At 43.3% G+C, this 72,089-nt stretch overlaps 2 protein-coding genes across 3 annotated transcripts; one reads left to right on the top strand and one right to left on the bottom strand.

Annotated features, from left to right (window-relative positions):
- Positions 1–11,522: 11,522 nt before the first annotated feature.
- LOC121037062 (40S ribosomal protein S27-like) lies at positions 11,523–11,882 on the bottom strand. Its single transcript, XM_040486046.1, has one exon. The coding sequence runs from the start codon at positions 11,829–11,831 to the stop codon at positions 11,577–11,579; it is 255 nt and encodes an 84-aa protein (XP_040341980.1). The 5' UTR covers positions 11,832–11,882; the 3' UTR covers positions 11,523–11,576.
- An 11,152-nt stretch (positions 11,883–23,034) lies between these two features.
- On the top strand, positions 23,035–68,252 carry PGCKA1 (PDCD10 and GCKIII kinases associated 1). Of its 2 annotated transcripts, none has more exons than XM_040486025.1 (4): positions 23,035–23,088; positions 52,008–52,057; positions 64,677–64,730; positions 65,762–68,252. In XM_040486025.1, the coding sequence occupies exons 3-4, from the start codon at positions 64,699–64,701 to the stop codon at positions 66,687–66,689; spliced, it is 960 nt and encodes a 319-aa protein (XP_040341959.1). In that variant the 5' UTR covers positions 23,035–23,088; positions 52,008–52,057; positions 64,677–64,698; the 3' UTR covers positions 66,690–68,252. The 2 variants fall into 2 exon arrangements, with proteins under 2 accessions (XP_040341959.1, XP_040341967.1); XM_040486033.1 differs by lacking the exon at positions 23,035–23,088 and adding an exon at positions 26,072–26,123.
- The last annotated feature ends 3,837 nt before the right edge of the window (positions 68,253–72,089 follow it).

The raw sequence follows: 72,089 nt of genomic DNA, 5'->3' as shown, positions 1-72,089 counted from the left end.
CCTGCTTGACCTTCTGCTGATTCAGGAAAAATCCTTCTTTCCAAGAAGGATGCATTTCACTCAAAGTGGACACCAAATGCTGGGTTTAGAGGAAATGCAGCCTCAAGGGCACATTTTAAGAAATAAAAATTGAGAAATCATCCTTCTAACATTTCCTCCTTCCCTCTCCTTTATACAGTCCATAGAAACAATGCTCCTTTTTTTCCCTCCTGCTGAGCACTTCAACCCTAGCACAAAATTCATAAGAGTGATAAAACTGGAATTGCTATCTTATCTGCATCCACCCCACCCATAGCCCCACCCCCTCACCCCCTGGGAGGATAAACCCTCTAAACACAGACTGCCAAGTACAAGCCAAAGATTGGGACAACGAGTATCCTTTGCTCAAAATACACATCTTTAAAATAAAAAAAGTTCTAGTCTATAGTTCTTATTCCTGAATTAACTCTGCCCCACCCCAAACAGCGTGCTTCTTGTGCTAAGATTCTTGAAGTTGGAGGAACTTTTGTCTAGTTCTCTTCAGGAACTTATGTATAAAAATATGCCACCTTTAGCAGTGTTTACGCGTTAGTTTTTTAGAAGATCAGTTCCCTTAAAATCTTCTGTTTGAGGGGCGCCTGGGTGGCTCGGTTAAGCTGCTGACTTCGGCTCAGGTCATGATCTCGAGATACGTGAATTCGAGCCCCGCGTCGGGCTCTGCGCTGACAGCTCAGAGCCTGGAGCCTGTTTCAGATTCTGTGTCTCCCACTCTCTGACCCTCCCCTGTTCATGCTCTGTCTCTCCCTGTCTCAAAAATAAATAAAACGTTAAAAAAATTTTTTTTTTAAAAATCTTCTGTTTGAGTCACATACGCAAATTTGGAAACTGGAAAGAGTCTAGATAAAGACATAATAATTATATGTGTAGTGCTGCAGAATAGATTTCCAGAAAAGGGGTTGTAGTGAGCGGGAACTTTAGTAATGTTTAACTAGAGCATGAGGAATTTTAATTTCTAGAATTGCTTGCGATTGTGGCCAAAACTCAAAACAACTTTAATTGTAGCAAAATAATTTTTCCTCAACTCCAAACAGTAAAAGAAAGGAGCTGTTTTGTGTAAGGTGGGAAATAATCACAAAACCAAAATAAGGTTATCCTGCTGCGTTCAGATAATATAGTGATTCAAGAGAAACCGGCCTCACTCTCTCAAGTGCACAGACCAAAGGTGAACACATTCAGCACATGTTTTGGTGCTATTTATCACCGTAACTGTAGGATGATTAATGTCCTCATTTTCCAGATGGGATGATGAGAGACCATAGTTTATCCTAACTAATGCGATACTCCTTAATCTCAGGTCTTCTTTAAATTTCTCTGTGGTCACAGAAATCCCTGCTCTGTTCCTTAATCTCTCAACAGATAACAAACATGTTGCCTGTTTCTGTAATCCAAAAGCCATGTCCCGTCAACATCTCACTCTCCGTTACTAGATGCCGTAAATTCGTAAAGTTCACTTCATTATCCCATTTGATCTCCATGTGTTTATGTATGCACATAGCAGCCATGAAAACAGGCTAACGCTGTGGTGAAAAGCACCTGGGTGCAATCCCAGCTTTAGAACTTCTTAACATCCCTGAGCCTCCCATCTCTTTGTAAAATGAGGATCATAATTGTGCCAACACGTAAGTGGTATTATTTTTGGCCTAGAAGCTGGGAATCAAATCATCACATGCACATGAAGAAATTATGACTGTTAGCTTGTATGACTTCAGTAATCAGAAAACAATTCTTAAAAGCACATGTCAAAAATAATGAAGTGTACCACTTTATAATCGCCACTGGTGAGAATGGCTACACAATCAAGAAGATGGGCAATAACAGGTGTTTGCCAGGATACAGGCAAATGAGAACCTTCATATACTGCTGGTGGGAATGTGAAATGACGCATCCAGTTTGGAAAACAGTCTGGCACTTCCTCTTTTAAGGAACGTAGAATTAACTGTATTACCCAGAAATTCCATTCCTAGGCATACACCCAAGAAAAATGAAAACCTAAGTCCACGCAAAAACTTGAACATGAATGCTCATAGCAGCATTATTCATAATAGCCGAAAAGTAGAAACAACCCAAATGTCCATTGACTGATGAATGGGCAAATAAAATGGGAGACATCCATTTAGCAGACTAAAGGAATGAAGAACTGATACATGCTACAGGTGGATGAACCTTGAAAATATCAAGGGAAGTGACGGAAGCCAGACAGAAAAGGCCACATACTATACAATTCCATTTATGTGAAAGGTCCAGAATAAACAAAAGTGGATTAGTGATTGCCTCGGATTGAGGAAAATAGTGGATTGGGAGTTCATGACCAAAGGGTACAGAATGTCCTGAAATCAATTGCGGCGATGGCTGTACAGCTCTGTGAATATACTAAAAATGATTGAATTGTACACAACAAGTAGGAGAATGGTAAGGTATGTGAATTATATCTCAACACAACGGTTAAAGGGTAATAAAGTAACAGACTGCTAAGTCATTTCAGTAAGCTTGGACGTTTAAAAGTTTTTAGAGTACAGGTAGTAGACGTGTTAAGTACCCCCATCAGAGATGTGTCCAGCAATCCGTGGGCTTTGACTTGCCAGTAGCTTTTGATAATCTTTCTAGCCCACAGCAGCAGTTTAAAAGTGAGAAGCTTCAACTTTGGTCTTTGTTTAAGAAATAGTTTTGTTTATCTCCGGATTGTAAAACGGAGGAAAAACACACTGAGGAAAAACTCTGGAGGAAAAACACACTGAGGAAAAACTCAGAAAAGAAGGAGGTGAAAGCATAAATTAAAGAAAACAGGTAACCTTGTGACTCTTGAGAACAATATTCCTTCCTGAGCCCTTTCCAGGTTGGAAAATGTAATCTAGAACTTAGGTTTTAGAGGTCCCAGTTCTCACACCATGTACTTACATGAACGACGTTTTGACAGAACCTTCTCGAAAATGATCACTTGAACCTGAAAACCCCATCCTTCTGAAGGCGAATTTCCAGTCTACGTTACACGATGCCCAAATGCAGTGACCGTCTGTATTAATTTAAAAACACACCCCGCTAATTTTGCACAGCCATTAGAGAGCTCCCCCACCCCACCCCACGATTCATACAGAATTTTTCTTTGTATATTATTAACATTTGTACCAGGTTGTGATCTTACTCCGTATTTACTTGCTTCTGATTTCTCTAAGCCCTAGATGCAGACCTCTGGAAATAATGGGCTCCAAGGGAAATACTGCTGAGATCTCCAGGCCTAGGAGACACTGGGAATTACGCCGTCCCCACAGCAGGCTCTTGGCATGGGGCTGACCTAATACATCAGGGGAATATAGTAGCCCATTCTTTGTCAGGAGGGAAGAATGGGTTAATTATTTGCCTTAAGTCCACCAAACTAAGGTTAGCCCTTCGTGGAACAAATAACTTCCCCTACCTTTGAATCGTCCTTCCAGTAAAGACCTAAAATAATTGTAAATATTGTTCAGATAAGGCATCAGCCCTCTTACACTTCTGTTTGTTCACAGTAGAACAGAACAAATAAGTATTTGTAATACTTATTTGTAATTTGCCTTCTGAAATTACTATCCTGAGTTGGTCTTTTAGTACGAGGAAATTAACTGATCGTTAATCAGAAAGATGTACTGCTTTCCATAGGGAATCCATTTCCACGAAGAAACATAACTAGAAACAATCTTATCCTAACTCTGTCAGCACTTTCTATGTCCCCCTCACTCAAGGCTTATCTAATATTTTTATTGCTGGTTATTCTTTTACAGGAAAGTGCTTTATTTTCTCAAATGGTTATAAATTTTTTTCTTAAAGTTATATCCCATAAATGTCTTTTTCTCTCTCATAGCACTTTATTTAAGGTCAAGCCCTAAATATTTCTTGATGAACTATTTGCCAGTGGGCCTGGGGGGGCGTTCCTGCAGTGTGGGCATTTGTGATCCAATCACGCAGTCCTTCCTATCTTTCTGGAGGCACGGTCAGAATCGCCCTGTCCACAGGAAAGCAAGAAAAAGCAGCTTGTTTAGAGCGAAACCAAAACACGAGGCAGGCTGCTGAAAGGTGGTGAGGTGGCTCTTCATTTGTAGCAGTCTTCCAGGCCTTCTACAGATTTGAAACATTTCAAAATCAAAAGTTTAAGAACAAAAAGCTCCACACCTAGTGGATATCCGTGAATTTTCCGATATCGTGAAACTTCCCCGTGGGGTACACCTGCACACAGTTGTGAGAAATCCAGTCGTTAAGGGGTAGTAAGCCGGCGGATCTTCTGGCCTGTTTTCTCCACAAGGAGTAGTTATGACACGCTCCTCCTGTTGGGCTGTTTGTGTCGCTTCAAAGGCCATTTAGGCCGAGGCATGAGTTCGGTCCTTCGTTGGCATCACGTGCCCCTGGGATGGTTTCTGTTCATGGCTGTTCTACATGTATTGGGATGAGTCAGTTCATATTTGCCCATTTTTTACTGAGTTCGTCATCTTATGGAATGCAAGAGCTCTAGGTACAAATGTTTGGTTCGTTAGATGATCTGCGTATGTTGTTTTTAAAAAAAAAAAAAACTTTTTTTTAACGTTTATTTATTTTTGAGAGGCAGAGAGAGACAGAGCACAAGTGGGGGAGGGGCAGAGAGAGAGACAGAGCACAAGTGGGGGAGGGGCAGAGAGAGAGGGAGACATAAAATCCAAAGCAGGCTCCAGGCTCTGAGCTGTCAGTACAGAACCCGACACGGGGCTCGAACTCATGAACCGTGAGATCGTGACCTGAGCTGAAGTGGGACACTTAACCGACTGAGCCACCCAGGTGCCCTGATATGTGTGTGTTCTAAATACAAATCTTTTGTTACAAAATTTTAAAAAGTTACACACTTATGTGTATCTCCAGAACTGAGCCCCAATGTCATATCCTCTCTATGTTCAGCTTCTCCAATGGTTTATTTCAAAGGATGCTAAATTTCAGCAAATAACTACATGTTTCTAAGGACCCAAGACTTCTGTCTGTAACCCTGCTCACTTTCTGCATAAAAGTTCCTGCCACAGAATTTCAGATATGTACTTCCCAAACCTTGATCAATAAACTAACTGGATATTTCACAAAGGATGGTCCACAAATTCAGAGTTTGTAGTTTAGAAGAGGGAGATTCAGGTATTAACCAAGTAATCACACAAATGCAAACTTTCAATAGTGACAAGTGCAATGTAACTCAGTAGTAGAGGGATTTGATCCAATAAAGGAGGGAAGTGAAAGAAGCTTCTGGAGGAAGATAAGGGGAGTTGGCCAGGAAGAAGGTACAGCAGGCGCAAAATAATGTGGGTCTAAAAGAAGAGCTGTGAATATGGAACCCAGAAAGGAGGATGGTTCAAGAGAAGCTTGAAGATATGAGTAGGAATTTAGTCCTCTCTCATCTTAGGAACAATGGGAAGCTACCCAAACATCTTTAAAATCAGGGAGCTGGCATGATCCTGCCTGTGCTTGGCATGGACTACTCTGGTGGGATTTGTGGAGAACATGTGGGAGAGTACCCTCCAGTGTGGGCAGACCAGTGAGGAAGCTTTACAGTGGACTGAGCAAGAGACCTGGGAAGTTTGGTCCAGGCTTCAGTGGCAGTTCAGTAGAGAGAAGTGAACTAGTTCAAGAAATATTTCTGTTCAAGATACAGTCATCGGGAATTGGCGATGGATTGGAAATCAAATGTGGGGGAAAGACAGGTGTCAAGGATGACACACAGATCCAATGAATCCTACCAATGTGTGAATCAGCACATGAAAGGCTCTGAGAAGTTCTGCAACAGTTCTGCAGAGTTCTGCAACTAAGCCAGCATGTCCCACATTCATCTGACTCAGAATCCCCCTGTTCAGTTACTAAACTTCCTAGGAATGTAGTTCAGACAATTGAGTTAGCCTACGTGGGCTTTTACTTTGAACAATTCCAAATATTCTTCACATTTTTTTGTGTGTGTGAAACCCCTGTATTAGACTTCCAGGGCTGCCAGAATAAAACATCACAGACTGAGTGACTTAAGTGACAGATTTCTTTTCTCGGGGTTCTGGAGGCTGGAAGTCAGAGATCAGGTTGTGGGCAGCTTTGCTTCTCCTGATGCCTCTGTGGCAGCCTGTTGCTGCCTCTGCACAGGCTCATCCCTCAGTCGGCTTGTCTGTGTCCCAGTCTCTTCTAATAAGGACACCAGTCTGATTGGATTAAGGCCCACCCTAAGCATCTCATTTTACCTTAATCACCTCTCTAAAGGTCTCTTTTCCCAATACAGTTGCATTCTGCGGCACTGAGGGTTATAGATGTAACATACAAATTGCCCACATACGAACTGGCCTACAACAACCCCAGAGCCTTAAAGTTCTCTTCTAGAGCTCGAACCATCATTGAGCATCCACCCCTACACCACATCCAAGGTCTGGTGTTCCTGTGTCGTGAAGAGTCATCCTGAAATGTTTCCGTCATCAGCTCTCTCCCAGTACACGCAGTGGCAAGATTTTTGTTACTCAGACTTATTAGTAACCCTATAAAAAAAAAAACAAAAAACCAGAAGTAAGCAAAAATGCAACATTCAGCATTCCTCTGATCAACCCCATACCCAGATACCAAAGACGGAGATGTTAGCGGAGAAGAGAGTTTCTGGATTTTTCTTCTAACCCGGTGAGACCAGCATTTCACCTTGAAGGCACAGAGCACACAAGGGCGGGTCAGCAGTGTCCTGCTCAGATGGACTGTGCCTGCAGCCCGTGGTCAGGCATCTGTGAGGGCAGGTCTTTTGTGTGTGGTGGGGGCGGGGGGAGGAGTACGCAAGCAGTTTGGGAGATGCTCCCTCTCTGCTCAGATGGTGAGTCATTCAACGTTTTTGTTTCTTCTCCTGGGAGAATGGCCGAGAAGTTGGTGCCAAGAGATGGTTCTATTTTTAAGAAACAAAAAAACAGGGGCACCTGGGCAGCTCAGTTGATTAAATGTCCAGCTTCAACTCAGGTCATGGTCTCACAGTTCTTGGGTTGGAGCCCCGTGTCGGGCTCTGTGCTGACAGCTAGGAGCCTGGAGCCTGCTTGGGATTTGGTGCCTCCCTCTCTCTGCCCCTCCCCCACCCATGCGCTCACGCTCACTCTCTCTCTCAGAAATAAATATTGAAAAAAATTTTGTTTTTAAACAGAACACTGTGCATGTAAAAGTAAGACAAAAAAGTCACTAGTATAGATGGTCAAAACTGTACAGATGTATTGAGTCAGCAACTCATAAAAGCCACCTGAGAAGTGAATATTTTATTATTTTGTATACTATCTTATATTTTATATTCTCCACCAAAGTCACCTTCAGTTTTCCTGTGTATCTAGTTTCATCCACGCTTTTAAATGTCATCACATCATCTTTATTGGAATTAAGTCCCAAATGAATTCTAAACCAATGAAAACTCCCTGCTTATTTGCTGATTATATACAATTTGTGTTAGGGAATGAGCCAAAATTTCTTTTCCTCCTCAGTCCTCTTAACTCTCAAAGTCTATCTGCTGCTTTTTGGAACCTGGATATCACTAATTGAGTTGTTTTCTGAAATGCTTCTGTATTAGTCCAACAAGACGGGCAGAAAATGCTTGGTTTACACTTCAGTCAAGATAGATTGTTTGGTTGGGGTGCCTGGGTGGCTCAGTCCATTGAGTGTCCAACTCCGGCTCAGGTCATGATCTCGCGGTCCGTGAGTTCGAGCCCCGCGTCAGGCTCTGTGCTGACAGCTCGGAGCCTAGAGCCTGCTTCGGATTCTGTGTCTCCCTCTCTCTCTGCCCCTCTCCTGCTCATGCTCTGTCTCTCTCTCTGTCAAAAATAAATAAACATTAAAAAAATTAAAAAAAAAAAAAAAGAATAGATTGTTTGGCCTGGCTTTACAAAGAACCGTGCCTCTCTCCGTAATGACAGCACTGGAGGGTCCACAAAAATGAAGTGAATGGAACAGATCTATCTGAAGTGGTTCGGCATGGGGTTGCTCTCTCTAGTCCAATTCTGGGATGCGTTCCCCCTACACGTGGCCAGTGTTCATGGGCACCGTTTCATGGATCAGGTTTGAATATGGCCTCTAGCCATGGCTCAGCATAAAGGAGATCAGAGATTGGCCTGTCTTGGTTCCAGGCTGGTTTATTGTTTTATTCCTAGTACATACCAGTTTCATAGATTCTTTTTGGTGCTATCACAACTGCTCCAGGGCTCCTAAGGTCTCGTTAGTTCAAATCCACCTTCTGCCACGTTAGTGCCTTGGCCTTTTGTCAGTCTTAGTTGAAGGTAACAGCCCTGCCCTCTCCTCACATGGGTGGCTCTGCAGGTATCGGGAGTCACGAGGACTAGGCAGCCTGGTAATTACATTGTTTATTTACCAGTTTCACACAAAACCAAACCAATCCCAGGCCCACCACCAAGCAGCCTTTAGGGAAGTAGATTCCAAAAAGCTTCACTGAAACCACTTATTTAGTGACTCAGAGACGCTGAATCACTCTACCGAGCGAGAAACACTTAGACCAAACAACCAAAAACGCGACCTTTGTCAAAGGTTTATTGAGAAAGGAAAGCCACAGAAGAGCTGGGGGTGTCCAATCCAGGCAGCTTTTGTCACACCACTTTGCCAGGTGACGATATCCTATGACATCGGGAATGAGCTTAAGAGAAAAAAAAAAAGAGCGAAAAGGAAGGTTTGTTTCTCTGTCGAAATTGGATTAAGGCTACTGTTCCTTTTTATGACTTACACTGTGCATCTTCTTCTCTCCCTTGAGCTCACTATACCCAAAACATACACACACACACCGTGCCATGGCTTCGTAACGTATTTAAATAATACATTCTCCTAAAAATACCTGCCGTCACAGATGTTATCCTCCTCTCGGACATCTGCTTGTTCTAGTCCAAGGCTGTCTGCAGCTTCTGAGGATGTGACTCAGCCCAGAGCTTTTTGTTAAGCAGTCAAGGGCGCCATTAGCATCTCTACGTGAAGAGAACAAGTGTAAAGTGATTAGTGCAGCACCTGGGACAGCCTCGTGAGCCGTGGTGGCCATGTAGTAGTGATCGAAGCTGCTTGTCACTGGATGGAGCCGATGCCTGTGACATTCTAGGATCCATTTGTTGAAGTAGGGCAAGAACCAAATGAAATGCTTTGCTTGTTTCAGAGTACTTTCCTTGCCCAAAGATGAATGAAATACTTCAGAAGGCAAAAAGACGTTTACCTACACACCTTCACGTCCTTCAGAATGAGAATTTTTCAAGCTGCAGAAAAGCTGGAAGAATAGCGCACGAACCACACTCACCGCCTAGAATCTGCAGTTAGCTTTTCTGTTTGAACCACCTCATTATCCATCAATCCATTTTTTTTTAACTGCACACTTTAAACTCTATTTCAGAGTATTGTAGATATCAGTTCATTTCAAACATTGTAGCATGTATTTCATTAACCAGGAGTTCAATTTTTACTTACAGTTCTCTTTTTTTTCTTTTCCCTCTTCCCATCTGTCCCTCTAGTATCATTTACATACGGTGAAATACACAAGTCTGAGTGCGCAATTTGGTGAGTTTGGGCAGCTGCATGCAACCGTGTGCCCCAACTCCCCATCAGGAGAGAGAACATTATTATCACCCCAGGAAAATCTCCCTGTCCCCTTAATCAATCCTCTTCCTTACCCCCATCGAGTCAGACACTATTCTGATTTTTTTTAATCACTCTATTTTGTTCAAAACTCCAAATAAACGAATCATACAATCCGTAGGTCCACCTTTGTGTAAGGCTTTTATTCAGCATGTTTTTGAGTTTCATTCATGCCACTGCATATTCTTTTTTATTGCTCAGTAATATTTCATTTATAGTATTCCAGCATATTCTACTGTTGGTGGACTTTGGAATCCTTTCCAGTTTGGGGCTATTATGAATAAAGCTGCTATCAATACTCTTGGACAAGTCTTTATGTGGATATATATATATATATATGTATATATATTTTTTTCATTTCTCTTGGGTAAATATCTAGGAGTCAAATTGCCGAATCAAGGGTGCTTCCTATCCTTTGTATCCATGCCTACTGGGCTCAGATTTTCTCAGAATAGCAGCCCCTTCATGCATGCAAATCCAGAATATTCTCTTCTACATACAGTAGCAGAACAAAGGGCAGTAACAGTTATTTTTAGGCTCTAAACGTTCTCATTATCCTTTTGTCTGGACATGGTGTATATCCCAACCATTGTGTTGACATGTTGGTGTAGGGGGCACTGGTGGGAGAAACAGTTCTTTGGACATTGTGTAGGTAGCTCTCGTTTTTAAGTAGCCTCTACTGCACGAATACTGTTGATGCTACACTCTCTGTCTTTGAATCCTATTCATCAGGCATGTCAAGCAGAAAAGAGCAAATAGAGAACCTCCTTCTCTCATCTGTGGGCTAGCTGCCGAATTCACCTGGTCTGTCAGCATCGCTCCACTACACATTTCTTTTGTCAGATGCCTCTGCCATCCTCTGCTGCCTCCGCTTTAAACCCTCTGTCTGATCAGACCTCCGAGCCAGTCACCTTCCACCTCTCGCTCCTAGCCCTACTTCACATTAGCGGTTCTTGGCCAGGGTCACGTTTGCCCCCCAAGTGACAATGCTTTTGACTATCACGCAGTCAGAAGCTACTAGCATACAGCGGGACAAAGTCGCTGACCATCCTACGATGTGAAGACTGTTCCCCATATGGAGGAATTATCCATCCTAAAATGCCAACAGTGCTGAAGTTTGGAGACCCTGCTTCTAAAATAGAAGACATTAGAATGGGCTTCTTAGCATGTTTTTTGCTATGGGCTGTTTTTTTAGTCTGTTGAACCCTATGAACCCCTTCTCAGAATAATTTTTTTTAGAGTTTATTTATTTATTTAGACAGAGAGAGAGAGAGAGAGAGAGAGAGAGAGAGAGAGAGAATCCTAAGCAGGCTCCGTGCTGTCAGCACAGAGCCACCGACACAGGGCTTAACTCTGCAACCCTGGAATCACAACTTGAGCCAAGATCAAGAGTCAGACGCTCAACCTACTGAGCCACCCAGGTACGCCCACAATAATATTTTTAAATACACAAAATAAAATACACAGGATTACAAAAGAAATGTAATTTTCAATTTAAAAAAATTATGATATAGGAACACCTGCTCCTTTATAAATGCGTTAAAAAGGAATGTCTAACAGCAAGCCTAATAACTACCATAGTTACAAGGATAAACAATATTTTGAAATCTACAACAACTCTTTTTTTAAATTTTTTAATGTCTTTATTTTTGAGAGAGAGAGGGGCAGAGCATGAGCTGGGGAGAGGCAGAGAGAAGAGAGGGAGACACATAATCTGAAACAGGCTCCAGGCTCTGAGCTGTCAGCACAGAGCCCCATGCGGGGCTCAAACTCATGACCTGCGAGATCGTGACATGAGCCGAAGTCGGACGCTCAACCAACTGAGCCACCCAGGCGCCCCTTTAAAAAATGTTTTTAATGTTTTTATTTATTACAACTCTTTTTTTTTTTTAATCCAAAATCTGTTTATTGGGATAGTTCCCCACTCATGTTGACTCAGGGTGCGTTTAGTGCTGCTTCCGTCTGAAGGAGCATCCTTCTGTGAGCCTTGCTTTTCCTCCTGTTGGCTGGCACAGGACAGTAGAGCAGCCCACACGCAGCACCACCGTCTGCGCGCGGCTGAACACGGTGGTGATTTTGTAGCACCCCGGGCACTTCACGTCCATGAAGTAGGAGTTGGGGCTCTGCACCAGGCGCTTCTTCTTGTGCTTCCTCTTCTCCTCCTCCGGGGACGGGTGCAGGAGGTCCTTCACAAGGGGCATGTTCTCATGGGCAGGTCGTCACCGCCGAAAGGTATTTATTACAACTCTTAATGTAATGTGAAAACATCTGTGATTTCTATTAGAGACAAAGTCACAGGAACTGCTGATGATGCTGTCGTTTGATGGCCTGCATTAGAATAGAAGAAAATGCCTAATTTTAGTGGTTCGTGAAGAGGAGATGGGATTTTTTTTCTCATTTAAGTTCACAGATGCCCTGAATCCTATCCAAGAACCCCTTGCGGCTCTGCTCACCCCAGCTTACAAACTCCTACCTTCAAGGAGATTACCAAAAAAACCGAATTTATCTATATCTACACCCAGCTTCTCTGCCTTCCCTCTTCGAGAAAGAATACATGTCCCTCGCTGTCAGAGTGCACTTGCAGAAAACAGAAATTACATTAGCTGTTTCAAGCAAAATGAAATCTAATACCAGGAACCGGATGCTCAAAATATCCCTGGAAGGACTGGACTAGCAAGCTTCGTAACACTAAAAAGACCACCACAGAACTAACCCTCCCAGGAAACTGCTTCCTTTTACGCAATCAAAACAGAGGGGGATTGGAAATGGACAATGGGACTCTTGGTCCCAGGAGCACTGCCTTAGCTGGTATTAGCCAGTAAGCTGTCACAGGTGGTGGCCACAGGGTCATGCCATGCCTAATGGGTCCACCTAGGAACAACAACAACAACAAAACAGTGCCCGGTTCTGCGCAACAGTTCTGCCTTTTGCTATCAACCAAGCACCTGGACACTGGAACAGTGTCAGAGAAAAACATCCGCGTGTCCACTAAGGACTTGCCAACAGGAAAAGCGGAAGTAGCGTTGGCACAATCTCGGCCTCACTTCCTTCCACTTTCTCATCTTGCGGAGGATTGTCTGGGTCTAAGTCTGTATGGGAACCCTACTGCGAGAGAGTCTGGGAAATCTTCCCTTTTTTCTGTCTAGACTCTGCAGAACTGGAAGACACAGATGAAGACACTGAGTCCCTGAAGGTCCACCTTATTCCTCACCCTTCTCCTATCTAAGGCTCGTTAATTCTTTGCTCTTCCCTCCTGCCTACTAATAGACCTTAATTAATTATGCTCTTTCCTCCATTTTCAGCTCCTTTCTTCCCACTGTCTCTTACAACATATCCAAATAACTTGAAAGCTTTCCTGACTTAAGCAATCCTCCCCTTAATCCTACTTCCTTCTTCCTAGTTCTTTCATTCACAGCCAGTTTGCTTCTAAGGATTGTTATGCTTGCGTTCCACTTCCTCACCTCCTCCTACTGGTTAACCTGTAACAATCTAGCTTCCAGAGTCACTATTCCAGGAAAACTCCTATTCCAAGTTACCAATTACTTCCTTGGTACTAAATCTAAGAGACATCTACAGGCATACCTTGCTTTACTGCACTTCTCTTTATTACACTTTGCAGATACTGTGGGGTTTTTGTTTTGTATTGTTTTGTTTGTTTTGTTTCTACAAATTAAGGGGCTGTGGCAACCCTGTGTCGAGCAAGCCTATTGGCATCATTTTTCCAACAGCATTTTCTCACTTTGTGTCTCTGTGTCATATTTTGGTAATTCTCACATTATTTCAGACTTTTTTATTATTACTGTATTTGTTATGGTGATCTGTGATCAGTGATTATGACTTGCTGAAAGGTCAGGTAATGGTTAGCACTTTTTAGCAATAAAGTATTCTTAAGATATGCATATGGGTTTTTAGACATAATGCTGTTGCATGCACACTTAGTAGGCTATAATAGGGGGTAAATATAACTTTTATATGCACTGAGAAACTAAAAACTTCATTTGACTCACTTTATTGCAATATTCACTTTATTGAGGTGTTCTGGAACCAAACCTGCAATAACTGGGAGATATTCCTGTACAGTCCTTTTCTTACTTGACCCTTGAATGTCATTTAAAACTGCTGGCAAATTCTTAATCCCTAAAGCACTTTACCTGCTTCCATTACTGTACTTACTTCTCCTTAATTGTTTGCAAACAAAAGAACTCACATATTTGTTACTGAACCAATCTACTAGTACAGAGGCATAAAAACAAAGAGAAAAAATCATTTTCCCAATAAGACTTATCCTTAACTGCCCATATAGTGGTGATGTTTTCAGCTTGATATGGAAAGACAGATGCTAGCAACCTTGATAACAGCATAAATACACATACAATTCTTAGAAACCTACATGGGTTCTTCTCCAATGTCTCCTCTTGGAGATATACCAGATTTTCTTACCAGGTTTCATCCAAATCCATTACAGAATGGGACAATCCTTTTTTTGTTTGTTTCTTGGTCAAAATCACTGGATCCTGAAAGTTTTGTGAGAAGACACAGCAAGAAATGGAGTCAAACCCCTCCCCCTTTTTTTTCCTACTCTTCTGACTGCAATTTGTGACTTTCCTTTGTAATTCTTTTGTGTTTTTTGTTTGTTTCTTTTAGTTTGGGGGGCTCTTTTTTTTTTTAAACATTAAGTGGTATTCTTCAGGAATCAGTTTTTTCTTTAACTCTGTATACCTACTGCCTCTATTTTCTTATTCAGTTTCATGGCCCTATTTATTAGCTGTGTTTTTGATAACTGTGAAATCTTTACATCACGCCCACAGTTCTTTCCTAAGCTTTTGGCCAGTGTATACAACTGTCAACATAACACCTACCTTTGAATGCTTGTCAGTCCCTTTAGATACAGAATATACCAAAGTGAAATCTTCTGTTCACTCCCAAGCCTGCACTTCCTTATTCCTATCACCCAGAGACAGAGTGAATCGCAGTCCTTGTTTACCTAAGATGCTTCCGATGGACCCTTGTCCCTGCATAATTCACATAAGTTCTGCCTTTATCCTCAAAAGTGACCCAGTTAGTGCTGCACTTGAAAGCTTGCATTAAAATTACATTTGGTGACCACTTTATGTGCATAACTCTTTTTAAAGAGGAGGATAAAAAGAATGTTTTATCTCAGGAGAATTTTTAAAACACAACTTATACTTTGCAGTGTGCTGGAGAAAATTAAATACAAAGCAAAAATTAAAAGTAGCCTGAAGTCCAGGGGTGCCTGGGTGACTCAGTCGGTTAAGCATCCAACTCTTGATTTCAGCTCAGGTCATGATCTCATAGTGAGTTCGAGCCTTGCGTCAGGCTCTATGCTGACAGTGCAGAGCTTGCTTGGGATCCTCTCTCTCCCTGTCTCTCTGCCCCTACCCTGCTCTCTCACTCAATCTCTCTCAAAATAAATAAATAAACCTAAAAAAAAAAAGTAGTCTGAAGTCTGAAAATAAACAACTAGAAGTCATTTAAAAAATGGTAAAATAAAATCACAAAAGAGAGATTCAGTGTATAGTATAAATGTAAATGGTTTAAACTTCTGTATTAAAAGGTAGAGACCTGGGGCGCCTGGGTGGCGCAGTCGGTTAAGCGTCCGACTTCAGCCAGGTCACGATCTTGCGGTCCATGAGTTCGGGCCCCGCGTCGGGCTCTGGGCTGATGGCTCAGAGCCTGGAGCCTGTTTCCGATTCTGTGTCTCCCTCTCTCTCTGCCCTTCCCCCGTTCATGCTCTGTCTCTCTCTGTCCCAAAAATAAATAAACGTTGAAAAAAAAAAATTTAAAAAAAGGCAGAGACTTGGAGTGCCTGCGTGGCTGAGTCAGTTAAGCATTCAACTCTTGGTTATGGCTCAGGTCATGATCTTGCAGTTCCTGATCTCGAGCCTTGTATCGGGCTCTGTGCCGACAGTGCGGATCCTGCTTGGGATTCTCTCTCTTTCTCTCTCCCTCTCCCTCCCCTTGCTTATGCTCTGTCTCAAAATAAATAAACGTTTAAAAAAAAAAATAAACAAAAAGCCAAGACTTTTAGCTTGGGTCAGAAAGGAGTAATGCCAATTGCCATTCACCTAGAATAATATGACGAAGAAAATAAACACTAAAAGGGAGGCAAAGATAAGGCAAATAAGTGCAGCAAAAAGAAATTAGGGACTGCACGTTAATATCAGAAGAAATGCATTTAAGGAGAAAGAAAGCATACATATTCTTTTAATTTTTGATCAAAATAAAATTATGGTTTTGTATGTGTCAAATAACTCTGTTTCAAATACAAGCCAAAAAGAGTAATAAAGAAGAAATTGAAAAAAAGACATGTGGAGGGAGAATTTAGCACAACTCTCCCAGTATTCCAAGATATTCCCTGAATCTGTGGGATAGACAGGTATTTTAAAAATCATGTTTATTAATTCTTTCCAAAATGTGCTTTAGAAGAATATTCTCAACCAGCATCATATGATACATGCTATCTTTATATAGAGACTGACAATAAAGATATTTCATGGTTAAAAAAAAAATGAGTCAATTTGCACAAAAATTACGAGTTCATCCTATCTATCCTAAAGTGGCTTTTTGTTTTCATTTGGGTATATTCTCCTTGATTATTTACATATGTCTTTATATTCACATTTATTAATTGTTAAAAAAATAATTGAAGTTACATTTTATATAAATACCTGCTTTATTTTCACCTAGTGGTATTTTTCCTTTCTCTAATTTCTGAATATGTCATTATTTAATTAAAGATACTTTTATTTTTGAGCATTAAAGTTGTTTAAAATATCTGATAGTATTAAAAATTAAAACTAAGTGGACCACCCCTTTTCAGAGATTTTGGTCACCTCTCTGATTCTCTGATTATGTTTTTTTTTTTTTGTTAGACTGTAATAATTGGAATTTTGGAGCAAAAGTTGTTGACATGTTAAAGGTTCTTTAACACTAGCTGTTATAAAAAAATTAAAATGCCAATTTATTAGACAAAAATGTTATCCATTGATTTACATTTATTTATATCTATAGTTGAATGATTTTTCATATTCATTGGCTGTTATTTTAGTCTTTTGTTAATTGATCATGTCCTTTGTTTTTTGTTTGTTTTATATTGGTGTCTTTAATAAATATACTATTGCACTAAGTATCCTTTTAAAGTTAAGGATAGTAACCCTTTATTGTCTGTGTCAAATATTGTTTCATTTGGTCTTTGTATTTTTGTAAACAGTGTCTTTTAAGGTGAATAATGTTTACTTATGTAATCTGTTAATCTTTTAATATTCCTCTTGATGTTTCTTCCAGACCTTTAGTAACTGAAAGGCCCTCTATTCCTAAATTAGATAAATAGTCGCTTATATTTTTCTCCAATAGTTTTTTTTTGTTGTTGTTTTCATATAATGTAATTCAGGATCTAGCTTCTTCTGAATAACCTATTGTCCCAGCACCACTTATGAAGCAATTATAAAAAGTCACAGGATCTTATATGTAGAGAAGCCTAAAGATTCCACCAAAAAGCAAGCAGGCAAACAAAAACCTGTTAGAACTAATAAATTCAGTAAAGTTGCAGGATACAAAATCAATATATAAAAATTTGCTGTGCTAACAACAAACTATCTAAAAATGAAATTAAGAAAATAATTCCATTTACAGTAGCATCAAAATAATAAAATACTGAATAAACTTAACCAAAGAAGTGAAAGACTTCTACACTGAAAACTACAAAATATTGATGAAGGAAATTAAGACATGAATAAATGGAAAGATATCCCATGTTCATGGATCGGAATAATTAATATTGTTGAAATGTTCATACTACCTAAAGTGATCTATGAATTCATTGCAGTCCCTATCAAAATCCCAGTGGGATTTTTTATAGGAAAAAGAAAAACAATTCTAACATTTGTATGGAACCACAAAAGACCCAGAATAGAGCAATCTTGAAAAAGGAAAACAAAGCTGGAGGCATTACACTTCCTGGTATCAAAATATATCACCAAGCTACAGTAATTAAGCTAGTGTGGTGCTGGCATGAGAACAGAAAAGTAGACTAATGGAACAGAATAGAAAGCTCATAAATAAATTCATGCATGTGGGGTGTCACAAACACAACATTCAGTCCATAGCATATGGTCAATTTATCTTTGATAAGAGAGCTGAGAATACACAGTGATGAAAGAGTAGTCTCTTCAGCAAATAGTGTTGGGAAAACTGGATATCCATATGGAAAAGAATGAAATTGGACCCTTATCTTACACCATACACAAAAATCAACTCAAAATGAGATACAGATATAAACATAAGACCTGAAACTGTAATAGTCCAAGAAGAAAGCTTTTGTCTCAGCAATGATTTCTTGGATATGACACCAAAAGCACAAGCATCAAAAGCAAAAATAGACAAATGGGACTGCATCAAACAAAAAAGATTCTCCACACTAAAGGAAACAATGAACTGAGTGGACAGTCAACTGACAGAATGGAAAAAATATTTGCAAACCATATATCTGATTAGGAGTTAATATCCAAAATATATAAGGAATTCCTACAACTCAATAGCAAAAAACAAAAACAAAAACGGGCAAAGGACTTGAATGGACATTTCTTCAGAAAAACATACAAATGGCCACCTAGGTATATGGATGCTTAAAGATGCTTAACACCACTAATCATCAGGGAAGTGCAAATGAAAACCACAGTAGGATGTCCATTCACGCTTATTAGGCTGACTGTTCTAAAAAAAAAAGTAAAATATAACGAGAGTTAGGATGATAGAAATTGGAATCTTGTGTACTTGGTGGAAATGTAAAGTGGTGTAGCCACTATGGAAAACAGTATGGATGTTCCCCAAAAACTTACAAATAGAACTACCATATGATCCAGCAATCCCACTTCTGGGCATTTATCCAAAAGAATTGAAATCTGGATTTCGAAGAGATATCTGCACCCCCATGTTCTTTGTAACATTATTCATTTTTTTTTTAATTTTTTTTTCAACGTTTATTTATTTTTGGGACAGAGAGAGACAGAGCATGAACGGGGGAGGGGCAGAGAGAGAGGGAGACACAGAATCGGAAACAGGCTCCAGGCTCTGAGCCATCAGCCCAGAGCCCGACGCGGGGCTCGAACTCACGGACTGCGAGATTGTGACCTGGCTGAAGTCGGACGCTTAACCGACTGCGCCACCCAGGCGCCCCTGTAACATTATTCATAATCACCAAGATGTAGAAACAACCTGAATGTTCATTGATGAATGAATAGACAAAGTATACATAGCTGTATGTACAATTGAATCCTCTTCTGCCTTAAAAAAAGACTGCCATAATTTGACCACATGAATGAGCCTGGAGGACATTATGCTCAGTGAAATAAGCCAGTCACAGAAGGACAAATGTAGCATGGTTGCACTAACATGAGATATCTAAAACAGCCAAATTCATAGAATCGTGAAGTAGAGTGGTGACTGCCAAGGGCCGGGGTGAGGGGGACCTCAAGAGTTGTTGAATTGGTATAAAATTTTAGTTTTCCAAGATGAATAACTTTTAGAGATCTATATAGTTAACAATACTGTGCTATTCTCTTAAAAATTTGCTAAGAGGGTAGATCTCATACTGTGTTCTTATCATAGTAAGTAAGTAAATAAAATCCATGATTTAAAATTCTTCACGTTTTATACACTAAATTCTTATATATCTTATGATCTCACTTTAGGGGAGGAGGGAAATGTTTATTTTATATTATTTTTATGTCTGATTTTTACCATAGCTCTTTGGGAGTTTTTAGGCAAAAATAGCTCACCATTTAAGAATACCACTTCTCTAGGGTGACAATCTTCTTTATTTTTTAGTGCACATTATACACACTGTGCTGTGATATGGTTAAGGTTCAATTAAAATTGTGGTTAGCCTATATAAGTTTTAGTGTAAACAAAAAAAGTGAATGAGAAGAATAAGGCTACACTTTTCGATGAAAGAATTGTGGGTGACTGTGAGGTATGGTTACGTAATTGTTGACTATGAGAGGCACACCGAAGTGTTTTTCCATTTTTAACTCAACAAACATTTATTGGGCATCTTCTCTGTGTGTAAAATATTATTGAAGACCCAGGATAACCAAAAAGAATGAAAGGACGTCCCTAAAGCAACCATTGGATCCTCCTGGACTCAGAACTAGCACAGAGTTTGTTCAGTGAATCCAGGGTGCCAGGTACATCTGGCAACCAAAGGAAAGCTTTAGTGTCACATCCAAAACGTCAGTGCACATGAGTAATCTGAGATTTTACCAAACAGGATTATTATAGTCAGTGAACAATATGTTCCTTGACTTCTTGAGATTGACTTTACCAAATTTGTCATGAGACATTCTCTCCTCCTAGGTCTTCTTTTATTCTAAAGACCAGGTTACGTATCTTTTAAAAAGAGAGAGAGAGAGAGAGGATGCCATGAATCTAAGGCCCTTGTGAATCTTTTATGTTCTTTGCATCTATTTTGAGGGAAGGTAAATATCAAGGCACTGTTTTCAGTACTCTCCAGGTGTTAACACATGAAATTGCCCTAACAACCATATGGAATGGTATTACCATTTGCAGTTTATGGATGAAGAACCCAAGGCAGAGACAGATTGGGTGATTAACCAACCAAAGCTAGGAAGTAATGGGAGGTTTGAAAGGGGCAGTCTTCATTTTTCCCTTGAATTCAGAGCCCTTTACCCCCCGCTCCCCATGTTAATGTCGGTGTCGTCTGTAGTCCTAGCCACACTCTTCTTTGGCATGTACTAGAGAGGATGTGACTGACTTGGCTCTGCTACCAAGATTAACGTTGGTCTTAGTACAAATCTCTAAGCGGCTTTGTAGGGCTTCTCTCCCCCCCTGCCCCCACCAAGTTCTCAAGCTGACTTTAACCAACTACGATGGATAAATATTAACTTTTAGGTCAGCACCACCATGCGTCACAGGCCAGAGTCTAAATACCAGGGAACTTTAGTCTCTTCCTGTGTTCTCTCACATGGGTAGAGGAAGACAGAAATGCAGCCTCAGATGTTTCCCTTCAAATCAGCTAGATGGTTGTGCCACTTTGTTCACTCAGTATGATCACATTGTGTCTTTGTAGATATGTGGATGATACATTTTTAATGACCACGGTAATCAGAGGAATTCCACTGTTGGTCATCAGATCTCTATGTGTTTGGGTTCACAAGTACAGATACATGTTCAAAGAAATATAAAACACACACACGCGTGCGCGCGCGCACACACACACACACACTAAAGGTCAAGGGATCTTATAAATTATTTAATGCAAGCCTTTCAATTTATAAAAAAAAAAAAAAAGAAAAGAAAAGAAAATGAAGGGGCGCCTGGGTGGCTCAGTCGGTTAAGTGTTAGACTTCAGCTTGGGTCATGATCTCATGGTTCATGAGTTCGAGCCCCACATCGGGCTCTGTGCTGACAGCTCAGAGCCTGGAAAGTGCTTCAGATTCTGTGTCTCCTTCTCTCCCTGCCCCTCCTCCGCTTGCGCTCTGTCTCTCTCTCAAAAATAAATAAACATTTAAAAAAATGTTTTTAAAAAGGAAAATGAATACCCAAAATATTATTTACCAAAATCACATAGATGTTATTTTTGAAAAAGCACTCCCATGTTAGCTCTCTATGTACTATTGCACTTTAAATTGTTTTAATTTTTCATCACAGCTATGTAGTAGGGTACAGTTAGAAGATCTCCTAGTTCTGCAAGGGTTCTCAGGAAAAAGAACAGGTCCCAGGTCTCCTGCTCCTTAGTTCCTCTTCCCAAAAGAAACCATTTTCAACTCTTAGCCTGGTATCATCTCCACATACCTTCATGGCAAGCAAGTATTGCCACCTCCTGATTGTGTTAGTTTGGGACATTGTACGTGGACTCTCTCTAATGGATGATGAGAACTTAAGCTCTTTATTCTTCTTATCCACACCATGCACAATCAGTTTCTATCCTCACGGTATAATTCTGTCTTGGTTTTAATTAGAAAAATATGCAAGGTTTACATTGGCTGTATAGTTGACGCTTGAACAACATGAGTTTGAACTGTGCATGTCTACTTGTATGCAGATTTTTTTCATGAATAGAGTACTGTAAATGTATTTTCTGTTCCCAGTGATTTTCTTAAATTTTTTTTTAATGTTCATTTACTTTTGAGAGAGAGAGAGAGAGAGAGAGAGCATGAGCGAGGGAGGGGCAGAGAGAGACAGGGAGATACAGAACATGAAGCAGGCTCCAGGTTCCAAACTGTCAGCACAGACCCCGACACAGGGCTTCGAACTCACAAACTATGAGATCATGACCTGAGCCGAAGTCGGACACTTAACTGACTGAGCCACCCAGGCACCCCTTCCAGTGATTTTGTTAATAGCATTTTCTTTCTCTAGCTTACTTTATTATAAACATACAGAATACAATACATATATATAACACGTGTTAATCAACAGTTTAAAGTTGTCAGTAAGGCTTCAGGTAAACAGTAAGCTATTAGTAGTTAAGTTTTGGGGGAGTCAAAAGTTATACATGGATTTTCAACTCTACAGGGGAGCCAATGCCCCTAATCACTGCATTGCTCAAGGGTCAATTGTATGTGCTATTCAGAAATGGGGCATATACTAAACTTTTTTTTTCTTGCACAACTTATCCCTAGAGTTAATAATTTCCTTTTTACTTGTTTATTTTTGTATGTTTGTGTTTCTTGAGTGTGTGGGGGTTTTTTTTATGTTTATTTATTTTTGAGAGAGAGCGCATGCCTGAGCTGGGGAGGGGCAGAGAGAGAGAGAGAGAGAGGGAGACACGTTATCTGAAGCAGGCTCCGGGCTCTGGGCTGTCAGCACAGAGCCCAATGCGGGACTTGAACTCATGAACCGAGAGATCATGACCTCAGCAGAAGTGGGACGCCTGAGCCACACAAGTGCCCTTTGAGTATGTGTTTTTTACGTATTTAACTATCCATCCAGTACTTAAATATTTACCAGTTGTCTAAATACTCTCTCAAGATGTTCCATGATTCTGTCAGTTTCATATGAGGTGTTGGGTAGAAGTCTCTCTCGGGGACTTTGGACCTGCTCATCTGGACTGGTTGTCCTCTCTGCCTGGTTATGCCGAGATCTCTTGTCATCACCATCTGAAAGAGTCCCTTCCCTTCTCTCCTGTGGTGGAGCTCCTATTTCCTAGATGTCATGTCTTCCTTTTGTTTGTTTTATTCCCTCAACATTCATGGACCACATCCTACAATAGCTTTCTAAGAAAAAGTATATGGAGGAAAAGATTATTTAAGGACTTGCCTGTCTAAAAATGTCTGTATTCTACTTCCCCACTTGAATGATAGATTGCATAGAGACTTCTATGTTGGAAATCATTTTCACTCAAAACTTTTTTTTTTCCTTTAGAATTTTGAAGACACTGCTCTGTTGTCTCCTTGTTCACAATATGGCTGTTGAAAGGTATACCACCATTTCAATTCTCAGTCCTTTATATATAACTGTATTTTCTTCTTTGGATGTTGGTTGAATATTCTTTATCCTAGTATTATGAAAGTTCACAGTAATATACCTCAGGTGTGGATTTATTTTCATTGGGCTGGGTACTTGGTGGGCCCTTTGAATCTAGAAAATCTACCCTCTAATTTTGAGGAATTTCCTTGAATCATTTTATTAATGTTTTCTTCTCCTGTGGGTGTTTTACTTCACTTTCTAGATCTCCTGGAATTCCTTGATTATTTATCTGCTTTTCTTATCCTTTTTCAACATAGATCCCTTCAACTGAGGTTCTTATATATGTGGTTATGTTTTTCATTTCTAAGAGTTTTTTTTTGGGGGGGGGTGTTTTTTGAATGCCTTTTTTTTTACAGCATCATTTTCTTGCTTCATGATACCCTGTACTCTCTTATATCCATGAGTTTTTGAATAATAATTTTTGAAATTTTCTTTTGCCTCATAATTCCCAGCTCCCTCTAGATTGTTTCTGGTTTTCCCCCAGCTATTTGATAATCACTGATGTTCTGCTCACATGTAAGAGCAGGAAAGTAAAAACTGAAGTTCAGAATATGAAAGGGAGTGGGAGGGAACACTCACTGAGAGTCACTTGTAATACTGATCTGGCTGAGCCAGTTGCTGGGGAACTTCTAGTGTCAGTATCTTTAGGGCTTTCCCCATGGATTGGTCACGTCCTCTAAGAAAACTCCTCTAAGCTCTTGCCTGGAGGGTAAGAGCCTGTCTGCCAGTGTGCGTTTGGGAGATGAGCATGGGGAGTAGACTGTAGGAATCCTCCTATCTTGATGTGATGTCCCACCCTGAACATTGCCCAGTACACAGTTCAGAGACCTTCTGGTTTTGCCCCCTCTGCAGGATAAACTTCCAGGCTCCTGCTGAGGTGCTGTCACGCAGATGACAGTAAGGGAAGGAAGGGAGTGTGAACTGCTTCTTAAACAGAGTTCAACCACTACCACCGTTCTGGCCCCAGCTTCCCCCCTGCCTGAGGCACCTGCTGCCACCAGTCGCCACCAATCGCTGAGCCTTTTGATGACCCTTCAGTGTAAACTGTGGTGCTCATCTGTCCACTTGCAGCTTCTGGCCTCGCTTTCTCAGGTCCACCGGATGAGTGGCCACTGTCCGCCTGCTTCCTAGCTTTCAAAATGCTGTCATTGTCACCACTCCTGATTCTGTTGTTAAAAAGACACATGTACATACACACATATAATTATTTTAGTTTTAATAAGATTTAGGAGTAGCCCAAAATTGAATAGTATTTTTTTAACGTTTATTTATTTTTTTTTTTTTTAATTTTTTTTTTCAATGTTTATTTATTTTGGGGACAGAGAGAGACAGAGCATGAACGGGGGAGGGGCAGAGAGAGAGGGAGACACAGAATCGGAAACAGGCTCCAGGCTCTGAGCCATCAGCCCAGAGCCTGACGCGGGGCTCGAACTCACGGACCGCGAGATCGTGACCTGGCTGAAGTCGGACGCTCAACCGACTGCGCCACCCAGGCGCCCCATAACGTTTATTTTTGAGAGAGAGAGACAGACAGACAGACAGCACAGGAGCAGGGAAGGTGCAGAGAGAGGGGGACAGAGGATCTGAAGGGGGCTCTGCACTGACAACTGTGAGCCCAATGAGGGGCTTGAACTCACAAGCTGCAAGATCATGACCCAAGCCGAAGTCGGCCACTCAACCAGTTGAGCCGCCCAGGTGCCCAAGTGAGTATGTTGGATCCACTGTCTTTACCTGATGTCCTACCAACACATATTTAAATACAGATAGTATTTACCAACATATTACACCACGAGGTCCAAGAACGTGTAATTATCCACTCTAATTTGTGATAAATGACAGGATTCCAAATAAAAGATTTTTAAAATTGTTTATCAGAAAACACAAAAACCTAATTCACCTGTGAACATAAATTCTTCTCTCTCACTGTTTAACATATAACTTAAAAATCATTCTAGGCTTTTTCAACAAACAACTACTTTATTGCATATCTGCTTGGTCCATGGCACTGTGACCTGTTCTGTAGAGCTTATAACCCTCTCTTTGCCCCTACCCCTCGACTGAGATTTATCATGCCACAAATGATTAAAATTTAAGACTGTATTTCATTTATAAAATGGCTTGGGAACTTTTTGCAGGTGAGAGAAACTATTCCTTAAAGTACAGACAGTGCCAAGAAAGTGAATGTTGGCATCTATTATCTGCCGTGCAGTCACTTTATCATTTTTTCTCTTTCCCCAGTGGGGTGCCACTGGCATTTTGAATGAGAAAAAATTCTGTTACGCTGGACAAGCCCAAGCGTCACAGTCTGGTTAGCATGTAAACATTAAATGCTATTAGTGCCCTGTCACTGAGACACTAAAACACTAATCGCCCCATGTATTTCCAGATGTCCTTCCCATATAGCCAAGTGTCCCCAAGGGGCAGTAACCTCTCTCCCCAGAAAGTCACGGATTTTTCACACAGTTCTTTGAAATGGATCCCGTTATGTTTTATAACAAAGATCGCAAAGCCTCTGATAAGTTAAATAAGTTCTTTATGTTCACCATAAGCCAGCACCTGATTTGAAAATGAAGTCTAATTCCAAAGGTTGCTCTGTCTGTTAGCAGTTGCTGAAAGAGTTCACGGAGGTTGTATTAGCTTGGGCTGCCATGACAAAATATCAGAGGCTGAGTGGCTTAAAAAATAGAAATTTGTGGGGCGCCTGGGTGGCTCAACTGGTTAAGCATCCAACTTCGGCTCAGGTCATGATCTCACGGTTGTGAGTTCAAGCCCCATGTCGGGCTCTGTGCTGACAGCTCGGAGCCTGGAGCCTGCTTTGGATTCTGTGTCTCCCTCTTTTTTTGGCCCTCCCCTGTTCATGCTCTGTCTCTGTCTCAAAAATAAATAAACATTAAAAAAAATTTTTTTTAAATACAAATTTGTGTTTTCACAGTTTGGGAAGCTAGAAAGTCCAAGATCAAGGGCCCAGGGAGGTTCAGTTTCTGGTAAGAACTTTATTCCTGACGTGCTGTGGCTGTCTTGTTGCTCTAACCTCATGTGGCCCTAAGCTTGTGCATGGAGAGAGAGAGGAGAGCTCTCTGGGTGTGTCTTCTTATAAAGGCATGAATCCTATCAGACCAGGATCCTACTCTCATTTCACCTTAATTACTTCCTTAGCTGCTCTTTCTCCAAAGGTAGCCAAAATGGGGGGTTAGGGCTTTAACATATGAATTTAGAGGGAACACGTTCAGTCCATAACAGAAGTTGAGGACTGAAAATACATCATTTGATTGGTGCTTGAACACCGGATGACCTCTGTGCCGACAGTTTTGGTATAGAGCTAAGGCCAGAGACCATATAGCAAGAAGCAGATACTCCAGGAAAATGTGGTGATGATCTGTATCTTAGGGCCGAGAGAGATGGGAGAGTGAGTGAGCAACACTCACAGTTGAGAACCTGGCGTATAGTAGAGACCAAAAGGAGAGGTATATGCCATCTGTGTTTTCCTCCACAAGTGGAAATTACGCACTCGCGTGTTATGTGCACACATACGTAGCATTCCTGTCTTAATTGGGGCTGCTATAACAAATCACCACAGACAGGGTGGCTTAAACAACAAACATTTCTTTCTCGTGGTTCTAGAGCCTGGAAATGCAAGATCAAGCTCCCAGCTTGGTCAGGTTCTTGGTGAGGGTCCCCTTCTGGGTTATGTGCTCACATGGCCGTTCTTTGGTTCCTGCACAAGACAAGAGTGAGAGAGTGATCAATCTCCCATCTCTTCCTTTTACAAGGACACTCATTCTTTTTCTTTTTTTTTTTAATTATTGATTTATTTGAATTTTTTTTCTTTGAAGAGAAAGAGAGACAATGCAGGCGAGGGGCAGAGAGAGAGAGAGAGACAGAGGATCAGAAGTGGGCTCTACGCTGACAGCAGAGAGCCCGAAGTAGGACTCAAACTGATGAACCCACGAGACCATGAGCTAAGCTAAAGTCAGACGGTGCCCCACAAGGGCACTCATTCTGCCATGCAGCTTCGCACTCCTGACTTTATCTAACCCTAATCACCTCCCAGAAACCCCACCTCCAGATACCGTCATAGTGAGGATTAGGACTTGAACGTATGAACGTGGGACACAAATATTCAGCCCATAGCACTTCCCTCACAGCCGAATTAGCACTGACATTTCAAAAAAGAGGAAGTGGCAGAAAGAGTAAAGATGAGGGACAAAGTGGGTTCTTGCTTGAAAATACTTCACCTGCATTGGATTATGTCCATCATGAGGCCATTTGAGAACAGGAAATGCATTCTTAATGTATCAGTTATCTATTGCTGCACAGTAAGGTATCCCCAGAGTAGTGGTTTAAAACAACAGTAAACATCATCTTCAATGGTTTCAGTGGGTCAGGAATTAGAGTGGCCCCAGTGGGCATTTTTGGCTCAGGGTATATCATAAGGTTGCAGTCAGTTGTCAGCCATGGTTTTAGTCACTAAGGATTGACTGTTACACTTCCAAGATGGCACAAGTCCTCCTCAAGGGGCCTCTTTACTGCTTGTGCCCTCACAGCATAGCATCTGGCTTCCCTCAGAGTGAACAACAGGAGAGGTCATCACAGAAGCCGTAAGGCCTTTCCTAACCTAGCCTTGACTTAATCATGTACCATCATTCCCGCCATATTCCTTTCATCCCACAGGACAGCCCCAGATCACTGTGGGAAGGGAACTATGCAGGGACACAGACCAGGAGGCAGAGGCCACTGTGGGCCAGTGGGCAGGCTGACTACCCCACCTAATAACCGTTCTGCTGTAGTTTCTCACCTTTTGCTGCTTAGTGAAGAAAGGACTTGTTTAAGAAGTGAAGGTTAACTAGATACCCTCTTCCTACGTGTATCTAAGGCAGATGACTGAGGTGATGTTGACAGAGGCCAAAGCAGTAGTCACTCTTGGAGAGTCCAAGAAGTGTGAAGGAGCAGAATTTGGTGCCAGGAGGGTAAAGAAGGACGCTCGGTCCCAGAAAAGAGAAGAGAAGGTAGAGGCCCAAGGACTCCAGCCTCTCTGCTGATTCAAGACATCCAGATTTAAGATGGAATAATTACAGGTGCCAAACTAACAGTTCCAACATTTGTTCAGTCCAAAGGCACTAAAATTGGACAATAGAAAGAGGTTATTCATTTCAATTCTGCAAACATTTGTATGTTTCCTCTAGGACAGGAAAAGAATAGCGATGGGACAGTAACACAGAGGAGGGAAGCTACCAACGAGTAGCTAACTCTGCTGGGTACACAATTGCTTTGAGTTTTTATGGTAACCCAGTGAGGTCACTGCTGTTGTTTTCATTTAGTGGGAGTAAAATTGAACCTAGAAGATTTATGGTCAGCCACATAACCTGTTAGTAGGGGCCAAAATTGCACTTAACTTTAAAATAGGCCTTCCCAGCCTCTAAAAATCAAACTGAATTAGTTCGAGTATAGGTAAGGGCAGCCACAGGAAAGCTTAAGGTGGGTGAGAACTAGCCTCTCTCCAACATCTCCCCTGCCAAGGTACAATGAGAGCAAGTCTCAGACCAAATTCCCCACACATGTATTTTTTTAATGTTTATTTATTTTTTTTATTTATAAATAAATTAATAAATAATATTTTAGATTATTTGTTTTTTATTTTTTTTTTATTAGGGAGAGAGAGAGAGCACAAGCAAGGAAGGGGCAAAGAGAGAGGGAGAGAGAACAGGGGAGGGGCAGAGAAAGCAGGGAGATAGAGAATCCCAAGCAGGCTCTGCACACTGACAGCACAGAGCCTGATGCAGGGCTTGAACTCATGAACCATGAGGTTATAACCTGAGCCAAAATCAAAGAGTCCAAAGCTTAACCAACTGAGCCACGCAGGTGCCTCCCCAACACGCATGTATTTTTAAGCCACATTTACTAGCAAGTAAGCCACAAAGCAATACGTGTATCGGTTTTGTAAACTTGAAATGCTGGTTGTCTAACTTTTTAGGTTATTGTCCCACCACCCTGCAGAAAAGAAAGATCCTTGATGACCTGACAGTATTCCAGACATAGTATTCGGTTACTATCCTAGTCAGCATCAGGCAGCAGAAATTAGGGAATCCGATGGTGTGGGTCACAGGAGCGGGAATCTGGCTTCAGACAACACGCCCAAGGGTGCAGAGTGCAGGCTTCTCTAGAGTCAGGCTCCCTGTTCATAAGGGGCCAGGGAAGCCCACCTGCAAACCTCAAGTCACCCAGCTAGTGTCTGTTTCTAACATTTCATTTCCTGATCGATAAGCCACAAATTTCACAAATGAAAACCCATTTATGCCATTCACTCACTCATATCTTAATCGGGGGACAGCTGGAGTTGCATTTGGGGTGGTCTTCCCGATTAGATACTAGTTGATCACTCCTGAAGTGTAAAATTTTTACTACCGCTAGGGTTTAATAAACGAAACATTTACATCATACTGTTTAGGGTGAAGTAAGCTATAGACATCAAAGCAAAAAGACCTGTAAATTCTCAGCCCAGAGAGTGGACACAGGCAGAGCTACGTTGAGGACCGACACATACTATCCCATTGGAATCCAGTACCGAATTCGATGTACAATTACCTTCACATTGCTTCATGTGAAGCTTCTTAATCAGATTATAAAATTCTTGGAAAGAGTGGGTCATACATATACTTTTTTTATTTTTCCACAATGGCTATCACAGTGCTAGACACATACAGGTACATAGAGGTGTAGAATGTACACTTTTCCATTGTTAAAATCTATGGCAATATCTTACAAACGTTTGGGCCTGAGGATTCTGTATTTGCTTTGAAATTCTAAAGTGCCTCAATGGACCAAAAACCCGGAGACATCAAAACACTACCTGGCTCACTGGAAATGATCCAGTGCAATTTAGGACTGCAACGAATAATGGAATGTTATATATTTTGTGTGGTTTTCTTTTTTTTTTCAAATTTTTTTAATGTTTATTTATTTTTGAGAGACAGAGAGAGACAGAGACAGAGCCACAGAGAGAGGGAGACACAGAATCCGAATCTGGCTCCAGGCTCTGAGCTGTCAGCACAGAGACCATGACCTAAGTTGAAATCGGATGCTTAACTGACTGTGCCACCCAGGCGCCCCACTTTTTGTGTGGTTTTCTTTTCATGTCAGTTCGCAGCCTTGGTTCCAAGATATATTAAGCTTCATCAGGCGATAAGCATGACGTATGAATCCTAATATCTAAATGTAAGTGGCAATACCTGGCTTCGCTTCAGAATTTTTTTAGTTGAGTTTGTCCATTTCCACCAAATGGAATCCTGTCGATCATCAGCTCCGGGGAGACGGAGACGGAAGTTAGTACTTGGTTTGTTTTTATTCCAGGTGTTGCTCGAATGCTAATAGTTGAAAAGCGCTGTACTATTTGACCCCGAAGAGCTTTGACTAAAGGGATTTCCACGTTGTTCACTCCTGTCCCCAGGGAGGAAAGGTATCTAGGTCCTTCTGTTTAACAGGTAATCAGTGCACCTGGCAGCAGTTAGTGCTGAGTGTTTGGTTTTGTTAGGCAATAGCCCTCAGCCCCATGGCCAGCCTGCAGCCACACCCCAGCCAGCAGGGCCCGGGGCTGGGTTTTCTGTTTGGTTTTTAACCATTGCACAACTGTGTAAAGTCCTAAGAACCTGCTAGGATTTTAGCTGTGGGATGTGAGCTTCTGGGGCGCCTCTGGCACAAAGAAAGGAGAACGGGCAGAACAGCCCCACTGTAGGTCTGATGAGGTCAAAAGCCCGGTGAGAAAATCCTTCAGGAAGAAAACAGTTTTTTGCAATGGCTCAGAGAGAGGAGGAAGCCCTTATAGATTCACTGAAGCGGTCTCCTAGGCAGGAAAGCTGCCGATGAGTTTAGGAAAGGAAGAGTTTGAGATTGAATTAGAAAGACTGATCCCGTAAATGTACTTTGCATTCCTTCCAAATTCACATAAAAGGACACAGGAGTATGTATGCAGTATTTAAAAATACTGTCGGTGAAGGAACTATTCTCGTGAACAGTTTTAGCCCTGGTGTATATTATATAAACTCCACCAGAAGGGAAAAGCTTCCTCCTTGGTTCCAGCTTCAGTTTGCACATATAAATACACACACACACACACACACACACACACGCACACACACACTCATTTTAATATTATTAATTTCAAAAATTCAGTGTAGGTAATCTGGTTCAGTGCTCATGGTTTGAGATTTTAATTCTGACATATTTGGTTTATCACATTTTGAAATTTTTTCATATTTGGTTTATCACATTTTGAGATTTTTTTCCATTTAGGATCTTTTCTACCCAGGAACCTAGCTTGAGTTTTTATGAAACAAGATGACATAGCAGCTCAGATTGAAATCACTGAGTTTGAGTAATGCTGAATTTAACAGGATGTTATCTAAAAACCTTATACCTTCAAGTGTTTCTAGACTAAATTCTGTGATTTCCCCAGAAACACATTATCAAACAGTCTTCAATAATGTGCCACATAAGTATATTTATTACAGATGTAGGTACTTTACATTACAGCCACTCTTTTTTAATATGTCTTGCTTTGAGACTCACGTATTCCTTCCTTTGTATTTTCTCCCCAACCATATGATTGTGTATTACTGATGCTATAAATATCTTCTATCTTTTTTTTAATTTTTTTTAATCTTTATTTATTTTTAGAGAGAGACAGTGTGAGCAGGGGAGGAACCGAGAAAGAGAGGGAGACACAGAATCTGAAGCAGGCTTCAGGCTCTGAGCTGTCAGCACAGAGCCTGACGTGGGGGTCGAACCCACAAACTGTGAGATCATGACCTGAGCTGAAGTCTGACGCTTGAACGACTGAGCCACCCAGGTGCCCCTAAATATCTTCTATCTTAAGGCGAGACTGACTCCTGGTTGTTCCCTTATGATCTCTGTGTGCAAAACGCTTAGTGTTTGCTGAAATTGCCTGTGGCTTGTCAATTAATCCTAGGTGTCCCTGAAATCTGAATAAAGAATAGGGTTTATAAATCTACATAAAACAACAGGACAAGTGAGATTTTAGAATCTCTGACTTCCTTGAGATTTGACCTAGTTAATAACCATCACGACAGGGCTGTCCTTTTATTCTTGGAAGAAAATACTGTCTTCTAGAGAGGGAAAAATGGAACCAATTCAACCTGCTTATCCAACCACGTAGAAGACAGGAGGAAGGTGACCTCTTCATAGCTGTTTTGTCTGGACCCTATCCTTCAACCCCTCCTCCTAACCCCCGCCCCACCTGTTAACCTTGAGTTGATTTTGAAAGGAGGAAAGAATGCCTTGGGCTACATACAACAGCTCCCATTGGCTGTATGCCCCCACACCCCCCATATACCACATCATACGTGCCATGCGCTAAGTCCTTTAGTTCACTGAGCATAACAAACCTGTAAGATAGGTATTATTACCCCAATTCCTTATATTCAAAAGGTAAGCTAAGCCTTTTTATATTTATATGGTTTCACTTTGTTTTTTTAAAATGCTTTAAGGGGGGGAAAAAAAGAAAGGATCTAAAGAGGCCCGGAGTCTCAAAAGTAAGGATAAATGGTCTACAGCACCACATTTTTCAGAGTATCAAAAACTCTTTAAAAGATTTTATCCTTTATCTAAACAGCATGCTCCCAAAACTACTGCTGTCTGTGCTGATTTCACAGGAGGCAAATGAGTCTCCCTAACTTCTAGCCCATGATTCTGACGTAAAATATTGACTGCCAGAAGTTACCCCTTGGGTCCTTGCTAAAAGTCTCTGGTTGCAAATTTGCCCTCACTTTTTTCCCCCCCATGTTTCTGGAGAAGAGATGGAAATGGTGATCCTGGGAAGCCAGGTAACAATCTTCCACAGACTCAAGAAATCTGACCATGACTGGACTTGTTCTCAAAGTCGCTTTTCACTCAATCATATTTGGAAATTGCTTCTCTGTGGGAAAGGAAGCAGCTTGCCTGACGGACTCATGTGTGTCCAGAAAAGAAAGGTTTGTTACAGATTCTGCCCTCATATAATGATCAACACGTAGTTATTCCACATCTGCTGTAGTTGAGGCATTACTCAGGAGCTTTGCACGCAGTTAGCTCTGTTCCTTAGGACAACCCTAGTAACGGTGCTGTTCCCATTCCACAGGTGAGGAAAATGCGTACTGCCTCAAAGTCATGTCACTTTCCTGAAGTCGTTTTCTCCCTCCCAAAATGTTAATACTCTACTGAGAACTTAAGGCCAGACATCCACCTCTTGAGACTGGTTAACTCTCAGCAGGGGAAGTTGGGTCTTAGGGTGACTGTTAATTGGAGGTTATTGGTGTGTGGCTGAGAGAAAATGGCCTATGAAAAGCGTTTGCCCTTCTGGCTCAGGACCCTGAAACCTTGTGCTGGAGCCAGCCGGGACTGGCTGTAGAATTTTGGAATTTCAAAACTCTTGTGAGATGATAATTCAAAATTAAATTGTATTAAAGTATAATTATATTGAAAACAAAAAAAAAACTTCTATTGAAAACAAAAGTAACAAATAGTCAAAGCTCATCAGTTGCGAATTATTTTTGTTTTCTGTGCTGTTGAGGATATTTACATCTATTGTGTCTGTGTGGTAGAAATACCGTAAAATGGTTTACAGCTGTACATCTCTTCCCAGCTTTGAGTTGGGTGACTTAACCTCTGTCTCGAAATCAGACACAGGAGCATTTACACCATAGAATTGGCTCTGACTATTCAGTCAGTCTATTACCATAGACTGTAAGTCAGAGCTCAACTTAAGGTTTTGTTGCTCAACTACACTTAAGAATATGATAAAGGGGGCCCCTGGGTGGCTCAGTCTGTTGAGCGGCCAACTTCGGCTCAGGTCATGATCTCGCGGTCTGTGAGTTCGAGCCCCGCGTTGGGCTCTGTGCTGACAGCTCGGAGCCTGGAGCCTGTTTTGGATTCTGTGTCTCCCTCTCTCTAACCCTCTCCCACTCATGCTCTGTCTCTCTCTGTCTCAAAAATAAATAAACGTTAAAAAAAAATTTTTTTTTTAAATATGATAAAGAGGGGCACCTGGGTGGCTTAGTCAGTTAAGCATCCAACTCTTGGTTTCAGCTCATGTTATGATCTCCCTGTTCTTGAATTCCAGCCCCGCACTGGACTTCACATGGACAGTGCAGAGCCCACTTGGGATTCTCTGTCTCTCCTTGCTCTCTGCCCCTTCCCCACTCATGTGCGCACGTGCACACACAATCTCTCTCAAAATAAATAAAATTTATTTTAAAAAATATGATAAAATGTTAACTCAATATGCAACATGGAACTTTGCTGAGTCTGTAATTGTTACATGGGAATAGCACAAAAAAACCCTGAAGAAATTTTTTCTTCCGGTGTTCAAAAGACTATTATTCTCTGATTCAGAAAAGAATTTGCTTGTGTCGTTAACAGACATGAAATTCCAACACGTGTTCATTGTTTCACTTTCGTCTACCTTGCTAAACAATGCTATCAACTAACATTCATGTCAGGGCTATACCCGTTGTAGCCGCGAGTAAATTACTGATGGAAGAGTCTGGCAAAACCTTGTGAAAGCATTCTGTGAAAACCAATTGCCTACGTGGAATTTATAATAAAAAGAATGTATTTTATTATTATATACAAACAGTGTTCCACACAGCCTTTATTTATGATAGACATGTTTTTCTTTTTAAATTTTTTTTTTCAACGTTTTTTATTTATTTGTGGGACAGGGAGAGACAGAGCATGAACGGGGGAGGGGCAGAGAGAGAGGGAGACACAGAATCGGAAACAGGCTCCAGGCTCCGAGCCATCTGCCCAGAGCCTGACGCGGGGCTGGAACTTCCGGACCGCGAGATCGCGACCTGGATGAAGTCGGACGCTTAACCGACTGCGCCACCCAGCCGCCCCGATAGACATGTTTTTCTATAGAACCAGTTGTTAAATACTTGGAGAATAACAACACTGCCTGCAGGGCATAACTGGTCTGCACCCTGCACCTGCCAGGACCCCAGGGCAAGATTCAGGCCTTCCCCCCCCCGCCCCGAACACGGACACCATTTTGAACGTAATTGAAATAGTTACACAGCTTTTTGTCCTGTTGTTAAAAAAGAGAAGCTAACAAGCATGCCGACTGCTCCTGGTATGGAATTTTCTGCAGTAGTCTCCCAGCGAAAGGGAACACGGTCGAGAAATCTCTAAATACCCAAAACTAGGTTACAGATAAGTGTCTCCTGAAATGTCATGCATTGTTGCTGAGTGTACGTGTACCTTTTTTCGCTCATGAAGATTATAGGACTCATTTCCAGCGGCCTGTGGCTTATGCAATAGGATATTTACCCCCTGAAGACAATAAGCTAATATACATTACATGTTAGTATATCACACTAAGGAAACATTAAGGATGGAAAAAAAATAATTTAAGCCAGTCTCACATTTACAGAGTTGAGTGAATTAAAAGCGGGTTAAGAGCTTATCAGTTTCTGATTTTGTTTTACTTCTACCCTCTACCACCCTCTAGAAATACGCTAGAAATCTGTGGATTGTCACGAATATATTTTTATTTCTCGGTTACTTAAACCAACTTTAATTGGTTTCGGACTGTTTCTACAAAGCGTGTTTCTGCATAACATCTCACACGATACAAGGTGGGGCTGCCCTGTTGATTTTAGCTTCCAAAGAAGCAAGTTTTCTTTGACCGAACTTTATTTTCTTTGAGCAAACTTTAATATGCGAAATTTAGAGAACTACCATGCTTTTCACCTTACTATTATGAACATCTAATATTTACTAATGAAAAAAAGATGAAGTAAAGTAGGTAGGAAGGAAGGAAAAACAACAACTAGGGCCCTTCCAATATCTTGTGGAAATTGCTTAGATAGGATGAGGAATGCTTAAGTAGAGGGATGAAAATGACTGCAATATAAATTTGACTTAGGTTTGAATGGTCATCTTAAACTTTTTTTTTTTCAAATTTTTTTTTAATGTTTATTTATTTTTGAGACAGAGAAAGACAGAGCACGAACGGGGGAGGGTCAGAGAGAGAGGGAGACACAGACTCTGAAACAGGCTCCAGGCTCTGAGCCATCAGCACAGAGCCTGACGTGGGGCTTGAACTCACGAACCGCGAGATCGTGACCTGAGCTGAAGTCGGACGCTGAACCGACTGAGCCACCCAGGCGCCCCTGAATGGTCATCTTAATGGAGACAGAACAAGTCTGCAGAGTTCTTTGGTTCTCTTAGAAAAGTAGGTGGGTTGCCAAGTAAGGGTGGGAAATACTTACAGTGCACATTTTCCTGGTGATTATTAGACAGAATTGTTTTTCTGGTTTTATGATTAAGGCTATGTCAGGTTCTTTGTTTTCTTGGGTTGTACATTTTACCTAATTCATCACAAATAATGCTGAAAGGAAACCCTGACAAAGTGTTTGTCTCTTTGGATTTTGTCAGTTGGTGGGAAGCAATGTTGATTGATGTTTGCTTGTTTGTTGGTTGGTTGGTTTTGGGTGACATTTAAGGAAGCAAGATGAAATAAGTCCATAGAGAAGTAACAGTCTTTTTTCTTTATTGAAAAATCACTGCTCCAAGAAACATACAATTTAAATCCTAAATCATTGGCTGCAGTCCACACGGAATAGATAGAGAATCCTTCTCCTGCCACACTGGCGATTTGACATCATCAAGAATTTAAGTCACAGGAACTCATGTTCAGGAATATTCTGGGCATCCATTCTAGTATGGCCACAGTTGGGGCCTTGACCAGAGTCAGGTGTCTTCTTAACCTTGAAACCCTTCTTTGAACTCTACTTTTTTTAATCCGATAACACTGCCCTGAATGTAATAGTATGAGGCCAGATTTTTAGGGTCATTTGACAAATATTTATTGAATACCTACTACTTTATGGCATTTACATTCTACATTAGAACAGCATAGAAGCAGGTAAAAATCCGTTCCTTTATTCATCAAAAAAAGTTTGAATGCCTTTTGTATTTCAGGCACTCTTCCACATACCAAGGGCTCAACTGTGAAAAATTCAGACTCTTGTATGAGATGTGCAGAGCCTGCAGTGAGAGCTAAACCAGCCTAGAGGGATCCAGCACTCTTTCCTTTCTAGAAGAGGCCGAGATGGAGTGAGAAGTCACAGTCAGCCATGTAATATAAATACAAATATCTATAAATATAAATATCTCTTTCCAGGGAAGACTGTTCATATGCAGTCTCAGTTAAAATTCCCACCGTGTACGGGCGCCTGGGTGGCTCAGTCGGTTAAGTGTCCGGCTTCGGCTCAGGCCGTGATCTCATGGTTCATGGGTTCGAGCCCCGCATCCAGCTCTGTGCTGACAGCTCAGAGCCTGGAGCTTGCTTTGGATTCTGTGTCTCCCCTTCTCTCTGCCCCTCCCATGCTCATGCTCTGTCTCTCTGTCTCTCAATAAGAAATAAACATTAAAAAAAACTTTTTTTTTAAATTCGCACAGTGTAGGGGCACCTCTGTGGCTCAGTCTGTTAAGTGTCCAACTCTTAATTTCAGCTGAGGTCATGATCTCATGTTTCCTGGGTTCCAGCCCTGCTTCAGGCTCTGCTTGGAATTCTGTCTTGTCCTCTCTCTCTCTGCCCCTCACCCACTCACACTGTATGTCTCTGTCTTTCAAAAAAAAAGTTAATAAACTTAAAAAAAAAAAAAAAACAGCTCCCACAGCATAAACGCATGAGCTGTGTTTGAAATAATTGAGGATTTCTTCTCATTAACCTGACAACCTCCACCCACCGTTGTTTCGGGGATTTTTGCAGATGGGCTGGGAGCCATAGTGATGCCAAGAGCAGGACAGGGAAGAACAGGAAGTGGAGAAAGGGTAGGAAATGGATTTCAGTGGCCCTTTGCCCTTCCCTCAGGCTCTTCCCTTAAATACCCTCTGCTTGTTTTCCTCTTCTTTCAGGTCTGCCCCAGCTAAGGGGTGTTTGGTCAAAAGATCAGTAAGTCACTTTATTTTGGGTCCACATTTACCGTGAACTTAAAAAAGTCACTATTTTAGGACATATGCCCTGAGAGATAGGAAAGGGGCATCATCATCATCATCACCACCACATTATGGGTGAGGAAATTGGTTTCCTCTCCACGAGCGACTTTGCCGAGTCCACGGTTAACTGTGGCAGTACCATGACTAGAACCACGTATCTGGGGACCCAGAATCCCAGTAGAGTGTGGCCCCTTCAGGGTCTGTCAGAGCTCAAGTCCTGGCTCTACTGCTTGCTTGTCAGCCAGTATAAGGCAAGTTCCTTAACGTATGTAATTTTTGCCTTTCCCCCTGTTAAATGGGCTTAAAAATAGTACTACCTCCCAGGGTTGTTAAAAGGGTAAAATGAGACAATGGACATAAAATGCTTGACACACAGTAAGCACTCAATAAGTATGTATTATTATTATTCTATCATGATTACTAGGCGCTAAATCAGATTCTGTGATTACAAAACTGAGTAAGACACAGCGCCAGACAGACAGACATCTTAACGGACCACGTGGCCATGGGATAGACTTGCAGTGACCAGTTGGCACAGTGCACTGATGTGCCAACTCCATTTGGAGCTGGGGACCAAGGGTCCAAAAGTCCTCACAGTGCAAATCACAATGAGACTTTGATCTCAGAGATAGAATTTAGCTCACCTTGAAAGGGTGAGCGCAACTAAACAGATGCACTTACATTAGTTATCCATTGGCTGCGTAACAAATCATCCCCAAATTAGCACCTTAAAACAAGAAACATTTGTTTCTTGTTTCTGTGGGTCAGGAACCCAGGCACCGCTTAACGGGGCATCTCTGGCTGAAGGTCTGTCATGAGGTTGCAGGCAAGCCGTCGGCCAGGCCCATGGTCATCTCCAGGCTGGACAAGACCTGGAGAATCTGTTTCCACGCTCACTCAGGTGCCTGTTGGCAGGCCTCCAAAGATCCACTTCCAAGTTTGCTCGCATGGTTGCCGGCACCCTTTGGTTCCTCCTCACAGACTTTGTTTATCCTGGAGAGCTGGAGTCAGCATTTTTTCTATAGAGGGCCAGATAGTAAATATGTTAGACTTCGCAGGTCGTTTGACGTCTGTCGCGAGTATCGGCCCTACTGTGTGGCACAAAAGCAGCATGGACAAGTCATGAATGAATGGGTAGAGCTGTATTCCAATAAAATTTTATTTACCAACAAAAGGTGACCTAAACCCTGCTCTGGATCTCTACAAGGACAGCAGCAAGATTTAGCAAAAATTATACTGACGGCCACTTATCTTCTCAGGACCTCAGTTCCTAATCTGTAATACAACTGGGTTAGATTAATATTTTTTCTTGGGGACTTCCCAACTCACAAATGCTGTGATTTTAACTTTAATTTTTATTCACAGCCATTTAATAGTCATTCATTTGTTCTCTCTGTCTCTCTGTTAAAACCAGTAGCTTAACCAGAGTGTCAAAATCCTTTACAAATCTCGCTTTAGAATGGAAGAAATTTAGAGGACAACTTCACTGACATGTTCAAGTTCCTCCTATTACCGCAGGTAGTCGCTGTGACTCATGGTATGGCAGGCCAGCTTTGGAGCAGAGAGTGATAGGCTCTGGGCTGCATGGCTCTTGCCTCCCTACATGAGAAAGAAAAGCCCAGAAGCTGGAGATCCAGTAGCATCATTGCTACTGGTGATTGATTGTTTACCTGTGCCCATTTGAAGTCTGTAATCCAGGGGCACCCGGGTGGCTCAGTCGGTTAAGTGTCCGACTTTGGCTCAGGTCATGATCTCACAGTTTGTGGGTTCGACCCTCGCGTCAGGCTCTGTGCTGACAGCTCAGAGCCTGGAGCCGGCTTTGGATTCTGTGTCTCCCTCTCTCTTTGCCCCTTCCTGCTCACGTTGTCTCTCTCTCTCTCAAAAATAAACATTAAAATAAATATAAAAATAAAGTATATAATCCATAAGATATCAGTTATTAAGGTTCTTAAGATACAGATACTTAAGGAATCACAAATAGTGAAATCTCTACAAGAGGTGAGAGTTGACCCCCAACCCAAGAATTTCTCTTAAGGTAATTCTTCAGAAATCTGTCCCTAATGTTTACTTTTGCATTTTAATGGCGAACTTACAACCTGGTTTTTCTGGAACTATAGCATAGGATCAGCGTCTCTCGGGCAATGAAAGGGACCCAGTTACTTAATTTTGTAACTGGGTCCCTTTCATTGCCTGAGAGACACTGAGAGAGGCTTTCAGTATATTAAAGTAGTAAAATAATAACAAAGCAAGATTATAAATATTAATGTTTTAAATGCTTACATGTACAAATGTGTGATCTTGCACACAATCATAAAGGTGATAGAATTTTCCTATTCTCAAGATTAAGTATTAATTCATAGGGAACTACAAGTGAATTGTTACAGCAAACTAAGACTGAAGTTCAAAGCTGTGTGATGAACATTCTTTCAAGCCTGTCAGTATAGTTCTGGGTGTGTCCTTGGAGATACTGGTCAAGAGTCTACACTTGAGGCCCTTTGTGAATGGGAAGGCCAAGTTCGTTTGACCTCCTGTATCCCATATTCCCTGCCTACCCCCACAATAATAGGCTTGGTTGCATACATCCTGTCATGTTAAAGACTCCATGGTGTTAATGAAAAAAGCTTAAACTCTGAACCCTTGCCTACCATTTACAGTTACGAAACTTACGTGAGTTAGTTAAGCTTGCTATTCATGAAATGGAGCTAGTAGTACGTACTTCACAGTGTTGCTGGGAAGAAAATGGGGGTAGTGAGTATATAGTATCAAACACATAATGGATGCTCCAGTGTCAGTGCCCCCCGCCTTTCTTTCTCTCTTTCTTTCTCTCTTTCTTTCTCTCTTTCTCATGCATCAGATCCAGAGTCCCAAGTTAAGGTTTGAAAATGTGTTGAGGGTAATGCCTGCCAGAGCCCAGCGAAGAGTCTTGTGGCTCCCACGGCCCTGAGCTCCTGTTCGCCCACGTACCGACAGTGCTACAGCTGCAGGGACTTGGCCCCGGGGCTCTGCCCCCCTCATCCTCTCCTGTTCCCCTCACCTGCCCTTGGTAGAAGAACACATGCAAGGCAGTTTGCACATCTGACACAAATCTCTTATGCCACGTAGGTGAGCAAACTGAGACAGAATGAGACTTTAGAAAACATAATCTTCAAAGGGCACTGAAGCACCTACCCACGGATGGATACGTGGGATGACTGTGCCCCATTCTGGGGCCCCTGCTGCCAAGAGAGCCATACCTTGCTGCCTCCACTGGAAAGAGCTTGTGCTGCAGAGAAAGAGAGAAAAGATGAACTCCGTAGGAGTTACAATCCGGGTCTGATTCTCGGGAATCTGTTGTGTGCAGTGTCTCTAATTATTGGGGAAAGGAGAATTTCTGCCTGGGACAGGTCATTGCTAGGCTGATTTTTCTTGCTCTTTTCCTGCACTTCAGAATCGGAACAGTCGTGATGCTGATGCCTCTCAGAGCCAGCATGTCCTGGTTTGTGATGAAGAAACAGCCTCTGGGCTGGCCTCTAACTGCTGGGTCCTGTAGGTCCTCTTTACTTCGTGTCAGAAGAAAATTTTAAAAAGGAGAGGCAAGGAAAATCAAAATCCTTTCACCCAGTATAATTACGTCATGTTTATAGTCAGCACTGTAGACTTTGAACTTGGAAACTGCAAGGAGGGTGACTTTTACCAAAAATGGAAAGTTCTAGAAATATGAAGCGTTGGCGAGGAACGGTTAATTATCTGGCTGAGGTTCACTTTTGGAATAATTTGCACCATTTGTAACAATCATTGTGGACCTTATGTATTGTCACGGGAAAGGCTAGAAACAAAATGTTCAGTGAGAGACAGCATGGCGTGAACTTATTTATATTACATACTGTGTAAAATCACTGTATAGACGGACATAAACCACAACAAATCCTGGGGGAAAAATGAACACATAGCACATGGGTAGGTTGCTATGACCATGGCTGACATTTTTTTTTGCACTCTTTTCCCAAACTTTGTGTGCTGATACATATGTGTGCACGTGTGTGTAGCATTATATCTAGTTTTATATATGTGTGTTATATGAATATGTATACATACAAATATTTGTACATATCATTTTTTAATGAAAAAGTTCTTTAAGCATTTGGAAAAGATTGGGGATATTTGTGAACAAAACAGATGCAAAAGCAACCAAAAAAAGTTTGAATACTTAAATACAGGACTTAGAATTTGTACTAAGGACTAAACTTTAAAATCCATCAATACACGAACTAGCTAATTGTACATTCTTTACTGCAGATGATTGTGCTTTACTGACGTAACTCAGATCTTTTTCTGTAGAGATTCTAGATATAAATCATGGTTTTGGTGTGGGGTTTTATTTTTGCGGGTTGGTTTTGGTGGGGTTTTTGTTGTTGTTTTTTGGGTTTGGGTTTGAATGATACTCCTCTTTGATCACGGCTTCACACAAGGAAAAGATACTTCCTTGTGCGAAGTCCTGGTTAACTTCTCATAACCTCAGACCACAAAGGGCCCCTGTGTGAGGACGCAGGAATTCCTCTGGAATACGGGGAAGGCCCCCAGCTGAATGGTATCCAAGGAAGATGTTGCAAAGCTTGCAAAGCTTGTTCAAAGAAAGGAGCCCAGCTGGGGATCTTTTCTTTCTATTCAGATATTGGCCCTGCCTGGGGGTGGGGGTGGGGGAAACCCATAAAAGAGAACCCCCCCCCCAAAAAAAAAACAAGCCTGAATGCACTTACAAATTACAAGGAAAAGTTACTTCTTGCACCGGGGGTTGATGCCAACTCAGGCTTATCATATTTCGAATTTAACTCCACTTGGAAACTTTGTTTTTCTTCTCATGGAAGTTGAAGAAGGTAACAGAGATGGAGACTGTCCACCAGTCTAACTTAGGGTTAGTGTAACCAACTTAGGGTTAGTGTAAACCCTAAGCAACACCTGTGGAGAAGTGAAGGGCTGGCTCAGGTCACCCAGGCCACCTCTGCTCACTACCACTGGCCTGGGCCCACCCATGAGACCGACACACTGCCCCCAGCTGTCCTCATGAACTGCGTGTTTCATCCCATGGGGCCCTGGCGTGGCATTCCCCATGGATCTCTGGCCCGTCCCCATGGGTCTGTGTCCCACCATGCTGTCTCTCCACCACCTGCAAACCTTCCTGCCAGCTGCCTTCCTCCCATCCTTCCGCTTCTCTTAGACCCTGGGAGGATTTATAGGACATACAGTACTTGCCGGTGGGTCTGGCATGTCCTGGGCTTTCGGCAAATCTCATTGCCCTTCCGGATCCTTCCCTTTGCCCCGCTTTGAACAGAAATCCCTCAGGGTGCCTGGGTGGCCCAGTGGGTTAAGCCGTTAAGCGTCTGACTGGATTTTGGCTCAGGTCATAATCTCACAGTTCGTGACTTCAAGCCCTGCATCTCTGCGCTGACAGCATGAAGTCTGCTTAGGATTCTCTCTCATCCTCTCTCTCTTCCCCTCCCCTGCTCTCTCTTTCTCTCTCAAAAAAAATAAACTAAAAAAAAAAAAAAATCCCCTTACTGTTGTAGGTACTTCATTTCCTGGTCAATGATAGATCCTTTAACGAAAGCCAGGAAACGGAGTCGTGATGAGAAGTGAGGAGGGCCAGCCCTCTCCTTCACATGGGGCCCTTCCTGACCAGCGTGCTTATTGCCTGTTGGGGATGAAGGACAGCGAGAAGAATGACAGCCGCCATTTTTGTGTTTCTGCCACTGCTTAGCCTGATCCGTGCTTTACCTGTGCCCCTCACATCTAAAAACCACATAAAGTCCCAGAGAGGTTGAGAGATTTGCTTGAGGTCACAGAGCTAACGAGTAGTGGCACCAAAATTCAAACTCAGGAGTTTCAGAGTTCTGCAGAGCTCTTTCTTCCCTCCTCCCACTGTGCAAAAGTGCTTTCCCAACGACTCACAGAGTCTGGTCATCAGCAGCATTTGCTCCCCAACATCTGTGCATGGTCAAACAGTATCAGGAGATGCAAGAAATACCCCTTCCTCGCTCCCCAAGTGGCTCCAGATGAAAACAAAACCTGTAACAGAGTAAAAATTCCTTTCCATGGACAGATAACTTAGCTGGTTAAATATCAAGCTCTTCAAAGCTCTATTTACTAATAGACCCATGGAATGTGATCCCTTCAGGGGTTTAATGTACTAGAAAAGCACTGTAAAAATCACCATTTAAGAACCTCGAGACCAGCACCATCCAATAGAACTTTCTGCCATGAGGAACATGTTTTAGGTCTTACGTTGCCCAGTATGGTAGCCACTAGCCATAGGTGGCCAGTGGTTACCATGTGGACAGCACAACTCTAGAAAATTCTGACAGGCTCATTGCTGGTGCCCACATTTTCATAATGCTTTGCTTATAAGCTCTATTATATCACTGGATCATAATTATTTGTTTACGTTTTGCCTACCTCACTAGGTTATAAGCTTCACGTCTTATTCATTCTGCTGTGATCATCTACTAGCACATGGCCTGGCCCACAGTACGAGATGTTGAATAATTAATGCAGGTTAAGAAAATGGATGTGACTCAGCTCTTTCAAAAGCATCTTTGTTACTGCTTGCTCTCGTCTGGTGTACCCTTCCTCGAGATTTTGCTCTTTACGGCTAGATCGGTTCCCACATCTTCATACGTGGGAGCCCTGACTGCTCACTTGTGAGCACATTTTTTCTTTCCTCCAAGGAAAACACTTTTTTTTTTTTTGAAAAGCACTTTTTTTTTTTAGCTGATTATTTTGGTTATTTGTTTCTCTCAATGAATGTTTCTAGCACCATGTCTTGATATTCTCTCAGTTTTAGACGTTATTCCACTATGGAAGATGATTCGGCTTCTACCCTCTGCCCTACAGCACACCAGAAATGTTCCCAGTCCCCGCTGCGCACCCCCACCAGTCTTAGTTTGGTGAATACCAAGTATCTGTTACAACTCTGTAAATGTTCTTCCCAGCCAGTCCAGGTGGAAAAGTATAATTCCATTTTCTCTGGGGTAACAAATGGCTCATTTTTTCATGTGTTAAATATTCTGCATACTTATCTTGATTCAACCCCAAATTCCTTTCTTTTTTTTAATGTTTATTTATTTTTGAGAGAAAGAAAGAAATCAAGCAAGCAAGGCGGGGGGGGGGGGGGGGGGGGAGAGAGAGAGAGGGAGAGGATCCAAAGCAGGCTCTGTAACTGGCAGCAGAGAGCCCAATGCTGGGCTTGAACTCATGAACTGCAAGATCATGACTCCAAGTCAGGTACTTAACAACTGAGCCACCCAGGTGTCCCACCCCAAGTTCTTTTCTTATCGTATATATCTTTCTCTTTGGGATCCTTCAGGGATTCTATCAATTTCCTCTCTTAAAACTGCCCAGAGCCTTCTTGCCTTGTCCAGTCCAAATGAGCCGTCCCTGTGACTGTGTCCACTGCTGGCATTCTGGGATCTTGGCCACTGTCCTCCTGGGGGACACTTTGTCCCTCTCCTGTGTTTAATGTCCTGTTTTCTGTATCCCTTGCTTCCCCCTCTTGGTTTACTCCTTCATTTGTTTGTGACATTTTCCAATAGCTTCCTTTCCGGAAGGGGAAGGTTGTGTGAATGGTACGTTTTTTGAGACCTTTCATATCTGAAAAGATCTTTATCTACCTTCTCACTTAACTGGTCATTTGGCCTGGCTTAGAATGAGGGTTGTGTGTGCGCACGCGCACGTGTGTGTATATGTGTGTGTGTTTAAGGAGTCTACAACCGTTCTGATCCCCAACTCTTTGGATACGACCTGATTTTCTCTTTCTAGAAGCTTATAGCATCTCAGTTCTGAAATACCACAATGCTGTGTCTTGGCATTGAGTCTGTTTTTATTTATTGTGGTGGGCACTTGGTGACTGCTTTCATTTAGAAACTCATGTCCTTCAGTTACGTGAAATTTTCTCAAATAATTTTGTCGATGAATTCCTCCCTTCCTTTTATTTGTTCTCTCTTTTTCAAGTTTCTGTTGCTTGGACGTTGGATCTTCTGGACTGATCCTCTAGATTTATTTTGTCTCTTCCATTTGATTTCCTGTATCTTTTTTTTTTCCTACTTCTATAAGATTTCCTTTTTTTCTTCTAGACTCTTTATTGAAATTCTGTTGAAATATTAATTTTTGTTGTCTTGATTTCGTTTCCAAGAGCTTTTCGTTGTTTTTGTTGTTCTCTGATTTTTTTTTTTTTTTTAAGATCCCCTGTTCTTTTTGGATACAGGTGACATGGTGAGGGTATCATTGTCAATCGTTTTGTTTTGGCTTTAGTTTTCTTCTCCCTACTTTTTGTTTTAAGTGCTTTTTGGTTGGTCGGTTGGTTGGTTTCGATCTCTGTCTTTCCTTAGATGTCTGGAGGACAACTCGAGGGTGACTGCCAGTATCCCAGAGCCAAGGAGGGGAGCAGGCTGAGGCTCTCAGCACTCCACGTGCACACGTTCACTTAATCCCCAGTTTTGGATTCAGAACCCCTGTCCTCTGCTGTGTGTTCTCTACTATATTCCTAGTCCAGAGACCCTGCTTTACCCTTTCCAGACACCAAACTTACATTCTTTAGGTGCGATAAAGAGCAGAAACCACTCCAAAAGCTGGGAGTGCAGAAAGGGATTTAGGAACCTAACTGCTTTTTTTTTTTTTTTTTGGAATTGTTTTTTAATGTTTGCTTATTTTTGAGAGAGACAGAGACAGAGCATGAGCGTGAGAAGGGCAGAGAGAGAGAGAGAGGGAGACACAGAATCTGAAGCAGGCTCCAGGGTCCTAACTTGTCAGCACAGAGCCTGACGTAGGGCTCGAACCCATGAACTGCGAGATCATGACCTGAGCCAAAGTCAGACGCTTAACTGAATGAGTCACCCGGTGCCCCCCTAACTGCTTTTTTAATTTTTTTTTTTGATGTTTACTTATTTTTGAGACAGAGAAAGACCGAGCATGAACAAGGGAGGGTCAGAGAGAGGGAGACACAGAATCTGAAGCAGGCTCCAGGCTCTGAGCTGTCAGCCCAGAGCCTGACGCGGGGCTCGAACTCCCGGACCGTGAGATCGTGACCTGGCTGAAGTCGGACGCTCAACCGACTGCGCCACCCAGGCGCCCCCCTAACTGCTTCTTAAACACCTTCCAAATCATCCTGATTCTAGCCCTCCCTTCTTTTTCCCTTCTGTCCTAAAGCCTTTAAGGATTCTGCTAAATCGGGCCGATTCTTGGCTTCCCACCCTACTAACTTGCTAGTTAACTTCACATCCATGGGCTTTCTGTTTTTATGGACCTTTGCTCTTTCTGTGAGCTATGCATGCCTCTTCCTTTGTAATGGGAAGTGGCTGGCTGCATTTGTTCTTTCTGCCACCTTTCCCTTAACCATCTCCCCAGCCATCACTTCAACTCAGAAGGCTAAATGCTGAACTCAGGCACTCTCAAATACTGCACTCAAATACAGGTTCTCCTTCCACCTGTTCTGTGTATGGAACCACCATTCTTTCCATCTGCCAGCCTCCAAGAATGAGAATAATTTCAGTAACTCCTTTTGTCACGCAAATCCTTTCTTTCATGGAGATCTGGCTTGTTATTTTTCATAAAACTCAGTACATATTTGTGGAAGTCCTACTTTGTATTCCTTGTTGAAGAAACAAAGATAATGAGATGTGACCATTGGACCCAAGAAATTTCCAGTGAGTGGCAGGGAGAAAAACAGAAACTGACTGATTGATGATGATGATGATGATGGTGATGGTCATGGTGACGCTGACAATGACAGTGGATGAAAAATCATAGCTAATGTTAAGATTATGGTTTGTACCAACCCCTGTGCTCAATACTCTACTGTTTTCTTTCACTTAACCCTAACTGTTCTCTGAAAAAGGTACTATATAATTATAATTGTTATTTTACTCACAGGGAAACGGGTAGTGAGGCAACACAACTTTCCCAAGACACTATACGTAGTAAGTGTATACACCAAACCACTAAGAGAAACCAGGGACAGTAGAAATCAATGCCTAACTCAAAAACCAAAGAAAGCTTGAAAAGCTGGTTTTCCACATCTGCTCTTTCCTTTGGATTTCTCTTTGATACCACCACATACCAGGCTCGTCCCATCTCCTCACTTAATTCAAAGGATCAACTCTTAGCAAGTCTCTGCACAAAACTCTTGAGGTGTTGCTTGTCTGTTGCCAGCAAGGGAGGCTTTTTGATGTATTGCTGCCATTCTGCCACTTGCTGCTCGGGAACCTACCCGCATCACCAATCAGGTCACATTAGGTCTTCTGTGCCTACTTTCAGAGGCCCCAGTAACCTCAGAGATGCCATTTTCATCTCCAAATCCATAGCATGGGCCTCCCCACTGCCTTTTGCACAAGTCCCGTATTCTCTCCTACCCCTGCCCTCTCTAATTTCTGCCACCTCCCATGTCTGCATTTCTCCGTCAAGCCTTTCCTGGCAGCTCGACCACACTGGGATTTCGTCTTCTCCCAAACTCTCATAATACTTAGGCCTGATTGGTTTTACCAGCCATTGGGTCCTCACCATGGACAACCCAAGGTAATGTCAATGCTATCTTGCCCAACAAATAAATTAGCCAATAAGCACCAACAAAGCAGGTGTACCAAAATATTTTCTTTGGAAAGAATTTGTTTCAAAAAGTCATTCTGGGGAAAAAAAAATAGAATTCATTTGAAGGGTCTTATTTCTGGTTATCGTTTTTGTTTTGATACATGATCTTTATGTAGTGCTTAGAAGTAAAATTCTCGAGTCCATCTCTGTATATTGTTAGTTCTCATCTTAGAAGGTTCTTGGGTTAGGGGTGCCTGGCTACCTCAGTCAGTAGAACATGTGACTCTTGGCCTCTGGGTTGTAAGTTTGAGCCCCACATTGGGTGTAAAAATTACTTAAAAACAAAATCTTCAGTTACAAACAGAGAGGGAGGGAGGGAGGGAGGGAGGCAAACCATAAGAGACTCTTAAATACCGAGAACAAACTGAGGGTTGATGGTGGCGGGGGCTTGGTGGTGAAAATTGGTGATGGGCATTGAAGAGGGCACTTGTTGGGATGAGCATTAGGTGTTGTATGTAAGCGATGAATCATGGGAATCTACCCCCAAAACCAAGAGCACACTGTATACACTGTATGTTAGCCAACTTGAAAATAAATTATATTAAATAAATAAATAAATATAGCAAATAAATTTAATTAATTAATTAAATGAAGCTTCTGGTAAATGGACCGTGTCTTATATAATACTCATCTAATTGCGTTCCAGGTAGACACTTATTTAACATAGAATATATTTAGTAAATATACACATAATATATTCCTGAGATAACAAATTATGGTATTAAAATGCCACATTTCATTGAATATTTGATGTCATAGATTATAACATGTACTGTTATATACCACAAAAATAGAAAATAATGCCTCAAACTTAACCATGATGTGCCAGTGAATGTAAGTTGCATTTCAGTTTCAGAAGTGTTAAAAAGTGAATGAATACATGTGCATCTTAGATCTGATTAAATACGTACACTGTTGTTTTATAATATAATACATTGGTATTAAGCATCTTAAAGTTCCCAGTGATACTTATAACTCACATTTTCAAAAGTCATGCCGTGTACCTCTATATGCAAGTCACTGTGTCAGAAGACACAACATGTGCTTGAACAGTGGTGAAGCTGTGACCCCTCCCTACTAAACGTTTACAGGCCAGTGGAGGGAACGTTATATAAACGAATCACTGTAATAATGAAGGCAAAAAGTGATCGGAGCCGTCCAAGAAGATAAGATTCCACAGAAATGAAAATAGTGGAGTAATTACCTTTACTTGGGGTTAAAAAAAAAAAAAATCTCATGGCGGAGGTGGTGTGCAATGAGGTTTGAAGGATCAGTAGAATTTTGCAAGCCAGCTGGGAGAAATAATATGTGCAAAGGCATAGAAACAGGAAAAATGTAAGCCTGTTTAGAAAAGAGTGGAAAATCCAGATTGGCTGGGAGTAGGGGTGGCTAGAGAAGCTTCAGAGCTAATCTAGCAGAGCCACTCGTGCCATATTGTGGAAGGTCCCGAACGCTGAGCTGAGGACGTTAAAGGACATTGGCTGGCAATGCAGAACCACTTAAGGCTTCTTAACAAGGGCATGGCTTGTTGAGAGCTCCTTCTCATTCTGTGGATCTCAGTTTAAATGCTCCCTCTTCAAGGTCCATTCTTTACTCTTAAGTAGGGTCTTAACTGTAACTCCAAACTGCCATATGCATCTGGTTTCCTTCAATGCACTTGGCACACGGCAAGTCTACCAACCGCATGGCAGATTCCAAGTTCCTTAAACACCGAGAAATCCAGAATACTCACTCTTTTGCAGTTAGGGCTGTCATTTTATAGGGTACACCCCATGTGGGTGTACCATTCCCTGCAGTTTCCTGGAGCCTGGCACACAGTAGGAATTCAGTGATTTCACTAAATAATACTCCCATCATTTCCTGTCCTCTGTTTGCCACGTTCCCTCTACCCGAAAGGCCCTCCCACCACATCTCACCATCGTTATTTTTCCATCTGCCACAGTTTCTCTCAAATGTCAGCGAACGCCTGCCGGCCCAGTGACACAACCTCGCAGTCCTGAGATTTTGTCGGTTCCTCTGATGGCATTATTTGTACCCTGCATAGTATTTTAGTGACTTGTAAACTCTCGTTGTCTCCGTGCCCTCCCCAGCCAGATGGCTAGCTCCCTGAGGCCGTGGACTTTGCCTTTCTCATGTCTTTCTTACCAAATAATATTTGAGTTGAATTATGAACGCTGTGTCAAAATTAAGAATAGAATCACCTGACCTTTCAGCAATGTATTCGATATTAAGGAATAATTAAATGATAAGAAATAATACTGAGTGAAAAGACATTACAGGACAATGAAAGTGGATTACCAAAAGGGTGAAACCATTCCACTATTGTGGAATTCAGTATCTCACAAAGTAATTTACCTGGGAGCAGACTTAGAGCATTTCCTGAAAATGTTGTGTCTTGATATAGGTGAATTATTCTAATAGTCACAGAGAAGTTGGTAAAAATCTGAACACTAGCTTTACTTTCTCAAAATTACACACCATTATTTTCACTAAGCAATGCTATTTTCTCAATTATATACTTTATTAAGATACTGCATATGTATTCATTGAAACTTTGATTATTTGATAGGCCTACAGGAAGAAAATTCCTTGATTTTTTTTTTTCTGTTTAGTCGAAACTTTACCCATCAGAGAAGAAGTGCATTGCCGTGTGGTATTTACCAACAGTAATAAATAACAACAGTAGCTTTTGGTTATTGAATAATCCCAGCATGCCCAGCATGTGATAAACTACTTACATGTTGTGCCATTTAAATGTCACTACAACCTTTTTATAGAGGAAAACACTGAAATTGGGTGGTTGTTAATTGATTGCTGATTCAGCAGCTAGGCTGCAAACCAAGGCGTGGCAAGTCCCAAGACACTAGTCTTCCCAGGCAAGGGAACTCAATTCCCCCACCTCACTGCCTCGCACCCCCTCAGGACATGCTGTCTGCTGTCACTTTCTTCTTTTTTTTTTTAAACATTTTTTTTTTAACGTTTATTTATTTTTGGGACAGAGAGAGACAGAGCATGAATGGGGGAGGGTCAGAGAGAGAGGGAGACACAGAATCGGAAACAGGCTCCAGGCTCTGAGCCATCAGCCCAGAGCCTGACACGGGGCTCGAACTCACGGACCGCGAGATCGTGACCTGGCTGAAGTCGGATGCTTAACCGACTGCGCCACCCAGGCGCCCCTCTGCTGTCACTTTCAAGATACAACTTGGCTGTGAACAGGAGGCAACTTGCAGACTCAATCTGCAACTTTTTTGTTGTTGCAGGAAGAGAAGTTAAACTTCCAGAGAAACCCAATGGACAATCTCCACAACAGGTAAGCCATTTTCTTTTCCTTTTTATGCTTTGGAGGGAAAAGTCTGTACTTCCCATTTTCCATTAAATTTTCTATTACTTGGTCTTTCACTGCAGTTTTTATTACCTGACACACGAAAGCCAGTAGACAGAGCAATCCCTGAAGTCTGTTTCTTTCTGGCTTCGTTCAGGTTTTTTGGTAGAATTTTGTTATTTCCTTTCTAGTTGTGTGGGTCTGGGATGCAGTTCTAAAACATGTGAGATGAGCATGACCCAACTGAGTCTTGACACTGAAAGCTTTACGATATGAGGAACTGAAACAAGATGGCAGAACGTTGCCTTGTTTGAGCTTAGAGAGAAATGTGCACATCAGACCACTCCAATAACACTCAGCTCTTGTCCACAAATGACTGCAAAAGCACACTGAGTATTCATTTTGGGGTTGCAGATAAACTTTTGCAAGTTAGAGGATTTCACAAATACGAAATCCACAAATAATGAGGATCAATTATACCCATAAAGCACGAAGGTGAACACCAGGTACATAGGAAGCTCTGTGTAAGTTTGATATTTTTATCATCATCATCGTTGTTAAATGTTACTAAATATCCTGAGGGCATCGGGCACCTTTGAGAAGTCTTAGGTGTGAGGAATGATGTGATTCAAATGTGTGTCCTAAAAAGATCACATGGCTTCCATGTGGCGAATGTATCAGGTGGATGCAGGTGGCCGGAGGAACTGCAGTAATTCAAATAAGAAAGAGGTGATTTTGGGGAGCCTGGGTGGCTCAGTCAGTTAAGTATCTGACTCTTGATTTTGGCTCGGGTCATGATCTTGGGGTTCGTGGGTTCGAGTCCTGTGTCTGGCTCCGTACGGACAGTGTGGAGCCTGCTTGGGATTCCCTCTTCCTTTCTCTCTCTCTGCCCCTCCCCTGCTCACTTTCTCTGTGTCTCAAAGTAAATAAACTTAAAAAAAAAAGAGGTGATAATGTTGTAGGATGGGGGCAATGGCAGTGCACGAGGAGAGAAAAGGGTGGGTCTAAGACAGTATAAGGGATAGCATTCCTGCCTTCATGTTGCATTCACCCTGGAATGTGGTTCCAAACTCCACCAGCACCGTTATCTGCTCACCTCTGCCCACAAGCTCTTTCTAATCTTCCTAAGATTACTCAGGTGCTCCTTATGTAACATCGTATGACGTCTTTCAATCTCATAACACTAGACTAGTCATCTGCTTGGATATTATTTACATATTTTTCCCTTGCTAGACTGTAAACTCTCTCCAGATCCCTGGAATTGAGTTCAGTAGTTGGCACATAATAGGTGCTCAGAAAATGTATGTTGCATGAATGGGTGGTGAGCCCTTTAGCAAAATGGCAGAGGTCTTCTGTCTCTTTGTGTCCTAATAACTAGCAGAGTGGCCCCCAGTTACATGCCTTGGGAGTATTGAGGCCTTAGCACCATGTACAATCTTTTCAGTGCACACGCTGTTTTCACTATACTTCCAAGAAACATTGGGGATTCAATTCTGCATGTGCAGGGTCATCTATAAGTATGGGACAATCTGTTTTTTCTTATCCTCTGACCAGTTCATGCTTCTAGCCTTGAGTCCTGAGCACCTTTATAAAATGAGGTGATTGAGCGGGATGTTCTCTAAGGTTCTTTGTGGTTTGGGCGCTCTAGGATACTGGGATTTACTCAGAACTAGGTGATGCCAAGCACCTAGCCCTGAGCTATGCTTCATTATTGGGGCGCCTGGCTGGCTCCGTCAGTTAAGCATCTGACTCTTGATCTCAGCTCAAGATCTCAGGGTTGTGAGTTCAAGCCCCATGTTGGGTTTCACATTGAGCGTGAAGCCTATTTAAAAAATAAGTAAAAGAAAAAAGAAAGCTATCATTATTTGTAGCCTTACAAGACTGCGTTGTATAAACTTCTGTCCACATTGCCTCCTCTAAGCCTTCCTCATCCTTTACAAAACTTGGCTTTTTCTAAATGCTTCAAGTTTCATGCAGACTTCTTCCACCTGGCAGATAAAGCTACTTACCAATTAAGAGGCATACCGTGTGTTGGAGATGCACCCTGATTCCCATGGCTTTCCAGGGAGGATTTGGTCAGAACAATGCTTGTTTGTATTCACAGTATCTAAAATTCAGTAGCATCCAGTGGTTAAAGAATATTTTCATGGATGATGATGGTGAACATGACAGCAGTCAACATTTAAGAACCTACTACTTGCCAGGCACACTTTGCCAGGCCTAGCACACGATCTAATCATGTGATCTTAATAGGAACCCTGCGAGATTAGGTGTTACTATTTCCCCCCACTTAGTGGTTGGCAAAACTGAGAAGTGAAATGACTTACTCAAGGTCACCTGGCTTCTAAACAGGCCAATCCAGATTTTGATGCCAGGGCCCATCCCCTCATTACATTATGTACTGGATATTCAGTTTTTCCTCCTCTTCTCCTAGACCCCCTCTGTGATTTCATACATGTTCTGTGACTGGTTTCTGATAAAATGGCCAGAAAAATGAAAGTGATCATGTGCTAATGCCAAGGGCGTCTCTTAGGTTTCTAAGCAGATGCCCTACTAAAGATTGCATAGCTTCCTATGCAGCTTGGACCGAAGTCAATAGGGCAACCCGACAAACTGAGTCGAGATGAGTTTTGTCAGATGATACTGTTACCATGGTGGTCAAGGGTATGACAGAAGGGGGTCCACTGATCCCCGTGGAAAAGACAGAGAACTGCACGTGTTAAGTAAAAATACATCATCTTCGTTTCAGATTTTAAAGATCTTCCCAAAGAAACTATATTTCTGTTGTCTAAAGATTCTCCAAAACGTGCTGTTCATGTTCCCAGATGGGTCCCCACGGCCAGCTCACACATGGGCGGCCATGGGGTCTAGGTAGAGCACAAAGATAGCCAGGAGGAGCAGCCAAATGGACAGGCCCAGCAGCATCATATCTAACCCCGGGAGGAAGGGTAACTGCACACCTCACATGCGTCTTCCTCCGCAGCCACGTCCACAGAATCACTATCTGAGCATACTAGAAGGGAGCGAGGCCGACTCTCCGACCTGGGGTTCCGACGGGCAGTCATTGTGTCAACAGTGCTCTCTGTAGAACTGTGTGAGCCTTTTGACTCCACCATGATCTACCCAGATGACAGCACAAACCTCATGTCCCGCCAGAGCTAGAAGAGGCCCTGGCATGTATGGTGGTGCCATGGCCACCAAGACTTAAAGGTGACCGTCACTATCTGAAATATTTACCACATCACCTACTCCCTAACTTTGCCACATGGCAAAGCACCTACACTATTTGTGCCCTAATTTTCCTTTCAGAGGGCTTTCCCACACCAAGTCCCTTCCTCTTATTTAAATTAAATGACCGACGTATACTGCCATCTGGTGGTCATAGAAGCAAGCACACCTACCAAATTCTGTCAGAGCCCAGATCAAGAGGATCCAGTTCCCTCTTGCAAAAAGTTACGGGATCCCAAACTGCTGCTTGTTGTGTAATCCAGTGGACTCAGAAATCAACAGGACCCACCAAGACAGATTCCAGAAAATATTAATATTAGTGAAAACTAGAACAACAGCATTAACAGCTACATCGTACCATTTTCTAACTTAGATCCATTTACTTATTTGTAAAACAGCAGTTCACACCTTAAAGGGTTGCTGTAAAGTTAAACACAAAAGTTCCCAAAAACGGTATTTGATGAGTAGAGAACACCCAAATGTGATCTACTTATTCTGAGTGTCAGTGACTACTGGTAGACCCCCAGACACCATAGTAAATGCCTTACAAACTCCTAGCTCATTCCATTTTCAGAACAATCTTCACAAGCAGAAACAGCTATCGTTCCCATTTCACAGATTAGACAACTGAAGCTCGTAGATGCTAAGAAATCTGCCCGGAGGTGACAAAACTAGTAAGTGGCAGAGGTAGATGGAAACCCACAGCTCCGACCCTAGATTACTCCTTTAACCATGATGCTGAAATGCTGGTGCGGTGTGGTGAACCTTCCCGAATGTTTGCATACATCCCACCCCACCCCACACGTATACTCCCCCCTCCCCCCCACCACACACACATTCAAGACTATAAGTTCTTCTGGGGAGCACCTGGAATGCCATTATTTCCCCAGAACCTGGTACAGTGCCTGATACAACACCATGGATTCAGTGGAGAGTCGTATCAGTGGAGACACTATGTGATGACTGTGACCATTCATAAAACATCTGTCTTAAGGACAGCAGATTAATGACGACATCTGAAAAGAAAAAAATGATATTAGATTTTGAATAGAAGAAAAGGTCATAGAAATGTTTTTAAATCGATTGGGGTGCCTGGGTGGCTCAGTCGGTTAAGCGTCTGACTTCAGCTCAGGTCATGATCTCATAGTTTCTGGGTTTGAGCCCCACGTCAGCCTCTGTGCTGACAGCTCAGAGCCTGGAGCCTGTTTCAGATTCTGTGTCTCCCTCTCTCGTGCGCCCTCCCCCACTTGTGCGCTCTCTCTCTCTCTCTCTCTCTCTCAAATAAATAACTGTTAAAAAATTTTTAATAAAAGAAGTGTTATTAAGATCAAAAAGATTGTGATATGCAAGTATATGGACCACAAGAACAGAAAAATGGAGTGACATTCTCACTGTTGTAAAAGTCTTTTGTTTTTCCACATATAATACAGACACCGAGGACCCTGTGACTCCAGCAGCAGTAAAGTTATGGGATGGGGAATGGAAGCACCACAGAAACCGTGTAGACACCCTCATCGGGTGCATATACCGGCAAGATCAGCCTTGGGAGAGGCCAGGCAGGCAGTGCTTTCACTAGCACGATTTGAGTGGGCCCAGGGCAGTCTTTCATCAAGAAATACCAATTTCATGGCATCTGGGTGGCTCAGTCAGTTGGGCCTCTGACTTCAGCTCAGGTCATGATCTCGGGCCGTGAGTTTGACCCCCGTGTCGGGCTCTGTGCTGACAGCTCGGAGCCTGGAGCCTGTTTCGGATTCTGTGTCTCCCTCTCTCTCTGCCCCTCCCCTGCTGGCACTCTGTCTCTTTCTCTCTCTGAAAAATAAACAAACATTAAAAAAATATATTCAAAAAAAAGAAATACCAATTTCAACCCTGACATTTCACCCGCAGAGACCAATTTGTTCCTTTGGCTCCCGAGACCCTAATCTCCAGACCGGTAGCCTGCGTCTCCCCCAGCCCACTCCAGTGGAAAAGGGGGTCCGACAGTGCACCTCCTGCAGCCTCACAGGGTCCCCGTGATCTGTGGCCTCGGCCCTCCCAGGGGCTTTGCTGTTACGCTGTCTCCTGCGGTACTCCCTGGAAAGAGGCTGAGGAGACCCCTACCACAGAGCTGCAGACCTGAAATGAGCCAGGGGACACGGAGGAGAAGCTTTTTTACATTAAGTCAGGATCATGTGCTGGGTGAATGTGGCCCCGGGACCCAGACACACGTCAGCGGAATGACCATGGGGTGGTTGACAAACCCTGGAGAGAAACCTCACCCGCACGAGGGTCCTGTCGGTGCCTGCCTTGCCTCGGTACTCACCGACTATCAGTGTGTCAACCAAGATGAATAGAGGGTGGATGGGGGACATTCCTGTTCTTCACTGATTCCCCTTTCAGGTTGTCAGATTTGGAAGAGACCTTTGACCTTGCGGACTCAAGCCATCACACGACCCTCCCACGCGTGAGCAGTTGGTGATGGAGCCACTGCCAACACGTGACTCCTGGCACACTTTGCCTGGCTGGGGTTGCCCAAACAGCATACTCCACTTGACGCTTGAGGCACAACACTCCCCCCAGATGATTAGGACTGTCATTTCAACTGTGGTTTTTCCCAAAACATTTCACAAAACTGAAGTTTCGTGGTTAGGAAGTTTTATGGGGAAAAAAAAATTCTGTGTTCACATAATTTGGGTAACTGCAGAGCTAAACAAGGTGAAGTGGCTCTTTTTCATAACCATGAACCTGGTCATCTTTAATCTCTGCTGTTCCCAAACTTGTCTGACCAGGGACCCGTTTCGGGGGGAAACCTACAAAACACATCTCTGCCCATAAATATCCCATCAAGCCCAGCTCTAGGTGATGCTAACACGTATTGTAGCCTAAAATAGGTGATTGACGGTGATAATAAAGGTCCTCATATAGGCTTTCAGGCTCTCCACCATCACTGAAGCTCAGCCTCTTTAGGAGAAAAGGAAACTCACAGAGAGTTTTCAAAGGCTGTCCAGGAAGGAGGCAGTGGTTCTGCTGAGGAAGTGGATTGAGCAGTCTAAGAATGTCTCTTCTTGTCCCTTTCCAGTTACGAATCCAGCGCCGGTGCTGAAAGCTGGGCAGAGCATCTCTTATTTATTGTATAAAGCACCTGGTAACTTTCTTCAGCACCTGGCAACTATTTTCACTCATTCCTCGGTACCAGAAACGACTCACTAAATGTCTGTCAGCTTCACCTGCTGACCACATGACATGAAATCGCAGCTCTTCTCCGAACACGCAGCTGGTTTTCCAAAACGGAGCTGAAATTCGAGTGTTTGATTTTATGGTGTCTGTCTTCCAAGTATTTCAACTTCTGTAAACTCAGACCACTTCCCAGCTGCCTTTAAAGCTCCTTGACTAGAACCCTTGCAGCAGAACGCCCTTGACCCTGGGAACTGCACAAAGGGTGGTGGTGGGTGCTGTTTCCCGAGCCCGGAGGGAGGAACGCAGTCCTTCCCATCTCTCAGCTCCTGCGCTTGGCTTTTTGTTCTGGACCACTGGGTAGTGCGATCACGGGAAGAGGCAGGCCCCCGAATGGAATGACTGGTAAATCCCATAGTCCCCTCTTATTCACTCACAGCTGTCACTCACCAGTCATCCCTTTGTTTGAATGTCAAGTGTGTAGAGCTCCGTGTGAGCTGGACGCCGCCCTGAGTTAGGTGTTGCCTGAGAGGCGCCTGGGATTAGAAGGGGAGGCAGACAGCTGATGGACCCCCAAGCACCAGGCTGTAAGTCCCTCTCGAAGGCGGGGCAGCTGAGGACAGGAACCAGACCTTCTTTGCCTTCAGAGGCTGGGACTGGCTATTGAGTAAAGGTCTTCAGGATGCACTCAGGATCATAGCTACGTCCAGAGAAATTGGGGGGCTTTTGGTGAGCTCCTTTCTACAACCTTTCCCCCTGTGCTGCTTTGTAGGGAATATCATTATCAGTGATTTCCCACACCTGCTAGGTCCTAGCCCAGGGACAGACAGAACAACAATTAACAGTAGATTGGTACTTTTTTTTTTAATTTCCCACTTTTTTTTTCTTTTTTCATTTTGACATTACATCAGGCTTACTGAGAAGTCGTAAGAAATGTGAAAAGAATTTTCAAATACCCTCCTCTCACTATGCCCAAAAGTTAACATTTACCAGATTTGCTTTATTCTTCCCTTTCCCTACACACACACACACACACACACACACACACACGCATGCACGCGTGTGCGCGTGTTTTTGCTGAATCATTTTAGTAAATTACAGATATCATACTCTTCCTCCTTAATACTTCCCCGTGTATTTCCTAAGGACAAGGGCATTCCTCCTATATACCCCAGTGCACTGATCAAAATCAGGAAATTAACATTGATTTAATACTGTTACCTAATCGACAGGCCTTATTCAGATTTCAACAATTTTGTCAGTAAGGGCCTTTTAGCCAAAAGCTTATAATTTCATTCGGCTGTCCTATCCCCTTAGTCTTCTTTAGTCTGGACTAGCTCCGCAGTCTTTGGTTTTCACAACAGTCGTGCATTTCGTTAAGAGTACAGGCCAGATTGTTTTGCAGAATAACCCCCCATTTGGGTTTGACTGATGTGGCTTCAGGCTTCCACCCAGGTTACATTCTCGTGACAGGAAAACCAGAGAAGTGATGCTGAGTTCTCAGTGCCTCCCATCAGGGGCCCCTGGAGCTGGTCAGTCTCATTGAGGGCAATGCCATCTTTGGGTATCGGGTGCAGGTGCTGCGTGCATCGTTCCTCCACCGTACCGATACTGTTGTACCCTTAAGCAGGTGGCGTGTTTAGAGATGAACCGTTCTGTTCTCCCTGAACCCTTGCCCGCTAATGTCAGCATCCACTGCTGACCCTTGCTTGAATCAGTTACTGTTGTGATGGAGATTTTTCTAGTCCCATGATTCCTTGTGTGCAGGTTAGCTGGCTTTCTACTTATAAGGCAAAGCTTTCCCTGAATTTATATCCACGTGGACGCACAGATCCTCGTTTTATTCAGGGGGCTCTAACCTTTGTATCTGTAGTATTTATTTTGATGCTCCAATAGTTCCAGATCTGACCAGTAGAACCTTTACAAGCTGGTTCCTGTGCCCTTTGACCTGCCTCCGTCACTTTTCGGGACGATCACTGTTCAAAGGCAGCCCTTGGCAGCCGGCTTGAGCCTTTTTCTGTATGTCTTGTCTTCCTGATGAATACTCCATTTCTCCGACTGGTTAGAAAACGCCTGACTCTGTGGTCTTCCAGTTCCATGCCCCTCCCCCACCCCGCCTCCACCACGATCCCCCCTGTGGAACAGGATTTTCCAGCAATGAGACTTGATTAGTAACTGACAGAGCATTCGCATGTCCATCTTCAAACACAGGACTCTTTAACTTCAACATAAAACACAGGGCAGAGTCAACCCCCAACACAGGACTCCAGAAGCAGGCAGGTGCCCACGCTGGGTGGACATACCCTCCTAATGGTATTTGCTTTTCCCCCTGTATAAACCAGCCGATGGTTGCAAAGGATTTGCCCTTTGCCTCTCGACTGATTTTTTATACTCCAAAGAGAAAGCAAATTTTGATTCTACTAAGTAATACGAAGCACCTGACAGCCGAGTTCTAACCTCCAAGCTAGCCATTGTCCAAGTGGGGCGGGGGAGCAGGGAGAAGGCAGGTAGACTGCCCCTCATGAAGGTGTTAATTAGGAGCGTGTACCCCACCCTCCCCTGTCCCGTGTCCAGGTGTCACACTGGACAAGGAGTATTTCCTTTTCGCTCTTGGAAATGGGAGAGCTCCTTGCCAAAAGCCAGATGTGGACACTAAAGTGACATATGAAAAGAGGAATAAATTGAATTTGACATTAGGAATCCTCATAGAAGGAAGGAAGTCGTGGGTATGGGCAGGCAGAGGTTGGATGTGAATACATTAGTCCCCACCCTTTCTGCCAGCAGTCACACAGTCACACAGCGGTGGACACTGGAGCCACCTCAGAGAAGGAATGTCCCTGGGGAGGGAAAACTCCGGGCAGGTGGGAGAAGGCAGAGCCTGTGGCCAGGAAGAGGCCGTCTCCACTGGCAGAGAGAGGCAGGAGAGGCCCGGAGCAGGGCCCTCAGGTGAGGGACCAGGCCAGGCAGAAACCCGGGTGCTGTGCCCCAAAGGCCAGTGGGGGCTGGGCTGAGAAGCCAAACCAGAAACTTGATCCTGAAAGGGGAAAACCTTTACAACATCCTTTCTATTACATAGCTCTGAAGGAAAATATAGATCCTGTGGTTTTTCTGGGGGAGGAGGAGGGGAGCCTAAAGCCACAGATGACTTATAAATTCTATAAGAAACAGGGAAGTGGTGGCTCTCCAGTTGGCCTGTTAAAGCTCCGCAGTCATTTCAGTGCAGAACGTGTTGCTCACGTGGCCCTGGCCACAGCGGCACAGGGTGGGGACTGTGGCTGGGCCAGGGTTCCCCAGGGTCCCGTCAGCCTCTGAGACTCAGCCTCTGAGACGCTGGGAACACAAGGTGTGGCTCAAGGCTGACGCTTCCTAGCTTCCTCCCTCCCCCCCCCCCTTCCTTCCTTCCTTCCTTCCTTCCTTCCTTCCTTCCTTCCTTCCTTCTTCCCTTCCTTCCCTTTTTCTTCCTCCCTCCCTTCCTTCCTTCCTTCCTTCCTACCTTCCTTCCCTCCCTCCCTCCTTCATTCTTCCCTTCCTTCCTTCCTTCCTGAAACCTTCCCCTGCTATGCCTCTTAACTTGCCATCCTAAAGTTGACCGACCAGATATTTTACAGTGATCACCATGGCTTCAATTACATTATGATGACCCACAGTCTGCCCTCTCAAAAACCTCAAAGCCAGGTTTTTCTTTCCTTTGACTTTTTTTTTCCTCCTATCCTCCTGACTGTGTTTTTAAACAGAGTCCAAGATAAATAAAGGTACTGCAAGCATGTAGAGGGGCAGAGTTTTAGAGCAGGATGGGGGGAGGGGAGGGGGGAGGAGAGGGGTTGATGGAGGGGGGGAGGTGCACATCGTCCTTGTTTCTTGGTCCTGTTTTTCCAGCTGATTTATGAATTGCTAGCAGAAAATAGGCGTAAGTGGGAGCAGAGGCTGGGAACAAAATTCTGGGCTCTGGACATGGGATCATTTAACGGAGAGTGCTTTGAAACAGTAAGTGGTTGTGCACACTGACCGCTGGCCAAGCTCCCAATGATTTCTCCCTCTGAGGAACCTTTGTGGCACTCAGGTTTTGTGGCACTTGACTTTCAGTTGGTGCCACAGTTAATAGAAATATACCATTTGGCCCTTAACCCAGAAAACAAGTATTACTTGGTGTTCACAATGCTTTTGTTCCTGTGTGTATGTTGTGGCAACTACATTACATCTTTCTTAGGTGCAAGGCCTCCAAATTTTTTTTTTTTTTTTTAACATGTCAGGGCTCCTGGGTACTTCAGTTGGTTAAGTGTCCAACTCTTGATTTGGGCTCAGGTCATGATCTCATGGTTCATGGGTTTGAGCTGACAGTGTGGAGCCTGCTTGGGATTCTCTCTCTCCTTCTCTCTCTGTCTCTTCCCTGCTCATATGTGAAAGAAAGAAGGAAGGAAGGAAGGAAGGAAGGAAGGAAGGAAGGAAGGAAGGAAAAGAAAGAAAAGAAGGAAGGAAAGAAGAAAGGAGCGAGAGAGAGGGAGGGAGGGAGGAAGAAGGGGAAGGGAAGAAAGGAAGGAAAGGAAAGAGAAATTTTTTTTTAACGTGCTGTGTCCAAACAGGTCTGAGTAATAAGTATATGCTTATTGTGAATATTGACTTATATAATCCCCAACGACACCATATGGTAGACATACCATTATCCCCATTTACAGATGAAATAGCCGAGGCCCAAAGTCATACTGCCAAGTAAGAAGCAGAGCTGGGCTCTGAACCATATAATCCAAGTAAATCTCCCCATCTCGAATCTGTAATCACATCTGCGAAGACCTTTTTTGTTTCTTTGTTACATGCAAATTCCAGAGATTAGGTTGGGGATATCTTTTGGAGACCATCTTTCAGCCTTCCCATAGGAGGTCGTTTGTAGACTTTATTTATCGGTATAAACCCGTAACCTGCCAGTCCATAACCTCTTAAAGAGCACCGGTCATTTTCCGTGTGGGTAAAGGTTTCTGTGGTGGCATCCTGGGAGTTCAATTACAATTGAAGGAAGACAGAAGACGGGCCAGGGAGGCAGCGACACCACCAACAGTGAATGATCTCTCCCTCTTCTTCGTGTGCACGTCTTACGGAGACGGAGGGACTGGGGCTGTAGATTCTCTTACTGGTTTGTCACTTTAAAGGTTGTTCCTACTAGAAAAGGGAAATGATTTAGAGATTCTTCCACACGAGTTTTTAGGATCTTCAGAAGAGAGATCAGAACAACCCGGTGAGTTCCATGTGAAGGGAAGATTTCAGTGGGAGAGCACGCATCAGGAAACACGAAACTTGGGAAGGGGCAGGTAGGAGAAAAGAAGCAGCTGAACCCATCTGCTGCCAGGACGCCCCAAGGGCCATGTCCTTGAGCTGCAAGAGTGGAGCCCCTGGGCCATTGCCAGGGTTGGCCAGTCACGGGAGGGGCGCAACAGATGCCAATTAGTCCCGTAAAGCTTGGAATGATGACCACAGCCGTCACCTTCTTGGGTCTGTGTTGTGGAGCATGCAGGTCGGCCACCTTACCCAGATGCCCCTTTCTTTTTAATGATTGAAAAAAATGTTTTAATGTTTATTTATTTTTGAGAGAGAGCAAGCATGTGTGGGGGAGGGGCAGAGAGCGAGGGAGACCCAGAATCGGGAGCAGGCTCCAGGCTCTGAGCTGTGAGCACAGAGCCCCACACGGGGCTTGAACTCACAAACTGCAAGATCATGACCTGAGCAGAAGTCAGACATTTAACCCACTGAGCCACCCAGGCGCCCCAACCCAGATGTCCTTTCATACTTGAGTAGCTAATCCCCTGGTAAGGAGTCCTGTCTTACACCCCCGCCCCCTGGAGCAGCACAATGGCTGCGCCCTGGTTAGGCTCCAGAGTCCCCAGCAGAAGGCCATTGATCAATGTGGAAATGGCAAGGATCCTTTTCAATCCCGAAGGTCTCTCCCTAGCATTCTTCAGCCTGTGTTTCCTCCTTCACCAAATGGAGACAACCTACCTATCGCCCCAGGATGGGGAAAGGGCCTGGCACAGAGACGAGCGTCGGTAAATGTTTGAGAACTCTGAATTGGTGATTTTAGAAACGTGAAGGTGTTCCCGGTAACCATGGTCTCCCTGCCTCACGTGTTCTGCTTTTGCCAAAAATTGTGACCCTCCCAACTTGGAGAATCTGGGAAGGAAGGAGCAAACTCAGTTCCTGTTCAGATGTCATTCACTATGTTCTGTCCTTTCTTTTGCAGATGGTAACAAAAACTCATCCAGATGGGGTGCAAGTGCTGTAAAATGATACAAAGGTAAAGTTGGAAAAGTACCCTGAGTGGAGGACTTTGGGACTACTGTGGAGGCCCCCCTAAAGACCCCGCATGGGGTCGCTGCATTTATCCGACCTCAAGCATGACCAGCATTGCCAAGAAATTATGCATTTGGAACTGCTCGTATATCATTTCAGAGGACATGTGGCCCAGATGTAAACTGTTTTGTTGTTGTTGCTCACTGCTCCGAGCACATTGGGAATGCCGTCGTGCTCTGAGATGGAATTTGGTTTAGGTGGACCTTGCAGTTCTCCAGAGACCTTCGGTGCAAAGACAAGCTGGGGTTGCAGAGATGATGCCTGACCTGGCATCACTGAAAATAAATCACCCCAGTCACGTACAGGGTTTTAATTCTGTCCAGATTCTATTTCAGAAAAATTTGGATAACCTGACTAGAACTCCACACAAAATAAAGGGGAAGAAGTTAACTAATTTGCTCCCTTAACAAACAGCACTTTTTTGAGATTCTACTTCTCCATCTACAGCTATACACCTACATCCATTTATTCATACGTGTGTGTATAAGTTTTATTCCATTGTACTCACAGTGTGATGGTAGGGCGTGATTCAAAAACCATTTATTATCGTAAATATTTGTTGTGTCTTCTGTGCTAGTCCAGACTTCATGTTTATTTATCTTGTTAATGACTGCATGCTATTCTGTGGAGGGGATGTGCCATCAGTGTTTAACCACCTATTCCCCTGTTATTGGACATTTATTTACTTTTTGGTTGTTTTTAATTCCATCAACCACTTTGCACCCTGTTCTGTGGTCTCTTAGATCTCTTCCTGAGACCTGTTTCCAGTGGTAAAACAGGTTTATACCAACTAGATCTGTTTGGTTTAGACATACACAGAGGCTTCACGGAATAATCGCAGAAATTAACAGGAATGGTAGAAGGAAGCAGAAAGTAGAAGCATAGAGTGTTGATAATGGAAGCTATTCATAGAGGGATTCGTGAATAACCGTAGTTAATGTCTAACTGACTGATCTTCATTCTTGTCGCCACCAGCTATCTCTTCGATCCAGTTCAAGTGCCCTCCTCTGGCTACGTCAACGAGGTGAACAGCTGCAAGGTGGATGAAGGGGGCGCTGGTAAATGGAAAGGCAAACAGGGCAGCCAAGTCCCGGGGCATCAAAACGAGCTGCAGAGCGAGGGCCTGAAGAGGACGGCCAGCAGGGGCAGAGCTGGCGGCGGGCAGGAGCCCCGCTGGCCTCCCCCGGGATCGCCCCCTCTGGGGGACACGGTGGGGGGACCCTGCGCGGACAAGGCTGGCAGTGCCGTCAACGGCATCGGCCCCGCCGCCCCCCCGCAGCCCACTGGGGACCGTGGGCCCCACCAGGGCGAGAGGGGCTCCTGCGTCAGTACCGCCAACAGCGCCCCCCCGACTGCACCCTTCCGGGAAGGCTGGGGCCCCGGCAGACGGGACAGTGTGCTGCTGCCGGCCCTGCGAGAGACCCACGTCGTCCAAAGTGGGGACCCCAGAGCTGCTCTCAGGGCAGAAGGTCCTGCCTTGGAAGTACAAGACCACGACTTCCAGATGCCAGCCCCAGATTACCCTCCCCTTCGGGGCTCCGCTGGAGACACAGTTGACTGGGAAGAAAAGGACGGTCTTCCCGAGAGCCACCCTGAGGAGGGACCCCCGGCGGGCCTTCACCCTAGGGCGGGGGGACACGGCTTGAATATGCCCTTCCCCTTGAAGAGAAGCTGGGATTCCTTAAATGAGGCCGTGGCAACAGAAGCCCTAAGTGTCGGCTTCAAAGAAGAGGACGCTGCTCAGGCCGTGCCCAGGGTCGATTCGAGAACTGGGTGGGAGGGTGCGCCCGGCTCCACCGCAGACGGGAGTGGGGATGCGGTGGACGAGGACGCGGCGGTGGCCGAAGCCCTTGCGGCTTTGGAAGCGGCCACTGCAGGAGAAGACGCGGATGAGGCAGATTAGGGCCCCCCGAGCTGGCGTCGCGCCGCGCATGCGCGGTGCGCGTGCTCCTTGCGCGCAGCGGACGTCGTGCAGCCTTAACGGGCAGCCTCGCCGACTGTTTGCAACAGCGTCTGTTCTGGCGATTGGCAGTGCCTGCGGCCAGGCCGCTTGTTGCGAAGTATCGGAAGCCCCGCTGTGTAGACGGGGTGTCACTCAGGAGGCCGGAATAAGAATCAGAGGGGACGATGCGCCGGTGCCCACAGCACAGGCAGAAATTAAACAGCCTGCTCATCAACCCACAAACCCCCCTCCGAGAACGCTCGGAAATCCCAGTGCTGAATCCCAAGAGTGCATAATCACAGAATGTTCTGTTGGTAAATTCACTGTCTCGCTTCTGAGAGCCAGACGTTGTACCCAACCCGGAAAAGGTAACTACCCCCACTGAAAGTGCCTCGTGTGTCCCCAGAGCGTGGCTTACCTTCAGGGACGGTCTCCCAGGGAACCAATAACTAACCACTTGTTTGATATCCAGTTAAGCTCAGCAGCATTCAGGATGGGGCAGAAGCCACTAGTGAACAAATGGTTAGTTGTTAGCTGTGATATGAAGACACCTTGACCTTAACTTTTTTTACATTATTACTTTTTATTCTCCTTTGGGATTGGGGAAGCCAGTGAAAATAATTCTTAAACCTGCTTGTGACCATTTGACTTGTAAATTCATGAGATTGGGAACAGCGAAGAGATCAGATGGAGTGTTCTATGCCACTTTAATGTCTGATTCTGATTAAAACGTAACAACATGTGTGTCTGTCGTAACTCAAAGGCGGTTCTAATGTGCCAGCCTTGAGTGTCAGTAAGCCTTGACGTTTGCTTCCATGTAAAGAGCTGCACTACTAAGTTAACAGGTGAGGAGAGCAAGTCAGTTTGCTGAGAACGGCTTTGGCTGGCTGTCCCTGCCGTGGAAACGCGTGACAGCGTGACCGCACGCGCCGATCTCCCCTTAAGGACGAACAACAGCCCCCTCTGCATTTCTGCCTTGTAATTTATAGGAACGAGAACTGCCGTTCTGACATGGCCCAGTGGAGAATTTAAAGCACGGTCAAATCCATCTAGAGAAACAGGAACCCAGAAGAGCTTTAGGATGGCATTTCATAACACAGGCTCTGAAATCCGACTGACCTTGTTCTGGTTTCCAGCTTTGCCATGCGACCTTAGCCAATTAATTGATCCCTTCTCCTTTCCCTTCTGTTAAGTCAGAGTAATAATGGTGTATGTTTGTAGAGATTAAATGAGATGATGCAGGTGTTTATCACAGTGCCTGGCACAGAAGATGCACTCAATAAAATGATAAGTCTTTTTAGCTAAAAACAAATCCTTTAAAAATGGCTTTATGTCCTCACAACTGAAATGTCTGTAATGTCATTACCGCGTATTGGTAGAAAACATGATTTCCCAGCATCTTTAAGGACGGCACCCTGACAAATGCTTAACAGGCATACATTACCCTGGGTTTGTTTGGGGACATACCATCTCTACCTACAAGGTCACACAGAGCCCCTAAAATAGAAACTGTTGTCCTTGTTATGTGCATTGTATGTGTGTTTGTTATTGTACTTCGTACACCCAATGCTTCATATTTGAGAATGAGTCCTTCAGTTCCCCAAGTGTGTCTATTGGGATTAGATTCGGCTGCATGTGATAAATGGCTTATACAATAGAGACGTATTTACCTCTTGTGTAAAAGGAGGCCGGAAGTAGCAGTCCAGGGTGCTAGAGTGTCCCATTCTGTCAGCAACCAGTGCTCCTATCATCTTGCCTTCCTTCTCAAGATCACTGTGTAGTCCAATCATTACATTTGCTTTCCACGCAGAAAAAAAGAATAAAGGAAGGGGCGCTGGGGTGGCTCAGTTAAGTGTCCATCTCTTGATCTCAGCTCAGGTCTTGGTCTCAGGGTCGTGAGTTCAAGCCCCGCGTTGGGCTCCACGCTGAGACATTGAGTGTTGAGGTGGTCAGCTTACAGCCTCAGAATAGAGCCAGTTTGCTAAAGGTCGAAAGGCCATATTTTACATTTAGTATAACCCCAAAGGGGATTCAACCTTTGGTCCGGTGGAAGGAGGACTGGACAGCTACGGGCATCTCGACTTCCCCTGCTGTCTCTAAAACAGAAGAAGGAAAGAAGGAAATTCAGACAGAAAGAGGTTAAGGTGAGGAGTTAGTGCAGACAGGTCTCTGTGCCTTGCACAGAAACCCACTCCTGCACTTGGAATGTGTGCACGATTTTACATCCTGAGATGGCTGCATATTCACCATGATCAGCAGTTCTCCTAAGTTTTAAAGATTCTTTTTTTGTGCGAATAACTGCTTCAAAAAGGTTAGCAGATGGCCAAGATTTTCAAGCTTTTTTTGTTTTGTTTTGTTTTTTGTTTTTACGTTTGTTTGTTTTTAAAGCCATCATGGCTCCTTTTGTCTAACCCCACATCCAGGCTCTACCAAAGGATGTCAGAGGAAGTCAGAATCTAAAGAATGAAAAGAAATTCCAGACTGTAGCTTCATCCACCGGGTTGTCTAGCAACTGACTAACCGTCCCACCCCGTGTAGCATGTCTTCTTTCTGCAGTCGGGTGCACCCCCCATCAGAAACGTGATGCTTGCCAATAGTGAACTTTTCAAATATTCTGAACTCCCCCAAAGCGCCAATGCACCCTGAACGTGAGGCACTGGCTGTGGTCAGGAGTGGACATCCTGGTCTTCCGTGAACTTAGCAAACTGCCTCCTGTAGGTATTCACCACGTTAAACCTCGACTGTGATTGTGATATAAGATTATTACTATATTACATGTATGTATATATATGTGTATACGCACATACACGTTCTTTACTGGCAGAAGTTGAACTGTCATATAAATATGAAAGTAGATATTTTTCCTCTGGTTTCCAAGGCCATTAGTAGCAAGTTGTTATAACTGTCAAACCCGACCTTCAAAGGAACAAAGAGAATTTGAGGTTGCTTAACACACGCCCATTTGTCCACGCTCAGCAACTGCTGGCCAGACGCCATTTCTCCCTTTCTGCTTCACTCTGCCTCTGACCCAAAGGATAAGACTCACTCTTCCTAAGTTTTCCATCGGCATCTGCAAGCAGGAGGCCCTCGGAAGAATAAAGGAGGCACAAAATCCCAGTATGTGAGCAAAGATCTGACTCCCTTAGTTTTGCCTGTGTGGTCACGGGAACCAAGCCTCCAGTCTTGGACTTACTTAGACTTTCAGATGAAAATGTGGACATTCTTGCTTTCTGTTTGTTTATTTTTAACTCCAGAGTAAACCTCAGTTATTTTCAAATCCTCTATTTGGGAACTAGTGATAATTAAACAGAGACAAGCTGACGTTTGTTTTTCATGGTAAATGCTTTTCCTGTGAATATGTGGGAAAAATATGTCGCACATTTGTATACTAAATTTGTCAGTTTCTCCAACACATGAGATTATAGTAGACATCTGTAAACAGTCTGACCTTCCAAGCACTCTTGGCCACTTGAAGAAACAACACTTGAGGCGCACTGATTACATATGCTGATTCCAGATGATTCTCACCTGCCACATTAAATCAGTTGCCTGGAGTCGACTGCTAGCAATTTTTTTTCAACTAAAGCAACTATAACAAGTGCCTTTAAAAAAAATTTTTTTTTCATGTTTATTCATTATTGAGAGACAGAGACAGAGCACGAGCATGGGAGGGGCAGAGAGAGGGGGAGACAGAGAATCTGAAGCGGACTCCAGGCTCTGAGCTGTCAGCACACAGCCCAACGTATGGCTCAGACTCAACAAACCGCGAGATCATGACCTGAGCTGAAGTTGGATGCTTAACTGATTGAGCTGCCCGGGTGCCCCACGAACAAGTGCCTTTTGCCTCGATCTAGGATAGCCTGTGGCGTAAGGTGAGGACTCAACACATTATTGGGGGGGGGGGGCCGGGCGAACCCATGAAAACTCCTCGCACTATAGTTGAGGAGACCTCACACAGCTGAGACTCTGGATGCTAATTAGGAGATGGTGACAGGTGTCATAAAGGTATAAATGCAGGGCCGTGAAAGAACAAGTCCTTATCAGTTTGAGAGAAGAGAACTGGCATTTATTCATGCTTTTTATTCTCAGACTGTCCTGCTCTGTTTGAACAACGGGCCTTTACAGTGGTCTCGGGAAAGGCAGGCAGAGAGTAGAATTTGAACAGCCAGAGGAGGTTCGGTCTCTCGAGTGAGGCCGTGTTACTCTGAGGACCTTAATTCCAAATTGAGAACAAAGCCTCAAGAAAACCAATGTTTGGGACGAAGCAATGGGAAACTTGGACCACATTTTTCACTCATTTTGAACCTGATCTTTAAAATCCTGAGGGAGAAAGAAAGGATGTGTATTTGTATAACAAGACTCAGATGTCACTTTTCTCTTGGCTTCTAGCGATGGAGAAAGCCCATGGGGGTCGGCTCTTCAGTTAACCACCTGCAGCCATGCATCATGACCTCCAGGTCTCAGAGGTTATGGTCATGTGGCATGTACCAAGCACTCATGCACCCCTGTAATCCTAAAAAAATGGGGGTGGAATCAGCCCACGCCTCTTGCTCGCTGTATGACGTTGGGTTTAAATTTCTTGACTTTCTGGAGCCTCAGTTTCCCCATCTGTAAAATGGGAGTGACTCCTACCTCCCAAGTTGAAAGCAGACACTCTCCAATTTTCAGTGTGCTTGTTTCCAAACAGCCGATTTCTGAGTCTTAGCTACCAGAGATTTGAACTCAGTAGGTCTTGGGTGGGGACCTGGCATATGTATAGGTTGATGCGGGTGACTTTCCAGCCACACATGGAGAAGCACTGAGACTATATACTAGGAACTGCCACATCTTCTTGATCTTGCAGCAGTTGCCAGTAAAAAAAAGTTTGCGCTCATACCCCTAATAGGAGCACATTTACTATTAAATCTACGGTCAGGACAAAGCAATATTAGGATGGGCTAACAATTAAATATAAAAGTTTTTTTTTTTGTTTGGTTTGGGTTTTGTTTTTTTTGTTTTTTGTTTTTTGTTTTTTTTAGAGAGAGTGTGTGTGCAAACAGAGGAGGGGGCAGAGAGAGAGAAAGAGAGAGAGAGAGAGAGAGAATCCCAAGCAGGTTCCACACTCAGCACGGAACCCAACACGGGGCTCAACCCTAGGGTCATGACTATGATCCCACGACCCTGGGATCATGACCCGAGCTGAAATCAAGAGTCAGACACTCAACCGTCTGAGTCCCCCAGGTGCCCTAACTATCCAAGTTTTAATATTTTCTTCCCATACCCCTGGGTTATGTAAAATCCACTTTGAAAACCACTGATTTAGAAGCCCAAATGAACTATCTGTAAAAACACTTTGTAAATAGACAAAATTGGAGTAAGATT

The sequence above is a fragment of the Herpailurus yagouaroundi genome, unplaced genomic scaffold (assembly GCF_014898765.1).
Source record: "Herpailurus yagouaroundi ecotype Mexico unplaced genomic scaffold, PumYag 28, whole genome shotgun sequence".
Lineage (NCBI taxonomy): Eukaryota > Metazoa > Chordata > Mammalia > Carnivora > Felidae > Herpailurus > Herpailurus yagouaroundi.
Note: the sequence above shows the minus strand (reverse complement) of the source record. Positions and strands in the feature narration are given on the sequence as shown.

What these genes read in the sequence shown, in the direction of transcription:
- LOC121037062 (XM_040486046.1), bottom strand. Translation starts at nt 11,831, where the DNA reads ATGCCCCTTGTGAAGGACCTCCTGCACCCGTCCCCGGAGGAGGAGAAG.
- PGCKA1 (XM_040486025.1), top strand. Translation starts at nt 64,699, where the DNA reads ATGGGGTGCAAGTGCTGTAAAATGATACAAAG. An exon ending in TGCTGTAAAATGATACAAAG is followed by an intron (nt 64,731 to 65,761) that starts GTAAAGTTGGAA and finishes TGTCGCCACCAG; the next exon opens with CTATCTCTTCGATCCAGTTC.